A 72,089-nucleotide genomic window follows, 5' to 3' on the forward strand; every position below is an offset into this window, starting at 1 on the left:
TGGCTTTTTATGAAAAGGGACATAGATAGGGACTGTGACTCATAGAACTTGGGGCAACACTGTCATTTCCCTTCCATGCCCCAATAAAGGTTTCCTGTTTAAAACCCATTGATCACTGTGCTTGCGAGTGGGGAATAAGTTGCCTATCAATGGTGCCCAAAGTGATTTAGATGTATATAGGTTCCCAGGTTACTGGGTGGGGGCTCAAGACGGACTTATTTAAGTGTTAGAAACAAATCTGGAAAATGAGGACCCAGCCCTTGATTGTTGCCAGTGTCACTGGGAAAAGAGCTACACCTGCATCATTTTTCTCCTTAGCTAGCACAATCCATCTTTATTATAAAGATTGTTACTTTTTAAAGTGAGAGGAGAAAATATAAAAGTCAGTCAATAAAGAATATTTAGTCAATAAAGAATATTATAAATTATTTAAAGTAAAATGCACCATTAATGACTGGGAAAAGATTGTAAAAAAAGACTTGTTTTATTCACTGTAGACAGTGTAAATACCAGACATCATGCAAAATTAAAGCAGAAATTGTCAGCAGATAATTATAATTTACTGTCAACTTTGAGGTTACTTATATCTTTCTCTATTTTTGTTTTTTGCATGCAATGTTATTTATTATAAAAGTCCTTAATTGGAAGGATTCCCAGCCTACCTCCCACATTTAGTTTCACAGTTTATTTCTTCCTACTAGACCGGGGAAGGAAAAATATATTTATCAAGAAAAAAGCTAAGTCAGTCAAACTAAAACAGTCCATTTTTTTAAGACAGCCAAATACCATGCACCAGTCATAACTCCGTTCACCCTTTTTTAATCAGCAGCATTCTAGTGTCATGTTAGCCACACTTCCACTGTAAATCTATATTTTCATGGGCTCATGACATAATCAAAAATAATTCTTCCCTGACTGAAGTCTGGGGCACTTTGTCTCTGCCTGGAAGCTGAGATATAAAAAAAGAAAAACAATTTGGGGACAAATCAGTTTTTAATGCAGAAATTTCTTATGCCCTAATTCTGTAATATAGTCTGTGTTGGGCTCCAGACCCCAGCCTCCATGAGAAATAACAGGGCTGTCCACAGACATAAATGTCTGCCCATACAGAGTAGTTTGTAGGATTGGGGCCTTAGAAAGTATTACAGAAGTCACTCAAGCTGCACCTTTTCATCAGATAGTTAAGTACTTGTTACTATTTTATTTTACCTTTCATTATATTATGCATGTCTGATTCACCTTTGTGTTATTCCAGTTATATGGCATCATAACATCATTGGCAAGCCATGAACCGTATTATAAACTTCTTTTCATGTATACATTCAGAATCTGCTTTTCAATTTTTGACCCTCTCTTATCACACACATCTGGAAAAGGGCAGGAATTAGCATGGCATAAGAAGAAAAATGTGGAATTGGTCACTACAGCTGGGTAGAGTACACAGGAAAAAAATATTTGTTTAACCCTAGAGCATAATACTGTACCGAATTTTTACCTCTTTGTCAATTCTATTTATCAAGCATTGCCTATAATTTGTAAGATAAAATTTTCCATTTGCAGATTGACTTTCAAAACATGTTTTTAAGATTCCTTTGAGAAACATAAACTGCAAAAAAGCTGGTCTTTCCTTGAACTGCTATTAGATGTTTTTAATTAAACTTGGACAAAGCCATATAAAATATACCACAAGGAGGAAACCTGCATTGCCAGAGGCATGAATTACATGACTTAAATGGACTTTTCCATCTCTAATACCTATCATTGATAATTAAATTGTTATATTTAAAGAGGGATGCCTATTTATTTAATGATTCCTATTTATGAATCCAGCTGAGAATAGCACTTATTTCACACTCACTTCATCTCTTCCACCACATATATGCCAAGACACCCAGCAACCTTTTGCTAGAAAGTCATTTAATAAACCAAAGTGAGATGGAATGTTGATACTTGTCAAATATGATCATTCTTAGGCATTTCTGATAAATTGGGGGATTGGGAGACAAATGCACTAGGTCAATAAATTCTGATACTGAGGCAGAATATGTAATCAGCTTCGTTTCTAGTGTTAATAACCTGAATGATATGATTCTTTTGTTTTCCTGGGAAAGCTAAGGGAAGAAGCTAATAGGCTAGGTACCATTACAATTAATGGACTGTAAATGGATACACTGTTGCTAAGCAAATGGGGCTAGTATAATATCCTGGGAGGGTTGCTTTGTCCCAGTTCTGCTATGTACCCTTTCACACTTTGTTGCATGATGACTGGCCCTTTGGGCATTACTTGCTGAATAAAGTGAATCATCAAGGAGTGATAACTTCTTAGCAAACTTTGCATTTAAAAAAAAATGCTAAGCCCTGGGTAGACTAGCCATTGAAAGCATTTTTGTTGTTGTTGCTATTACTCCCAAAACTCTCTTTCCAACCCCAAACGAGGACTTAATTGCTGCTTGTTTTGTTTTTATAATTGATAAATCTGAGACCTTATGGGGAAGGAAATATATATATTTTCATATATATAAAAATCTGGAACTGATTAATCCCAACCTGTGCACAAAAATCTAGTTTTAACAGAAGATTTACTGTGCTGAATTTCTGACACACATTTCGCTATCTAGTAGCTCTGCAACACCAACATGGATTCAAAATGGCAATGAGTTATCCTGGATGCTGACCCAAGAAATCAAAACATTAAAAATGACCTTTAAAAATATCAAAATTCAGCCTACTTGTGCACACACAAGTGCGTGCGCGCACACACACACACAATTTGTAAAAGGCTCAGCCTACATTCTGGACACAAAGTACAAACATAGAAAGGACTTGTACTACCAGTTCCATCAATAAGATAAGTACAGAGACTCATTGTGGCAAGCTCAACACTTCTGCAAATGAGACCCTAGGGTATCAGAATTGGGCACCCAGAAAATGAGGAACACACAATTAGTGACCAATTCTGAATAGTCTACTTTAAGTGACTTGCATCACATAAAAACTGTGTGGCAGAGACAGGAATAGAATCCAATATTCCACAACAGAACTCTTTCTGCAGTACCCGGTCTCATTCACTACACTCCTTCTACCTTCTGCAACAAATGGGACAAAGGTTCTACAGATGACAGTCTGCAGTATACAATCCTGACTCATACCCACTCTCCATTCCCCAGGCTCATTGTCTCAATCTACTTCCCCACAGCTCCTGCAAGTTTGCCTCGCATCCCCTTTGCCTCAGAATTAAGCAGCGTGCTTCTCTACACTGCCTGGGCTCTAAACACCCATCATGGATATGGCATTTAGAGCACAGGGGCCACAGACTCCCTGCTTTCGGTTCTGGTACCCACACCGGATCAGCAACTGCAAATATCCACACTATGAGAGAGAGAATATATTTAGAGAATGGCTAATCCCCAGGTACAGCTCCCATTATATGGCCTCTAGGCCCAGGAATTCTCCCGCCCAGTGAAATGGAAGGGGAAGTGGTGGGAAAGTTTGCCAAAGTTTATCCCTCACTTTGACAGCCCCTGTTTCATGTACCGCATGCTGGATAATAACTTGAGAAGCCACCATGTTTCTAAAACGTAAGTGGTGCTTTATTAAGAGAACAATTTACAGAGATACTGCTATTGTAGCTGGCATTCTAGTCATGTGCACGCAGACTGATTTCCTGGTGCTGCCTCCAAACTCTTCCTTCCTGCCTCCTGCCAGGTGCCATTGCAGGTTGCTTGCTATGCTCCCTGTGAAGTTCCCGTTAAGTCTTCTACTTAAATCAGTAGAAGGGATAACAGGATTAACTCATTTTTGTTCAAGGGGCCTTCTCATCTGAAATTTATGTTTTGAAAAATGTATAAAGCTTGTAAGAGGGAATTCTTACTGAAAATTGTTTTTCCAGGGAGGAATTATTCATTCCCCTAGATTGCTGAAAACCTAAACATAACATGCGTTACTACGGGAAAACACCGGAAGAATACTGACTTATTTGTCTAACTACAATCTCACTGGCTAAGGTGAACAAAATAGAAAAAGTAATAACAAACAGTGAAATGTAAATTTAATTTTTCAAATACTTTGAGATTTAAGATGCTAAAAAAATAGGAAACTTTTTTTATCATCTTGATAGTGTCCTTTTGAAAGTTGTAAATATTAGGAGTGGAGTTAGAGGTGGTCTAGAAATTGAACTCTGTGTGGTAGGAAATTACAGTATTTCAATATTTGTTTTCTACACAAATTGGGACAAAATGTAGTAATAATGAAACTTTTTCATGGAAAATTTTGATTTGGAAATGTAGAAACATTTCATTTTTATGGAAAATGTAGAAAGAAAAATGTTTCAATATTCACAAATCGAAAGTTTGTGTTTTGGTTTGCCGAGCAGACAAAAAAACCCATTTCCTCATGGCAGCACCTTTTTTCTTTGTTTATACTGAGTCAGTATAGCTGCACAATAATTCTCCAGTGAATGCTAATGAGCATATTGCACATATTTGTCCCGGTTTTAATTTAGGCAATATTCCCACTAGAAACATTGTCTAATTAGAGCATCCACTAAAAGTCCTCTTAATTTTAGCATCTTTTAAACAATTATTAACTCTTACTAAAAAGCATTTTATTCCGATTATATGCAGGGACACTGTTTTACACACAGAATGTACCTACATTAATCTGTAGAGAGATGTAGGAATTTAAAACATAGATATGTTATTTAATTTTCTATTAACTTTGACATAATGACATTAAGAAAGATAACTTGCTTTGTGAAGAAATACTGGTAATTGTGTTGCAATTTTTTTCTGAATAGTTGTAAGTTAGCCTTTATATACAGTCAGAAATCTATTTTACATAATATCATATATAGATATGTATATAGTATATATTATTCATAAAATCACCTGAGGTACCATTAATACTCTGAAATGTGACTGTGTATAAATGACAACTTCTTACTATGCTCCCTATGTCTATTCAAAGCTATATCTGTTTACTTTACGGTAAGTTTTACACCTCTTAGAACTACAGAACCCATATAATTCTGGAACAGTGAGTTGGAATCTGATCTGGCTTGTACATCATTCTCTGAATTGCTAAGAATGTTAAAACTAGAATTTTTATTGTCGGGTTCTATGCAGTCCAGGAAGAATCTAGCACAGCTTTCGGATTTTATGCTGAATTACTATAGTTGGTATTTACAAAAAAACTTTTTAATGTATACAGTTAGCAGATTTGATCTAAAAGGTGTTGAAAAACAATAAACAAGGAATTCCATATTGTGAGTTTTTTTCCTAATTGAAGAATCGCTTTTCAGAATGAATCACATTTTAAATTACTATAACAAAGAGAATATGAGTTAGACTCATAAAAGCAAGGAAATTCAGTGTAAATATCCTGCCCCATGGACTTCAACAAGGCCAGGATTTCACCTGCTATTTTCAAAATAGGGACAAAATTCTTTTCTTGAGCCAATGCAAATAATTATCATTGTCTTCAAAGGCAGCCACCCAGATGTATCTAAGATCATAACTTAGCCCTATACATAAAATGTTTCGATTGATGGAATTAATTTATTATCCTTGTTTTATGAAGCTTGCAAAAAGAATATTAAGTTATATATGAAGAAGTACCTTCACTTATGAGCTGCATTAAACTATAATTTCTCCTTTGTGTAATGTTGTATATTTTAATGTATTTTTCAATCTAAAGAATGCTCCAAGGTAGAATTATTATTATAACTTCATCCCTTCATTTTATTTTTACTTTCCATTTGCTTCCCTGTTTCTTAATTTTTCTTCCATTTCTATTGGGTGAATTTGGAATTTTTAATCTCAGCATCTAAGATCCCAGTCATGTCTGTCTTTGTGCAGCTAAACCCCATGTGATGAAAAATTTGCACAGAATCTGGCCCTTAGATGCTTGTTTTGGAGCCATTTGTACAGTATTCTGAGTTAGATACAGAATGTATATATTTCTGAAAATAGAATAATTCAAAAAGGTGAGGGTTTCTGTCTTCATCAGCTGAATACTTAATATTTTGCATACAGAAACTTTCTAAACACTCATTCAATGAAACTGATCTACTGTCAAATATCTACTAAAACAAGAAAGGTAATTTATTTATCTTGAAGAAATTATTTATTGTACTAAGTTCAGGAATGAAAATTCAGATTTAGGGATCACCTACTGCTAATGAATTATTTGAGGGAATCACCTCTGACTTACACCAGATTACAGAAAACAGGAGATTTCATATTTTCTTTGGAGCTGAATCAGGCCATGTGAAGTCAATTGTTGCTATGACAACGTATGAATCAGGGAGAAGATAAGATGTCTGAATATAGAGAATTAATTTACTTAAGATCATTCATTTGCTCTTTGATAGGAAGCATATGCTTATTTAGAAGGACTTAACCAGCACATTCTAATTATCATGCATCACTTTTAATAATGTTAATAAAACAAAGCACAGACAGTTGTTGTGAAAAGAAAGACATACAGTGCGCATTATTCTTGTAAGTAGGTTGGTTTATATTTCATTTATTTTGCTTTCTGATTAAAGGAACATTGGTAAATAACACATTTTTGTGTATTCTCTCTCTCTCTCATACATAGACACACACAAACAATTTGATACATATGTTGGGAATATAAATAAGTCTTTGCCAAGGCACACTGCAATAAACCCAATTACTGTGCAGTTATTTAGAAGCTTGAACATGGCTGTTAAAAAAACAAAGTTCAGGTGTGAAACATCCTAATTGTCAAGCATTTACATGTCAAGGGCAAATACTTGTGCCAACCCAAAATTAAGAATATCTTCAATTGCCACTGATTTAAACACAAAAAAAAATCTTAACTGGGGACCAAGAAAAATAATCTGTATTTTTTCCATGTAGAAGGTAAAAATGTGCCAAGCCTGAGTCAATGGGGTCAGCAAAAGAAGCTTCCATAGCAAATGGACAGAAGAGCAGGATTACCACCCCATTAGCAGACTAATATTAAGTCCCTCCCTTAGCTTTGCCAATTTTCTAACTACTGACAGCTGGACCCCCCTGCCTTACCCCCCTTCCACCTCTTCCCCCAAGGCCCTGCCCCCAACTCACTCCTCTCTCCCCATCCTCCCATTGCTTGCTGCTCTCCCCTCTCCCCATTCCTCGTAGCTGTATCCTCTCCATCCCACCTCTCACCCCCAACCCCCAGCTGGACTCTCTCTGCTCTGGAGCTGCAGCCTGAAGTGGAGCCAGCCTGCCTGCTAAAAAGATGCAGGTATGAAGCAGCCCCAGCTGAGCAGGGATGGTGCAGGTTGATGACCAGATGCTTCGCCCACCCCCCGGCCGCGGAAACCAGACTTTTGGTGTCCTGATAGGACATCTGACCAGATGCTGCCAGGTCCCCTTTTCAATTGGACTTTCCAGTCGAAAACCAGGCACCTGGCAACCCCACCTAATAGCTACAAAGTACTGTTTACATGGTACCATCTCAAGGCATCTCCACCAACATATCCAAAAGTAAGCACCCAGGTAGTTTACTGTGGGCTGATGTCCCAGTTCATCAGCATCCCCCTTTGGTCAGACAGGGCATTGCACAGAGTCTGCTTGGACTAGAGGGGCTGTCAGTCTGTCTTTCTGGTCTGAGTCTCTATAGTCCTATTCTGGAGGCAAGGATGTTAATTTCTGTCCTACTGGGGTGTGTGGACTTGCCCTTATGTTGTGCAGGAGTCACCTGGGCCTTCTCCCGGATGGGCTGGAATCCTCTTTGACTCTTAAAGTCACTGTTAAGGGCTAGGTAGGGGAACCCAGGACCACCCACTTCACTGGGTTCCAGCTCAGGGTCCTAACCTCAGGCAGGCAGAATCAGTCCTTAACAATTGTCCTGCTACTTCCTTTCTACCTCCCTTGGTTCTGTAGGCTTCTGCAACCTGTGGCTCTGGTCGTACCTTCTTTGGGTTGCTGTCACTCTGGAGTGGATTCATACGAGCTTGCTGGCAGGACTTTCTTGACTGACAACTTTAATGAAATGGAAGTCTTAAAGAAAGTTACACAATTCATAGACTGGATCAACAGTATGGGAGCTCTGTAAAAAAACAACAACATACAGACAAAATTTGCCTATGTTTTAACCTCAATAATGTTCTAAAACCACCCCTTTTATCCTTTAACAAAGAAAGGAAGAAGTTCAGCCAATACTCACAGAGGTAAAGGCCTTGCCAGTTTCAGATACCAAAGATGGTTTCTGTCAGATAAAACTTGATGACAAAGGCAGCTATTTGATGACCTTCTGGACTCCATTTGGCAGATATACATACTTGTGAATACCAGGAGTGATGGAAGAGTACCAGAGATGTTAATATAAAGAGCTAGACAAACTCAAAGGGGTTGATGTAATTGCAAATGTCATCTTAGTATTTGCTAGAGCTGCTGTTTTGGTATATTGTTTTCTTGCTGCAGATGGGTCAGAATTTACCTAATCTTCACAAACTGGACAGGATGTCCATAGGTTGTATACCTTGCACAAGATATTATTAGTGCCATGGCCATCTTCTAGGATAAACTATAAACAGTGCATAAAAGCATAACAGTACTATAGCCTATAACAGTCTGAAATACTGTGCAGTTGACTCACCTTGACATATACTAACTAACATGCACTAATGCAAGATACCTGGGAAACAAGCAGGGAGAATTGGAAGTCCTGGCACAGTCAAGGAACTATGATGTGATTGGAATAACAGAGACTTGGTGGGATAACTCGCATAACTGGAGTACTATCATGGATGGTTATAACCTGTTCAGGAAGGACAGGCAGGGCAGAAAAGGTGGGGGAGTTGCATTCTTCTTTTCTGTAGACTAAACAATCCCAGTACCCCAGTTTCGGATGGCACCCCTGGGAACCCCATCACAGGAGGTTTGGGGCATGAGGGTTATTTTAACTAAACCATTTTCATCAAAAATTTCCATTATAAATTTTGTTTTCATTTAAGAAATTGATGAAATCTCAAAATTTTCCAGAGAAAGCATACACTTTTCCTGAAAAATTTAATCTAATCAAAATCTATTTTCCATTAAACAGTTTTGATGGAAAATTTTTGAGCCAGCTCTAATCACAATAAATTAGGTCAGCTGCAATCAATCTTTCTGAAATGTTTGCTAGGAAGAATATTAAAAGCCAGCCACAATCCAGAGAGGATCTAAGCGAGATTTTTATTCTAAGTTTGTACAGACAGATGATTCACTGTTTATGTGATTGTCACGACCTCGCATTTCATGTACTGGTTTGGATCAGGTACAGAAAATTATTTTTGCTCTATCATGTTTCAGGATTTTATGGTTACAGATAGGCATAGGATACAAATAGGAATGGGAAAACTGGTTTAGTTAATATAACCTTCATGCCCCAAATCTCCTGTGATTGGTTCCCCAGGGGTGCCATCTGAAACTGGGGTACTGCTGAGCCCTCAGACCCACCAGCCTGGGCTCCCTCTCACACTATGCTGTTGTGACAAATGGCAGACCCACTCCCATTTTTTCACAAGCTTTCACACAGGTAGGGATACACCCAGCTGCAGTTACATTCTGTCTGTCTGACCAGCCACTGCATAAACCAACAATAGGGAGCCGAACTAACCAGCTTCCCAGCCTAGTACTCCAGAGCTGTACTGCCCTGCCCTGGTCCAAACCCCAACCAGTATGAATTTATTATCTAGTTTGTCTTCCCCTGAATGTGGAGAGGAAATGCAACAATCCCTCTGAGCTAAGATTCCCAAGCACTTCCATCCAAACTCATTGGTTTAGATTAACAAATTTATTTACTACAAAAGATAGTTTTTAAGTGATTATAAGTGATAGCAAACAATCAAAGTGGGTTACATAGCAAATAAACAAAAACACAAACTAAGCTTAACATACCTTGACCTTGAGTGGGTCACTAAAGACTATGTGGCTCTGGGAAGAAGGATAAAGGAGTTTGAAGTGCAAGTCGTGTTCTCATCCATCCTCCCTGTTGAAGGAAAAGGCCCAGGTAGGGACCATCGAATTGTGGAAGTAAATGCGTTACACAGGTGGTGTTGGAGAGAGGGCTTTGGATTCTTCGACAATGGGATGTTGTTCGAGGAAAAAAGATTGCTAGGAAAAGATGGTATCCATCTAACGGAGGGAGGGAAGAGCATCTTCACAGGCAGGCTTACTAACCTAATGAGGAGGGCTTTAAACTAGGTTTGCCCGGGGATGGTGACCTAAGCCCTGAGGTAAGTGGGGAAATGGGATACTTGGAGGAAACACAAGGAGGAGGGTGCAACAGGGGAGGGCTCCTGATTCAAACTGAGAAAGCAGCGCAATCGGCTAGTTATCTTAGGTGCCTGTACATGAACGCAATAAGGATGAGAAACAAACAAGAAGAATTAGAAGTCCTGACACAGTCAAGGAACTAATATGTGATTGAAATAACAGAGACTTGGTGGGATAACTCACGTGACTGGAGCACTGTCATGGATGGTATAAACTGTTCAGGAAGGACAGGCGGGAGAGAAAAGGTGGAGGAGAGCAGTATGATTGCTCAGAGCTCCAGTAGGAAACTGGAGAAAAAACCTGTTGAGAGTCTTTGGGTTAACTTTAGAGATGAGAGCAACAAGGGTGATGTCATGGTGAGGGTCTGCTATAGACCACCAGACCAGGAGGATGAGGCAGATAACACTTTCTTTGGACAACTAACTGAAGTTTCCAGATCACAGGACCTGGTTCTCATGGGGGACTTCAATCACATTTGACATCTGCTGAGAGAGCAATATAGCAGTGCACAGACAATCCAGGAAGTTTTTGGAAAGTGTTGGGGACAACTTCCTGGTGCAACTGCTGGAGGAACCAGCCAGGGGCTGTTCTCTTCTTGACCTGATGCTCACAAACAGTGAAGAATTAGTAGAGGAATTAGACGTGGGTGGCAATCTGTGTAGCAGTGACCATGAGATGGTCGAGTTCAGGATCCTGACTAAAGGAAGAAAGGGGAGCAGCAGAATATGGACTCTGGACTCCAGAAAAGCAGACTTTGACTCCCTCACGGAACTGATGGGTAGGGGAAAAGGCTAACATGAGGGGGAAAGGAGTCTAGGAGAGATGGCTGTATTTTAAAAAATCCTTATTGAGGGCACAGGAACAAACCATCCCAATGTGAAGAAAGAATAGCAAATATGGCAGGCGACCAGCTTGGCTTAACAGAGAAATCTTCGGTGATCTTAAACACAAAAATGAAACTTACAAGAAGTGGAAACTTGGACAGATGACTAGGGAGGAGTATAAAAATATTGCTCGAGCATATATTGCTCAAGGAATAAAAATATTGCTCAAGGGGTATAATCAGGAAGGCCAAAGCACAATTGGAGTTGCAGCTAGCAAGGGATGTGAAGGGTAACAAGAAGGGTTTCTATAGGCACATTAGCAACAACAAGAAGGTCAGGGAAAGTGTGGGACCTTACTGAATGGGAGAGGCAACCTAGTGACAGATGACGTGGAAAAAGCTGAAGTACTCAATGCTTTTTTAGTCTCGGTCTTCAAAGACAAAGTCAGCTCCCAGACTGCTGCACTGGGTAGCACAGTATGGGGAGGAGATGAGCAAACCTCAGTGGTGAAAGAACAGATTAAGGACTATTTAGAAAAACTGGACATGTACAAGTACATGGGGCTGGATGCAATACATTCGAGGATGCTGAGGGAGTTGGTTGATGTGATTGCAAAGTCATTGGCCATTATCTTTGAAAATGTGTAGCAATCGGGAGAGGTCCAGGATGATTGGAAAAGGCAAATATAGTGTCCATCTTTAAAAAATGGAAGAAGGAGAATCTGGGAAACAACAGACTGGTTAGCTTCACCTCTGTCCCCAGAATAATCATGGAGCAAATCCTCAAGGAATCCATTTTGAAGCACTTGGAGGAGAGGAAGGTGATCAGGAACAGTCAACAAGAATGTCAACCAAGGGCAAGTCATGCCTAACCAACCTGATTGCCTTCTATGATGAGATAACTAGTGTTGTGCATATGGGGAAAATGGTGGACATGATATATCTTGATTTTAGCAAAGCTTTTGATATGGTCTCCCGCAGTATTCTTGCCAGCAAGTTAAAGAAGTATGGATTAGATAAATGGACTATAAGGTGGATAGAAAGCTGGCTAGATCGTTGGGCTCAACAGGTAGTGGTCAACAGCTCACTAGTTGGCAGCCAGTATCAAGTGGAGTGCCTCAGGTGTCTCACATGAAAAGAAGAGTAATGACAAAGAAAAATCTGGTTTACATGAACAGGAGAGAAATGATAAAGCAGAATCAGCCTCGCATGATGACAGAAACAGCAGTGAGAAAAAGTGAACACCACGGATTGACACATCAGATCCTGTTTTATGGTCAGCAATCCTAAAGTCTGCCAGTATTGATCATACAATTTTGAACAGGCCGTGCAAAATTGAGGATATGACGTTTCAAGTCAATGAGTAGAAGTGACACTTCTCAAAGCCACACTGCAAAAGAATGCTCAAGAATGGTGAGAAACCAAATCGGCATTGGCTAGTTTATTCAAAATCAACTAACAAAGTGTTCTGTTTTAATATTAATATTTAATATTTAATATTCAACAAGAATGTCAAATCATTGCTTGTGCTTTCTGGGTACAATTACAGGCATAACTTAGCTGATGCTGTGAAGCAACATGAAAAGTCACTCAGCCATTTTATGGCCCATTCCAAATGAATGGAGGTCAGGTCCAGACTCAGTGAATAAATGTATAGATGCAGGAAATCGGTACATTATTAATGTAGAAACCCAGCATTGGAGGAACGTGTTCAAACATGTGATCTCAGTTACATTCTCCCTTGCAAAGAATAATTTGTGTTTTGGGGGATCATTGGATAAGTTGTTCACTGAACATAATGGTAATTTTCTCAGTTTGGTAGAGCTCCTTGAGAAATACAATGTCAGGTGTGAGCACCTATGTTGAGTAGTTTGTAAAGAAGCTATGGACCATTACTGCAGCAAAACAATTAAAAAGAATTGATTGACCTTATGGCAAAGAAGGTGCTTGATAACATATTGTTGCGGCTTGACAAAGTGAAGTACTACGCCATAATAATCGACTGCACTCCCAACATTAGTCACAATGAAAAGATGTCATTTATAGTAAGATTTGTTGATGACAAGGATGGTGTATCTAAGTAAAGGAAGACTTTATCTGTTTTCAGTCTGTGGGCGACTCTTCTGGAAAAGGTCTAACAGAACTGTTTATGAATGGTTTGAATGAGAATAAAATAAAGCTTCTGAACTGCCACGACCAAGGCTACAACAATAGCACAAACATGAAGGGAAGAAACAGTAATATCCAGGCAAGGATCCTTGCACTGAATCCAAGAACTTTCTTCATGCCTTGTGGCTGTCATATCCTCAACCTGGTTATGTCAGATGCAGCATCATCTTCTTTAGGTTCAATATGTCTTTCAGAGTACAGCAAAGGATATACGTCCTGTTTTCAACATCAGCTATCAGGTAGAAGATCCTCATGGACAATTTTACAAATCTGACCATGAAGCCACTAAGTGACACTTGCTGGGAGAGCCACATTAACAGTGGAAGGCCAGTGAAGTACCAAGTGACTGAGGTTTATGATGCCCAGATGGAACTGGCACATTTGAGTAAAGCTGGGACTGGAATCCAACACAAGGCATGAAGTCTGGCAAACCAGATCACTAAATTCAAATTTCTGGTCTCAATTGTGGTTTGGCATGATATCCTGTTCCAAGTAAGCATTGTAAGCAAGGCATTACAAACTCAGTTGATGGACATTGCAACCACTGCTACTTTTATGAGTAGCTGTCTTGATTTTGTTGTGTCCTACGGAGACAATGGATTTATAGAGGCCATCACTGCTGCCAAAGAAATGGCAGAGTATGTAGAAGTTGAGCCTGTCTTCAAGGAAACTCAGATTACTTGGAAGAAGAGACAGTTTGATTACAAGGGCAGAGATGAGGTGATGGGAAGCTCAGAAGAAAAATTCAAGAGGTAGTTTTTTTGTTTGCTCATTGACACTGCTCGAGTGTCCATTGAAACAAGGTTCAAACAAATGAAGCACCATGAAAAGACCTAGGGGGTTTTGTATGACCTTAGTAAACTGCCAGCAGATAGGAAAATACTCTTGAACAATTGTATGGACCTTCACCGGCCACTAAGACATGGGGAATGTTCGGACATCAATGATAAAGACCTCTATGTTGAATTGGACATCTGTCACCTTTTGCAACACGGGAAGCACTCTCTACTCCAAGTTCTCAGATTCATTCATGATGCAAAGCTGAATGATGTGGCCTAATGTGTGGCTGTCTTTGAAGATTCTGCTCACACTGCCAGTAACAGTCACGAGTGGTGAGTGCAGCTTTTTGAAACTCATGCTCATTAAAACGTATCTTTGATATGAGAGACTGACATTGCTTGCTATTTTATCGCTTGAAAAATGCCATTGGCCAGTCTTTGGATCTCTCTCATGCTGTGCTTCAGTTTGCAAGGGCAAAGGTGAGAAAAACAATCTTTTGAACTAAAGGACTAGGGTAAACATTCTAAGGCTATCACTTACTGTAACACTATTTAATACTGGCCCAGTTGGTGCACAGTTCAATTTCTTGATGTTAGTACATTTCAGTTATTCTTAAAATTAAAATTTTCTATAAGTTTAGCGGAAAGAACTTTTTTATTTGTGTATATATGGCATGAATAAATGCAGATTTACAGATCCTAGCATGCACATTCATCATCTTATATGGCAGGGATAAATCATGCCTGCAAATCATGCATCAAAGTCATGAAATGGGACACAAAAGCAATAAAAATAAGGTATTCAAAAGTTTAACAAATGGAGGAGGGTGTGATACAGGAGGGCCAGGCAGCAGTGGGAAGTGGTAGAAGGGAAATATGTAAACCCTAGGTTAATTAAGGCGTGGTTCCCTGTAGACTAGGGAGGGTTGCTACAGGTTAATTGGAGCACCTGTAATCAATTAAGGGCCTGTTAGAAACCTAATAAACCCCCCTGCTTCAGTCAGTCAGGGGGAAGGAGGAAGGAGAGAGGACTGGAGCTTGGAGGTGTGCTGTTAGACTTGGAGGAACAGAAAACCGGAGTAAGGGAGACCCTTCCCCAGCAGGGGAGGAACATTCCCTTCCCTCCGCGTTTAAGGACTGAAGGTACCCCACCCAAGGGAGAAGAGGGTAAGAACCTGCAGGGGTTGAGAGGGGCTGGGACTCAGAGTGAGGAGCAAACCCAGACCCCTCCTCCGCTTCCCTCCTTTACCACCTTCCGGGGCCACTAGTGGGGCCCTCAGTGCCCCAAGAGCAGGGGTAAGGGATGGTATTTTAGCACCCGCCACCAAGAAAAGCGCAGGACCCACCATACTATATCGACCATCTTGTCACACGTGGTGTCAGGAGTGGGATCTCTGCGCCGTGAACATAATCCAGAGTGGGTCACAACCACCCTGCCTCAAGATGGAGGATCCGGTCAAAGCACTGGTGCAAGCCACTGCCGCCCAGCAGGAGGCTACGTGGGTTCAGGCAGCTGCCCAACAGGAAGCCATGCAGCTGCAGCAAGAGACCAATCACCTGCTGATGACCCAGGCCACCCAAGATCAGGCCATGCTGCAGGAACTAGTGAACCAAGTGAAGGTCCTTATGGAGCTGAGCCGCGGGTATGATGGGACACGGATCATACGGGCCAGCTACTGTCTGCAGAAAATGACCCGGGAGGATGATGTGGAGGCGTACCTCCTGGCTTTTGAGAGGACAGCTCTGAGGGAGGCCTGCCCCCGAGACCAGTGGTCAGGGATCCTTGCCCCATTTTTGTGCGGCGAGGCCCAGAAGGCCTACTATGATATGACCACAGAGGAGGCAGCAGATTACCCCCGACTGAAGGCAGAGATCCTAGCCAGGGCAGGGGTAACAACGGCCTTGAGAGCCCGGAGCCTCCATGAATGGCAGTACTGTGAAGACAAGACACCGCAATCACAACTATTTGACCTAATCCACCTAGCCCGGAAGTGGTTACGCCCAGAGGCTCTCAGCTCAGAGAAAATGATGGATCCTGGTACTGGACCACTATACGAGGGGACTACCCTCGGGCCTCCGAGCCTGGGTAGGCCAGAATGACCCCTCCACCTATGATGCAGTAGTCATCCTTGTAGAGAGACAACTGGCAGCCCACGAACTGTTCGAAACCCCAGGAGGTGAAACACGGCATTTTAGGAAACCAGTCCCAACCCAGAGGCCCCGGATCATCGAGAACTCCAGGAAAGCCATAGCTGGAAGAACAGGCACCAAGGAGCAGCCTGAGGCCCCAAAGGGACCTGGGGGTCCAGGGGGAGAAGGTTGGGGAAGCGAGTCAGAGGGCCCAAGACAGAGGGCAACCTCCGGAATGAGATATCGCTGTTATGAGTGTGGGGAGTTGGGGCATATAGCAGCCCAGTGCCCCAACAGGGAGGAGCCCATGCAATGTAATCTGGGGAATCCCGGGGACCAATGTGGCCTAATCAGCCTGGTGGGGGTTGCGATGGCCTAACATGAGTACACCAGGCCAGTAAAGATGAATGGCATCCAGACCACAGCTTTGGTGGACTCTGGGAGTGCTGTCACATTGGTCTCAGGGAAATTAGTGGGGCAAGACCAACTGAGTCAGGCCAAGAGCACTGGAGTGACATGTGTCTATGGCACAGTAAATTTCTATCCCACAATTCCAATACGGATTGAGATCCAGGGAAGTACTACCAAGATGACTGCAGGGGTGGTCCCCAAGCTCCCCTACCCAGTCTTAATTGGCAGGGACTTTCCTGGGTTTGAGAGCCTACCCTCTCCCCTCCTTGAATTAGGGAAGGGAAGTAAACCCCGAGCAGAATGTGAGGTACCCATGGATGATCCTACCACAATTTTTGCTGGGTTTTCCCCAGAGTTATTTTCACCCCCTGGGAAGTCCCGGAAATCCAGACAGGAAAGGAAAGCGGACAAAAGATTAGGAACCAGGATCTTGGCAGCAAACCAGAAAGCTGCCCTGGTTGGGAGGAAGGCTCGTGGAGACCCAGAGACGGCCCCCAGCACGAGCCGAAGCACCCCAAAAGAAGGAGGGGAACCCAAGTCAATAGAAGCAAGCCAGATTGGCCCCGCACACGAATGTTTTGGGCAGGACCAAGCCGATGACCCACTATATGCAAATGTGAGGGAGGAGGTAGTAGAGGTAAATGGCGTGCCAGTAGAAGGGAAAACCAAAGGCACAGGGCCATACTATATAATCAAGCAGGATCTGTTGTATTGCCAATATAGGGGAAAGTAGTAGAACAGCTCTTGGTGCCATGGAAGTACACAAGGGCTGTATTAGAATTAGCTCACAGTCAACTGTTTGGGGGACATTTAGGAGCAGACAAGACCCTGGATAGAGTCCTAAGAAGGTTCTACTGGCCGGGGGTACGGGCAGAAGTCCAACACTATTGCACCTCCTGCCCAGAGTGCCAGCTGCATAGTCCCCGACCTCAGTTAAGGGCCCGTTGGTACCCTTGCCCATAATTTAAGTTCCTTTTGAAAGAACAGCAATGGATCTAGTGGGCCCACTAGAAAGAACAGCCCGGGGCCACCGAAGCATACCTGTCATCCTGGACTATGCTACACGGTACCCCAAAGCCATTCCTTTAAGGAATCCCACGTCCAAGGCAATCACAAAAGAACTGGTGCAGGTTTTTGCTGAGGTAGGCATCCGTAAGGAGATCCTGACAGATCAAGGGACTCCCTTCGTGTCGAGAGTAATGAAAGACTTATGTACCCTGCTCCGCATCCAAGCCTTGCGGACCTCGATCTATCATCCCCAAACAGATGGTCTGGTTGAGCAATTTAACTGCACTCTCAAGAGTATGATCCGAAAGATGGTGGCCCCAAGACGGAAAAGATTGGGATACCCTCCTACCATATCTGATGTTTGCAATACAAGAAGTTCCCCAAGCCTCTACTGGTTTCTCCCCCTTTGAGCTACTGTATGGACGCCACCCACGTGGCATATTAGACATCACGAAGGAGGAATGGGAGGAACAACCCAACCCAGGGAAGAATGTCATTGCACACGTAGCCCAGATGAGAGAATGAATATCCCAAGTGACCCCCAAAGTACGAGAGCATTTGGAGAAAACACAAGAGGCCCAACGAACCTACTACAATCGTCGGGCAAAAACACGGAAATTTCAACCAGGAGAACGGGTGCTGGTGCTGGTACCAATAGCAGAAAGTAAGCTCCTGGCCAGTTGGCATGGACCCTATGAGATCGTGGAAGCTGTTGGGGAGGTGAATTATAAGGTAAAGCAGACAGACTGCCGAAGGCCAGAGCAGATCTATCATGTCAGCTTACTGAAACCCTGGCACGATCGGGAGATGTGCCTGGCCATCCTGCCAGCCACACCCCAGGCAGATGGCCCACAAGGGCAGGTAAGGATATCCCCCGAATTAGCCCCAGAACAACAAACAGAGGTCATTGAAATGATCCAACAGAACCAAGATGTATTCTCCACACAACCAGGCCGTACGACGCTGATCCAACACCACATTGTCACCTGTCCCAGAGCAAGGGTGACCATAAAACCATATCGCATATCGGAGGCAAAAAGAGAAGAAATTAGGGCAGAAGTAAGGAAGATGCTGGAACTTGGGGTGATTGAGGAATCCCACAGCCAGTGGTCCAGCCCTATTGTCTTGGTCCCCAAGCCTGATGGCACCCTGAGATTTTGTAATGACTTTCGGAGGTTAAATGAGGTATCCCAATTCTATGTCTACCCAATACCACGTGTTGATGAGCTGGTGGATCAGTTAGGCAAGGCCTGATACTTGACCACCTTGGACTTGACAAAAGGCTACTGGCAGATCCCCCTGGCTGAGGACGCCAAGGAAAAAAATGCTTTCTCTACACCTGACGACCTCTTCCAATATACCGTCCTCCCTTTTGGGCTCCATGGGGCCCCCGCAACTTTCTAAAGATTGATGGACAGATTACTTCGACCCCATGCCAAGTATGCTTCTGCCTATTTAGATGACGTGGTAATCCATAGTCCTGACTGGGAGACACACCTGGGGAAAGTGGAAGCAGTACTAGATATTCTTAGAAAGGCTGGTCTCACCGCTAACCCATCCAAATGTGCAATAGGGCTTGCCGAGGCCAGATATCTCAGGTATGTAGTCCTAAGGGCCTGGTGAAGCCCCAGTGGAACAAAGTGGAGGCAATACAGAAATGGTCCCGCCCAATCTGAAAAAAACAAGTCAGAGCATTCTTAGGGATAGTAGGGTACTATCGCCGGTTCATCCTCACTTCGCCACAAGGGCAGCGCCTCTGATGAACCTAATAAGAGCTCGGGGACCAGAGATAGTTAAGTGGGTTTTATAGTATTACTAGTTTTATAGTATTACTAGTAGAATGGGACCTTGTAGCCCTGGTATATGCAGCCCCTGCTGACCTGACACTTTAAAATATAATAGTTAGCCTGGATTTTAAGCCAGCACTGAAAGATTTCCCCCAAACATTGGTCAAATTTTATTCTTTCTGGTTTTATTCTCATCACTGAGTTTCACATTTTAGAGTCTGAGCATTGTCACAGACTACAGGGCTTGGGAGATTAAATTTTAGTAAAATACTGTATACAGTAGTGTTTGATGTAGCAGAGATTACTTAGCTGGTGAGGGAAGCAAAGACAGCTGCATTATTGATGTAGTCAGGGCAATATGTTGGGTTGTGATGTGGAAAAAATTAACACTGTATGTGCATAATATGCCCAGACAGAACTTGAAAAAAGCAAAACAAATACATTTATTCATTGTTGGGTTTTTTTATTAAAGGCATTTTTGACTTTGTCATTGAAGCTTGTAAAATTACATGGGGGAGAGGAGGCGCGAGAGAGAGAGAGAGAGAGAGAGAGAAATGATGTGTGTCAATGTGCCAGACAGGACTTTTGAAAAATAACACAGAATAATATTATACTTCTTCAGAACACCATATAAAAATATGCAATTTAGACTAAGCCTCCAGGCAATTCTATCATATTTTGCATCTTTCACTAAAAAAAATAATTCAAATCACCAAGGAGATAAAAGCATAAAGAAAATCCCTCAACATTACAATATATGGCTCGTAGACTTAAAAAATTCCAAGCAAAAGATCCTTAACAATAAGATATATTATCAATTTCCATTTTTTTGCCCCTCCCTCATAAGACTCATAGCTGAATACATTTCTTTCATATTACATTACGCAGGATCTGAGGCATGTCATGTAAATATTAGTATTCTATTGACTAAAATGTTATTTCTACAACAACTTTTCTTCCAAGTGTAAAGGATGGCGAGACATTAACTGCAATAGTATAGTATTTTTTTACTATATGCCACTATAATTTAAGACGAATGGTTCCTAAATATAGAAGAAGAAATATTATTATTCTTAAAGGAAAGAGATCTTCCATTAAAAAAAAATCCTTACAATCCTGAACGGGAGCTGCCGGTGCTCAGCATCTTTGAAAAAACAGGCCACCTTTATTTCGGTATTTCTATGTGGATTTATGTGTCTGAATTTTGGCGTCTAAGTTTGGAGATGTTCACTTAAATAATGAATAACAATAATTGTTGGCAGTGCTGGGAATAGAAACCAGAAGAAAAGCTGTGTGATCAGCAGCAGCAGTATAGGGTTCTGTGAGTTGTGATGTGCTTTTGATTGTTTCAGCTGATGTAAGTTTCCATCCTTTCAGCTCAACCCCCTCCCCCGAGTACAATTGCTATGGTTTGTGGATTGAAGCCATTCATGTCAGTTAAGAATCACATGCTTACAATTCAAAACCATAAATTCTGTAACAGTCACTGGGGGACTGCTTCAAATTTAGACCAGCTTTGCCTCAGAGGTTCAAAAAATTACACCATTATGAACATGTTACACAGTTCTACTCAGTAATCATTGAATGCAGCCTGCCTGTTCCTAATAACATTCTATATTGACATACAGTGGTTCTAAAACTACTCATGATTATACAGTACATCCAGCATCACCGATATGCAGACAGCTCTAGGGTAGAAGCAGCAGCTAAATGGCACACTGCATAACGGTTAGGAAAAAGAGGGATTTTGACTCAGGGCAACAAGGCAGAACTTTACTTTACCTTTAGCAATGTACCATCTTGAATGCCCACTTAGAGAAGACAGGACCTTGGTTTTTATGGTTTTGTCCAAAAGGTCCACACAGAGTTAACTGAATGCTATTGGATGCATCTACCTCCAAAGGATAAAGGTCTGTCTGAGGTGCAAGACCACTGCTTATGGTGAGCAATATTGTCTCGTTGTTTCCTCCCCTGCCCGTTTATATGTTATCTTGTCTTTTAGTTAGATTGTAAGCTCCCTGTGGCAGGGACCGTCTTTTTGTTCTGTGTTTGTACAATGCTGTGATGGGATGTACAAACCTCACACTGAAGGACAAGCGGTTCAGGAGCAGCTCTGGGCCCAGACAGCCCTGCCCAGCCACACCTGCAAAGCCTCTGCAAGCTGAATTCAGAGCTTAAACAGGGAAGCAGAGCAGCTCAGAAGGGGGCAAGCAGTGGAAAGGGACAGATCTCTGCTCTGACCTCAGGGGAAATAATAGCCTGGGAGCTGTTGTTGCCTGAGACCTGACCTGAACAAACCTGCAAAGGAGAGACTGGTGACAGTTTGGGAAGGTCAGAAACTTTATTCAGGTTTTTGATTTACCCTGTGGGGGAATAGAAAAGGGGAATTCAGGTAGGACATGATTCAGGTTGGCAGCTATTTAGCACCCCAAGGTGCAGATGTAGCTGCCCAAAATTTGGCTTTGGATCAGAGTCTGGCAGAGAACATGGGCCTGGGCTCCCCTACCAACCCCTAAAGGTGGGACATTAGGAGTCTACCCCTCAGTGGGGAATCCAGGTGGAGAAAACCCCAATCTCAGGAGAAAGTCCTGAAGGCTCGTGGGTGACAAAAGACTTCTCCATGATTAGGCTTTTCTTTTTTATATCCCAAAAGAGGTGGACTAGAACATGTGCCGTGGAAGGAGAGCTGACAGCTTTTCACTATGAAAAGCTGTATTTTTGGCTGATAAACTGGCAAATATCCACTGGAAACTAAAAATGCAGTTTTGTAAGAGGGTAGAAACTTACCATTTTCATTACAAAACAAACAATAACACGTTTGTTCACTTGGAGGAATATTGTCTTGGATCAAAATTATCAGTTTTCATACATGAATAGTACTTACATGATGAAAATCAGAGGTTTTGCTCAGCTGTAACAGTGCAGCCTAAATAGGAGATAGAACTTGAGTATATAAAACATATTAGCCTACTCTTTCTACATCTGTCCACCTGGGATAATTCTGGTAGCAGCAGGTACTGAATACTCATCATCCAAACCATTAGACTGGGGGAGGGAATTGGAAAGAAAGACAGACAAAAATTAAGTTTTTTTGAAGTGGGTGTGCCTAAAGTTCAGTTCTCATAGACTCATAGACTTTAAGGTCAGAAGGGACCATTATGATCATCTGGTCTGACCCCCTGCATGCTGCAGGCCACAAAACCGTCCCTACCCTTCCCTTGACTCTGCTGATGAAGTCCCCAAATCCTGTGTTTTAGTGACTTCAATTGGCATAGAACCCTCCTGCTAGCGATCCCTGCCCCATGCTGCGGAGGAAGGCGAAAAACCTCCAGGGCCTCAGCCAATCTACCCCGGAGGAAAATTCCTTTCCGACCCCAAATATGGTGATCAGTAAGACCCCAAGCATGTAGGCAAGAGTCACCAGCCTGACCCTTGTTAGCCATTATACTATTTACCTTCCATTACTCTGTATTCCTCAGCTAATATGTTTTACCATTAGACCATTCCCTCCATAAACTTGTCTAACTTAATCTTAAAACCAGACAGGTCCCTCGCCCCCACTGTTTCCCTCGGAAGGCCGTTCCAATATTTCACCCCTCTGACGGTCAGAAACCTTCGTCTAATTTCAAGCCTAAACTTCCCCACGGCCAGTTTATATCCATTCGTTCTTGTGTCCACATTAGTACTAAGCTGGAATAATTCCTCTCCCTCCCTTTTATTTATCCCCTTGATATATTTAAAGAGAGCAATCATATCCCCCCTCAGCCTTCGTTTCATCAGACTAAACAACCCGAGCTCCTCTAGTCTCTTTTCATATGACAGGTTTTCCATTCCTCTGATCATCCTAGTGGCCCTCCTCTGCACCCGTTCCAATTTGAGTTCATCTTTTTTAAACATGGGAGACCAAAACTGCATACAGTACTCCAAATGAGGTCTCACCAGCGCCTTATACAACGGAAGCAGCACTTCCTTATCCCTACTAGATATCCCTCGCCTAATGCATCCCAAGACCGCATTGGCTTTTTTCACCGCCACGTCACATTGTCGACTCATAGTCATCCTCCGGTCTACAAGAACCCCTAGGTCCTTCTCCTCTTCCGTTACTTCTAACCAATGCGTCCCCAGCTTGTAGCTAAAATTGTTGTTAGTCATCCCTAAATGCATCACCTTACACTTTTCACTATTAAATTTCATCCTATTTCTGATACTCCAATTCTCAAGCTCATTCAAGTCTCCCTGCAGAATATCCCTATCTTCCTCCGAATTGGCAACACCTCCCACCTTTGTATCATCCGCAAACTTTATCAGTCCACTCCTGCAATCGGCTCCGAGGTCAGTTATAAATAGATTAAATAAAATGGGTCCCAAAACTGAACCTTGAGGAACTCCACTGGTAACCTCCCTCCAACCTGACAGTTCACCCTTCAATACGACCCGCTGCATTCTCCCCAGTAACCAATTCCTTATCCACCTCTGGATTTTCATATCGATCCCCATCTTTTCCAGTTTAACCAATAATTCCTTATGGAGTACAGTATCAAATGCTTTACTGAAATCCAGGTATATTAGGTCCACCGCATTTCCCTTATCTAGTAAGTCTGTTACTTTCTCGAAGAAGGAGATCAGATTCGTCTGGCACGATCTGCCCTTCGTAAAACCATGTTGTAATTTATCACCCTTGCCATTAACCTCAAGGTCCTCAACTACTTTCTCTTTCAGAATTTTCTCCAGCACCTTGAATACTACAGATGTTAAGCTAACAGGCCTGTAGTTACCCGGATCACTTTTTTTCCCTTTCTTGAAAATAGGAACCACATTAGCTATTCTCCAGTCTAACGGAACCACCCCTGAGTTTACAGATTCATTAAATATTATCGCTAATGGGCCTGCTATTTCCCGTGCCAATTCCTTCAATATTCTCGGGTGAAAATCGTCCGGTCCTCCCAACTTAGCCCCATTAAGGCATTCTAGTTTTGTTTCTACCTCGGATACGGTAATCCCCCATTCTGTATGCCCCTCTGTCACGGTGCTAGTATCCCTAATCCCTTCATTGGCCTCATTAAACACCGATGCAAAATATTCGTTGAGATATTGCGCCATGCCTACATTATCTTTAATCTCCTCTCCGGCTATAGTCTTCAGCGGTCCCACTTCTTCTTTCTTTGCTTTCTTCCTATTTATATGGCTGTTAAACCTCTTACTATTGCTTTTAATTCCCCTCGCTAGGTCCAACTCTACACGGCTTTTGGCCTTTCTCACTCTATCTCTACATTCTCTGACTTCACTAAGGTAAGTTTCCTTACTGATCCCTTCCCTCTTCCACTCTTTGTACGCTTTCTGTTTTTTCCTAATCGCCCCTTTAAGACGGTCGCTCATCCAGCTCGGTCTAAATCTCTTGCTTAGTAATCTTTTTCCCTTTTTTGGGATACAGGCCTCTGACAGCTCATGCATCTTTAACTTAAAGTAATCCCAGGCTTTATCTGCCTTAAGATTCATTAATATGTTTACCCAATCCACTTCCCTTACCAGTCCCCTTAATTTGTTAAAATTGGCCTTTTTAAAATTATAAACCCTAGTCTTTGATTTAATTTTGTTACTCCTTCCATTTAGTTTAAACCGGATTAGCTCATGATCACTGGAGCCCAAGTTGTCCCCTACTACCACTTCCTCAACGAGGTCCTCACTACTCACCAAAATCAAATCTAAAATGGCCTCCCCCCTCGTCGGTTCAGTTACCACTTGATGAAGGAATTGATCAGCAAGCACATCTAGGAACATCTGAGCCCTATTATTGCTACTAGCGTTTGTTCCCCAATCTATATCCGGGAAGTTAAAGTCCCCCATAATTACACAGTTTCTATTAGTATTTACTTCCCTAAACACATTAAATAGTTCTTTATCCATATCCTGGGTCGATCCTGGCGGTCTATAGCACACCCCAAGCACTATCCCTGCGGAGGCTCTAGTAGTCCTTTTACCCAGTGTGAGTATTGCCCAGACGGATTCCGTGTTATCTATTCCATCAACTATTATTTCTTTACAGCTTATCTCACTATTGACATACAATGCCACCCCGCCACCTTTACCTTTGTTCCGGTCTTTCCTAAACAGCGCATACCCCTCCATACCCGTATTCCAGTCGTGACTGCCGTTCCACCACATTTCAGTTATTCCTACGATATCTGGTTGCAATTCTTGGACCAAGAGCTCCAATTCCTCCATTTTATTACCTAGGCTTCTCGCATTGGTGTATAAGCACCTTAATGTATCCTGTTTAGCCTGTCTCCCTTTAGTAACACTATATGTTACAGGCCTCTTTGTGTCCTTCCCCCTTCTCCTTCTTATGTCCAATCTCATCTCCCTGGCTATTTCTCCTCTTATCTCACTCACCTTTTCAATGTTGGAATCTGGCGTGGAGATTAACTGTACATCTCCCAACCGTCTCCCCAAACTGCCTAGTTTAAAGCTCTTTTGATAAGATGAGCCAGCCTCCCTCCCAGAAGTCTATTTCCTTCCCTACTCAGGTGAAGTCCATCCCGTGAGAACAGCTGTCTGTCCCCGAAGGCCTCCCAGTGGCCATACATCCCAAAGCCCTCCTTATAGCACCACTCCCTTAGCCAACTATTTATTCTCAGAATTCTATCAGCCCTTTGCTGTCCTTCCCTAGGAACAGGTAGAATCCCACTAAAGATAATCTGAGCCTCTATCTCCTTAAGCGTCTTCCCCAGCCTGGCAAAGTCTCCCTTGATTCTCTCTAACGAGAACCTAGCTGTGTCATTCGTTCCTACATGAAGGATTATCAAGGGGTTCTTACCTGCTCCTTTTAGGATCCTTTTCAACCGCAGGTCCACATCGCGTATCTTTGCGCCCGGTAGACAGCACACCCTTCTGTTCTCCGGGTCCGCCCTGGTCACAGGCCTGTCCAATCTCCTCAGTAAAGAGTCTCCAATTACATACACCTGCCATCGCCTGGCAACAGTGTGATCTAGGACTCTAGTCTCTGATCCCTCTAGTCCTGACCTGTGCCTGTTCCTATCTTCTCTTATGCTCCCCCTTGTGCCTTCCTCTATCCTCCGGGGGCCCAGGTTTTGCGCTGTCTCCATCAACACCTCACCTCTCTCTATCGGACTAGCGGCTCTTCTCTTCTTCCTCACCCTCCCACCTTCCGTCACCACCTGCTGCCCCTCCACCTCATTATCCAAACACCCAAACCTGTTCCTGAGTTCTATCCCCCCCTCACTGGCCCTCCTTTTCCTTGGCCTGCTTCTCACAGTCACATGCTTCCACTTCCCTTGTTCTCCCCCTTCCATTCCCCTCTCACTGTCATCTACTTCTGCTTCTGCCTCCTCCTGCACCCTAGAGCATTCCCCTTCAGCCCCTCCTTGTCTGTCCTCCATCAGCTGCTCAACCCCCCACCTAAACTCCACCAGGGTATCTACCTGCATCTCTAGCCCCTTAATCTTTTCCTCCAGTAACACTATAAGGCGACACTTCATACAAACATACCTTTGTTCCAGGTCTCCTGCTAGGACTATATACATACCACAGCTCTCAGTATAAATAATATTTTCATGGGTGCTGAGTATCTACCAGTCCCAGACTGAAAGCTATACAGCTTTTTGCCACCAGAGCAGCTATTTTAGGTGTAAGCATACTGCTGCCTGCCTTTTGACTTCAGTGAGAGTGTGACGGGATGGAGCTGCCCCGCACTGGTACCGTAGGGGTTAACCCTTCCTTCCTAGCAGAGGAAGCCCCACCCCATAGGCTCTGTTGGTCATGCTCCAACTGGAGAACAGGTATAAAACCCTGTGGAGCTGCTCAGTCAGAGCTGACCACTGGAGGGGAAGGAGGCATGCTGACAGCTCCCGAGGAGGGATAGCCTACATTCCAGGATCTGGAAGCCAGCCAACCTAGGACGCCCCCTGATACCCAGACAGAGCACGTTGCAGCATGTCGCCTTGACACGGAGGGCCCAGAGGTTCTGGTAGGAAGTGACCAGGGGAACTTTAGAGCGTTAGAGCCACACAGGGACTTGGCGTGTTTTGGGTGGATCCCTGTCAAGCTGGTGGCAAGGGGAACTTGCCACTACCAGGGCCCTGGGTTGGGACTGGGTAGAGAGGGCGGGCCTGAGTCCCCCTACTCCCTTTCCCCCAGCCACCTGCCCTCTGCTCCCCTGGGTCAGGGTGTGGCTCAGCACGGGAATCATATAGATTCCAGCCGCTAGGGCACGCTACCCCGCCAGTGAGGAGTGATTATATGGACTCTGGCCATTGGGTTGCACTGCTTCAATGCTGGGGGCGATTTATATGGACTCTGGCTATTGGGCCACACTGCCGTGATGTGTGAGGTGAAGCCACATGGACTCTGGCCGCTAGGCTGCACTACCCCACTTGCGAGGAGGATTATATGGACTCTGGCCATTGGGCAACACTGCTCCAATGCTGGGAATGAACTCTATGGACTCCGGCCGCTAGGGCCCACTACCCTGACCAAGGGGTGATTGTATGGAGGGAGGCCATCAGGCCACATCAGGCCACCCACAGAGAGGTGAGCCCACAAACTTGGGAGTGGCGAGGTCCTGACACCCCTTCCTGTCCCCATCCCCCCCCCCCGCCGCAAGGGGGCAGTAAGGTGCCAGGCCTGCCACAGAGAGTTTCTGGGTACTCCTCACTTACAAAAAACAGGCCATTAATTTAGATCTAAAATTCAGTGAAGGCTCCCATACCTAAACTATGGACCACCCTGTCATGGAGACAGGAGGGTCTTCAATAGTTGCTACAGACCTGGCAACAGTAAACAGAAAAGCTTTAATTAGCAGGGCAGTAGGCCACTTTTTAAAACTGCTAAATTCACCAATACACAATGCAGGGCCAGACCCTCAGCTGGCATGAGTCGTGTCATTGAAGTCAATGCAGTTATCCTAATTTACACCAGCTATGGCTCCAGCCCACTCTCACAATGTCATATTTCTAGGCAGCACTTATTTTGGGTTTCCTAAAACGTTATCTGGGAGATGTCAGCCTGATACAACCAGGCTAGCATTATTGCTGTAAGTATACTATAAGTAACCTTCCCTCCTCAAGACAGACAGCAATACACTTACAGCTAAACAGCTGATGGCAAAACCTTGGCATTGCCCAGATTAACCCTAACAGCTGGCAGAATAGCTACATTACCCAATGCTTTATTTAAAAGTAGTAAGGGAACTACCAGTAATAACAGTGAATAGTAGCAGTACTTTGCCAACATTCCCTGTTGTAATTCTTATCACTTATTTATATAGCACTGCAATTGTGCATGGCAATGCACACTAGATGTCTGCAATTTCAATCCCCAGTTTCAATCCTTGCTCCAATACTTCTGTTAGTCTATAAGGTGCCACAGAGGACTCTTTATCGCTTTTTACAGAACCAGACTAACATGGCTACCCCTCTGATACTTGACCCCATGCAAGGCACTGCATTTAGCCATATGGAGAAGAAATCCATCAACCTCATGAAGAACATTGCTCCAATACTTCTGTTAGTCTATAAGGGGCCACAGGGCTCTTTATTGCTTTTTACAGAACCAGACTAACACAGCTACCCCTCTGATACTTAAACCCCAAATTATCAGCTGTAATTTACAACAAGGACATTGGTACAGATTTAGACAGAAGAGACGCTATCAGGGTACTGTTCACTTAGGCCGGCCTCACAAATCCTTACTCATGAGATTAACAATGTTAATAATGGGCCAGATTACCATCCTGAAATAAAAGTCCATGGGACAAAGAATGCAAATATTCCCTCACAGAATTACCCTCAGATTGTCCCATCATGGGGTGAGGGTTTCCATCTTACTTCTCCAAGTCTTAAAGAACCCATGGTGCTAGGTGCTAAAGCCTGGGGATTCCAGACTTCCCCACACAGCCTTGTGCCACCATGCTGGTTCTGGGGTCTCACCCCCCACTGCCTTGCAAACATGTTGCTAGGATCTTCTCTGCCTGCAGCTACCTTTCTTAAGGAAGATTCTTGAGCGTGGAGAAGCCCCGCTGCACAAATAATATGAATCCATTTCATGGGGCCATCTTGGCTGTCAATGTAATTTTCACTCTCTCCTTCCACATGGAACCCAATCCCATGAAGTGCTAGCACTTTGTGGAGTACTAGGACGCAGTGGCAAAGAAATATCTGATCCCCTTTCAGTGAAGGAGGGATGAGATCCATAAAGCCATAAACAATCTCCTAGCATAAATCTCATGTAGGGTTGCCAACACTCCTGGTTTTGCCGGGAATCAGACCCTATCTCCCAGAGGCTACTGAAGCCAAACCAGGAGATTTTAGGTGCTGAAAGTCCAGTGGCGTAGCAGGGCTAAGGCAGGCTCCCTGCCTGCCTGGCTCCGCACCACTCCCGAAAGCATCTGGCATCCTGGGGGAGGGAGCTAAGGCGACTCCGTGCGCTGCCCCCATCCCCAACGCCGACTCCACAGCTCCAAGTTTGATCAAGTTTTATCAACAAAAGTGATGTCAACACCCAGAAGACTGTAGCTGGACACCCCCCCACATACTCACACACACATTTGCTCTTTCGAGTGCAGTCTGCACAGTTTCCTGTTATGCTGTTACAAAACCACAACAGCAGCGGAAAGTCCCCAATGACGTTAGATGCTTGCTTAAACCTGCATTGCTCTATATTACCAATTGTATTCATGCTTATGAATATGTAATCAATTAATGTAAGGAATGAGTGAGTGACAGCCAATGGCAAAGCAAAGAAGCAAATATCGCCTTTTATGGAACCATGGTATTATTTTGGTGAAGGTATAAATTTCGAGACGGGCAGCCAGGTCAAGGGTACCAACAAGGAAATCTAACAGCACATTAAACTCAGGACTGGACCAGAAGCAGTAGAGCCCTTGCATGGATTTGAAGGGACTTCAGTGACTCTTGTCACCTCGCGGCCAATCTCCGGGCAGCTGTCACCTGGTCAGCCTCAGCCACCTGTGAAATTGAAAGCAATCAATGACCACTCCTGCACCTTGCCAGCATGAATGAGTTGTGCGTGTGAGTGCAAGCAAGCAATAATTGTGCAAGTAAGGGATGCCAATAAATCAACCCTCAGTTCTGCTCGAGTTCACCCTTTGTTGTGGTTATTCCTGGGCTGGTTCCCAGGACAGGCAACAAAGGCAACATAATAAAAATTGGAACTTCATGTTCACACTTGCTGCCTCTGGCAGGAGATCTTGTACCCATTGGGAGAACCATCGTCAACAGTGTGAGCATTGCACTATGGGTACCTATCCCACAGTTCAGCTTGATATCTTCTGTCATTAGGTGTTGTGGGAAGGTTGAGCGGGTAACGGTGCATCTTGGGACCTGACTAAATGTCCTATGATGTATTGCTTTGTGTCCTATACTCCATAGGCTTCCAGAATTCTTTCATGGCATTTTGCAAAGGCCATTCTCTGCTGTGCACCCTGGCATGTTTGTGAGAAGGGATCGATCCCGCACTGCTCTCCTATCCTCTGTTAACTGTCATGAATATTTTGTGGATATACATACATTGCGGATGGCAGGGCAGCTAATCTTCAAGTTCTTTACTGAAGAAGATTCTCGGTTGCCTGACATGCTGTGGGATATGGATGAGGGCAACTTTCGATTGCTTTTGTCATTCACAGAGCAGTTGCATAGGATAGACAATCACTTTTCGGTTCGGGAAATGAGCACTGACTAGTGGGATCATATCATCATGCTGGTGTGGGATGATGAGCAGTAGTTACAGAACTTTCAGATGCAGAAAGGCACCTTCCTGGAACTGTGTGCGGAGCTCGCCCAAGACCTGTGGCGCAAGGACACCAGACTGAGAGCTGTCCTCTTGGTAGAGAAGTGTGTGGCAATTGCTGGCAAACTCCAGACTGCTACCAGTCAGTCATGAATCAACTTGGAGTGGGGAAGTCAACTGTTGGGGCTGCATTAATGCAAGTGTGCAGGGCAATAAACTGCATTCTGCTATGAAGAACCATGACTCTGGGAAATGTGCATGAAATAGTGGACGGCTTTGCAGAAATGGGGTTCCCTAACTGTGGAGGGGCAATAAATGGCACACATATTCCAATTTTGGCACCAGACCACCTTGCGACAGAGTACATCAATAGGAAGGGGTACTTCTCCTAGGTGTTGCAGGTGCTTTTGGATCACTGAGGGTATTTCACTAACATCAATGCAGGGTGGTCAGGGAAGGTGCATGACACACGTATCTTCAGGAACACTGGCCTGTACAGAAAGCTGCAAGCAGGGACTTTTTTTCCAAACCAGAAGATTACCATGGGGGATGTTGAAATGCCCATAGTGATCCTGGGAGACCCGGTGAACACCTTACAGCTGTGGCTCTTGAAATCTTACACAGGTCACCTGGACAGTAGTAAGGAGCAGTTCAACAACAGTCTGAGTAGGTGCCGGATGACAGTTGAATATGCCTTTGGCAGATTAAAGGCACACTGGCAATGCCTTTGTGGCAGGCTAGACCTTAATGAGGATAATATTCCAATGGGTATAGCCACATGCTGTATGTTGCATGACCTCTGTGAAGCTAAGGGTGAAGTGCTGAGGCAGACCACTTGGTCACTGATTTTGAGCAGCCAGATACCAGGGCTGTCAGAAGAGCCAAGAGGGGGCCAGTTCAAATCAGGGAGGCTTTGAGGCAGCACTTTGACAATGAGTACTAGTAATGTATATCTCTGTCACCAGTGTTAGTTTTCCTAGGATGCAATGATATAATTTTGGGCCTTACATTCCTGTAAGACAATGATTTCAATGCCTGTGCATGTATTGGTAGTGCTTGCAATCTCAATTTGTAGAAAAAAAAATACAGATGATTCACCATTAAATTTTTTTTATTGAACAGGAAACAGCACACACAAACATACAAACGAAGATGCCTGCTGGGAAAGGAGGAACTAGGGAAGGACAGACGTTCATAACTGTGTGTTGGTCCAACTATCATTGTGAAAGTTGTCCGAGAGGGTGGAGTGAAGGGGAAACTGAGAAGTCCTGGAAAGTGGAAAGGAATGTGCAGGCAGAATTTGGGACAGAGCATGGAAAAGTGTTCTGAATGTGGTGTAGGGGAGAACAAGCATGGATCTGCTCAGTCTGCAGCACTATTAAGGACTGCAGCATCTGCATTTGCTCCTCCATTACTTTAAACATCCTCTTGGTAGCATCCTTAATAAATGCTTGATTCTCTTTTCAGTCCTTCTGTTCGACTTCCCAGCATTCCTCTCGTTCACTTTTTATTGCATTGGAGCACTGCAGTACCTCCCAGAACATGTCTTCTTTACAGCATCTTGGATGCTCTCTTATCTGGTGGAGAAGCTTGGCAAGGGTGCGTGGGGTGTTCCCGAAGGCCACATCTGGTGAAGTACAGGGGACAATGCACAGAAGTGGGATTGTTAAATTCACGCACAGCATTGAAACATTTCAGCTAAATACACCTTTTGCAACATTGCCATCACTTTCTCACCGACCCTAGCCAGGCACACATCTCTGCAAATAGCCAAGGCATGGTGAATGTTGGGGGAGGGGGGAAGGGGGCGCTCCACATGGGGGGAAAAGAGTACACACTCTCTGCAAGGCTTGTGGTGCAGCATTCTATGGGCAAAGTTCTAAAATTCTCCCGCACTTCTCTACAGGCGGGGGTCATTCTAGCAGACATGAAACAAGGGTACATCTACTCCATGCTTGTGGCTTCAGCCCTGCTCCCTATGCTGCTCGTCTATGTGCCGCTTTGGTCCCTGCACAAGTGATTGCTGAATGGCATGGGAAAGTTTCCTACAATGGGGGAAGGAACAAAGATGCTCTGCCACGGAACCTTCGGCAGAGAATTACGGAGTACCTCAAGGAAACTTTCCTGGAGATCTCTCTGGAGGATTCCCATCAGGTCTTGGGGTGCATCAACACCCTGTTCTGCCATACCCATTAGCTACACTGGGAAATGTCCACCTCACAGAAACACAGACAGCCTCCCACATTTCTATACCCTGAACGACCTCTGCACTACACAAGCCACAGCCACTTACCAGGCATCTCATCTCCTGCTTCTTGCTCCTCCAGGAGCAACTGCTGAGACTGGATAGACACCTCTCAAATGAAGAACAGTTCCTGGCTGCCTGTCCCACTGGGCGACCTCACCGGGAGCTGCACATCCTCGTATAACTGCACCTCTTCATCAATAACTTTGTCCTTCGGGTTAGGTCCTCTTTCCGCCACCTCCATTCCCTTTGAAGTATCCATGGGGCTCTTGGTGATGGAGATGGGGTCACCACTGAGGATAGTGTCCAGCTCCTTATAGAACCAGCAGGTCTTAGGTGAAGCACCGGAGCGACAGTTTGCCTCCCTTGCCTTATGATACGCCTGCCTCAGCTTCTTGATCTTCACTCTGCACTGCAGCATGTCCCAATCATAGCCCTTTTCACATAAGCCTTGAGAAATGTGCTCATAGGTATCCCAATTTCTATGTCTCAAATGCAGCTGGGACTGCAATCTCCTCTCCCCATATACTGATCAGATCCAACAGTACCACAGTGGTCCAAGCAGGAGAGCATTTGGTGCGATGTCCTGCCATGGTCACCTCTCCATGCTGAACCAGCAGGAAATGGAATTTCAAAAATTCCCGGGGCTTTCAAAGGGGAGGGGCAAATGGTCATTTACCTGGCTGCAGGGCAGTGTAGTTCAAGACGTTGTCCAGAGCGGTCACGATGGGCATTGTGGGACACTTCCTGGAGGCCAATTAAAGTGATAAAATCAAGCGTGGTGTCTATGCTGTCACTTCGTCAAGAAAAATGTAGTGGAAAAAGATGTAAGTCTCTTGTCAAGGTGGAAGTATTTAGTCGCCAAAACCAGGCAATTTCCCGACAAAAGTCGAATCACAGTTTGTATGCACGCACTGTTTGGTCAACAAAAGGCAGTTTTTGGTGACAAAACTTGATAGTGTAGACAATGCCTTAGCTCTGCTGCACCGCCACTTGGGAGCCACCCGAGGTAAGAGCCTCCTCCTGTCTGGAGCCTGCATCCTGCACTTCTTCCTGCACCCCTACTCCCTGCCCCAGACTCAGCCTGGAGCCCCTTCCCACACTCCAAACCCTTTGGCCCCATCCCCCAGCCTGGAGCCCCCTCCTGCACCCAAACACCCTCCCAGAGCCCATACCCCTCACCCCCTCCTGCAGCCCTACCCCCTGCCCCAGGCTCAGCCTGGAGTCCTCTTTCACACTCTGAACCCCTCAGCCCCACCCCCCAGCCCAGAGCCCCTTCCACACCCCAACCCCCTGCCCCAGCCCAGTGAATGTGAGTGAGGGTGGCGAAGAGCAAGCGATGGAGGGAGGGGGGATGGAGTGAGCAGGGCGGGGCATCAGAGAAGGGGCGGGGCAGGGACTCAGCCTCATGGAAGCGGGGCGGGGCAGGGGAGTTTGGGTTTGTGTGATTAGACATTTGGCAACCTTAATCTCAGGGCCATGATCTGGCTAGTAGCACAGTCATCTCATTGCCTTCAGTGGGTTGACATCCACAAGTAAAGATAATTCATATCAGTAAGAGTTTGCAGTTTCTTGCCCACACCTACTATTTCCATATAGTCTGTATTCTGTCTGCCACCCCCTTCACGTCCAGGTCTTTCCGATGCTCCAAGAACCAGAAGAATGATGCCTTCCTGCTGTGATGATGATGTTCCATTTATATAATGGCACTTAAAGTGAATCTGGGGGCTATGAAATGTGGCAAACTGAAATTCCTAGAAATCGTCCTCAGATTATCCAAAAGACAGAAACAGCATGAGCAGCAACAACACAAGCTTTCTTACACTACCTCACACATACCTCAACGTTGAAAAAAAAAAGACAGTTTTGATTACCCAGTCAGTCCTTAGTGTATCTGAAAAACTAATAGTAAGGATGTCAATAAAGGAAGAGCCCAAGTGCAAATTTTGGATCTGGAGTCAGCTCCGAGCCTGAAATTCCCGCTAATATAGGGGAGAGGGTGGAGCAGGCATCTAATGTGTCAGCTCAGGCCTATTTCAACACCCACTTGTGATTAACAGGTTACCAGTTCCAGTTTCATAAGCCATGCAGGCCATGTGTGTGGAATCATTAGTGCAGCTCAAAATGTTTCGAAGTTCAGAATTTTGACAACATTTTGAATTTTAAAATACAAATTCTCAAATTTCCCATATTTAGTCATACTACCATCAATTGTACTAGTTATATTACCGTAATTTATGGTTTCTCAAGGGATGAGAGACACACTTGTGCTTAGTCTCTCTTCTTTGCTAAAATGTTTCAGTGATAAACTAAACTTAAATAGGATTTACTAAATAATAAAGGATTAAAATATGTGTATGCATCGGGCAGACTGAAAAACAGATTAGATTCACCAAGTAGTTATCACTCTGACAGGATAATACAATATGTGGTACAACCTCTCATCTATTATCTAATTGTATGCATTTCCAGCTCCTTGGTTACCACATACAAATTACAATACGCCTTAACACTTAAAGAATTATAACAAATAAAAGATTTTACTGTTTTTGTGCAATTTTAGAGCTCTAATTAATATTTAAAACTTGTTCTGAAGAACCTTATCCTGTATATAGCTGCTACCTCATAAATGATTAGCATTAATCTTATTCTGGGCTGTCAAGTGACCATTAGTGTTTCCATCTCAGTTTATAGTGTTGTAATTATGAGACCCAATCCACAGTGGGAGCTGCTGTTAGAGTGGAGAGAGAAATGCTTTTTGCCAAGGTGCAAGAACAAGAGAGCAGGGCATGAGAGGTCACAGAACTCTATCACCTTTCAATTACAGTTAGAAGAAAACCAAACCAAGAAAACCTGTGAATAACTAGTTTCATGATGTGCACCCTTTTTAAAACACACTAATCATTGTAAATCAAAGTAATGGAATTTTCTTCCATTAAAAATGACATGGATGACATTTATGTAATCATTATTTCCCGTGTGTGTGTTATATGGGAATTTTCCATCCTCTTCCTGTCCTCCTCCCACAGCCAGATTTTTTCTAACAGACTTAAGGCAATTTAGGGGATACCTTGCAGCCACAGCTAAGTTACTTGCTTCTCATATTAAAAAGTTAACACACAGTTTTTTTCTGCTACTAAAGGCAGCATTGAAACAGCAACCAGGGCAGAACAAAAATAACAGTCTTTTAGGAAACAGCATTTAAAACACTTTTCTCAAGCATAAAAAGCAAAACAAAGCCACAAAATGTCAAAACAAGAACTAAAGAAATATTTCAGTGCTATTACATAACCAGCATTAGTAGTATTGACCAGAAAAAAAGATCACAGGTAGCTGCTACTGGTCTGCTTCAAAGAGAGGGCTGCTGTACTGTCTGAATTCTTTATGAGCAATGAATGCCTACAGACCAAAGACTAGTATAACATTTTTAGTTGCTTTCAGAACTTTTAAAAGGATTACTGTGAACATTCTGGAAACTTGGTTCTACTCTCCTGGTCACTGTGATGGCATTAGAGTGGTTTCATTTTGAGCTAACTAAAAAATCTTCCGTAATAATATTCAATTAACAGAATATAACTGGGATGCAAACATCTGATCTTGTTAGATTAGTCTAAAATAGTTTGAGTTAAAGTCTTTTACTGGGAGGCAGTGAGGTCTACTGGATGTGGCACTATCCTGGGACTCAGGAGACCCGAGTTCTATTCAGAACTCTGCAATTGACTTGTTGTGTGACTTTGGGCAAATCTCTGTCTCCCCTCTCATTGCTGGTGTGACCAGGGACAGGGCACGCTGAGGTTGCTCAGTTAGGGGAAACTGCAAAGAATGGGGCAGATAATCCCCCAAAACTGGTGTTTCCAATACATGGATTTACCAAGTCAGCAACAAAACAGCTTCCACAATGCTTTACTGCAGTGGTTCCCAAACAGGGGTTCGTGAGCCCCTGGGGGTTCGTGAAATGTTACAGGGGGTTCTTGGGTTGTCCCTAGGAACCTTGGGCAGCACAGGGCCAGGACCTGGAGGCCCTGAACTTCCAAGAGCTAAGCAGATCAAAGCAAGCATATCTATCACACCCAGGAGATTTAAACTTCAAGATTCCTTATAAGAAATGCAAAGGGAGGTAGATATTTTTTGCTGTTTTTAAAATTAAATAGGCAGCTACTATTGTTTTTAAAATTATTATGAAGAACAAGTTTAAGCTTTGTTGTAAAGTGTGTTGTTTGCCTGGACTGCTCAAGACCTGAATGCTTGTATAGGAAGAACTCTTTGAGTTGGCTTCTTAAATATCTTCTTGCTGTTTTACATCTGATACTCCTTGATGAAACATAGGGGCCTTGTCTTATAACACGCTTATTCAAAGTGATACAAGCTACGAAAGTGAGATCTTGGAAGAGTGTTGCCATTTTCATAATGTAATAAAAATAATATAACGATAAATAATTAATAATGAATAGTGTGTAATAAGCACGTCATAAAAACAGATTTTATTTATTTCCAAGATCAATGCTTTTATAATTTATACTCAGGTAAAGGAGAAAATCCCTGGAAATATTCATTTTTAGGAGGGGGTTCGCAAGACTTGACATTTTAGTGAAAGGGATTCACAGGTTGTTAAAGTTTGGGAACCACTGCTTTACTGGTTACCCAGAAGCCAAAAACCACAGTTCCCTTAAAGCAACCCAGCCTTGGGCTTCCTTCCAGACAGCCAAGTCAAATATGATTGGGATTACTGAAAATCTTGTTCATCATATAAAAAAGTTTTACCAATCCCAAAGGATCAGACACATTACCTCCCAAGTTAATGAATATTTCAGATCTTACCCAAATACACACTTACAACCAATTCTTATTAACTACACAAAAATTTATTTAAAAAAGACAAGACAGAGTATTGGTTAAAAGATCAGTATACATACAGACATGAGTACATGTCTGTATGTCTGTGATCAGTTTCAGAGTAGAGATTGTTAGCTTTGGAGCTGCAAAGAGTTCTTTTAGAATTAGTCCATAGGTTTAGTTCAATGTTCAATACCAAGGTTATCCAAATGAAATTGGGGACCTCAATCTTGCAGCTCAATGGTTCCCCTGATAAAGCATAAACAGATTTGAGATAAAAGGATTAGGTCCGGAGAGTTTTTAATAAAGATTTTTGCAGCCTTTTGACAGCACCAGTCCAAGGGTGAACAATAGGCTTTTGAAGTAACCTTCTATTTCCTGAGCATCACCAGTAATTAGTTACATGGATTAAAGTAAGGCACTTACCTATCTCCCACCATTTGCAGGTGATTTACCACAAACTTCAAAGAGAAATTAAGACAGTGATATCAGTACATTTAAATGTTAACATACTCTTTTGATCTCTGAATTAACAGAATACAGCAATAGACAGGAACTATTTGGTTACATTGTCCAACTCTAACAATATATATGTAAACACACAAAAGATACAATCATTAACTACTAATATGTCTCTAAAGGTTGAATCTGGGTCAGCTAGCCTGCTAGTTGCTTAACCCGTTTTGGTCTAGCATCACAGTTGGTCACTCAGAATGTAATCTCTTGGGGCAGGTCCTGTCTAGGTGTTGCTACAGCACCTAACAAAATGAAGCCTCAACCTCTTCTAGAGCCTTTTAGGCACTTGTGCAATTTAAATAATAATTGTCTCTCTAAACACTTAATTTAAGCATTACAGTGAAATTTGAGGGTGAAAACACAACCTGAATTTATAAATAGAACTTGACAGGGGGCTGTTCAACAGCCAGACAGGTTCACTCAGAGCGGGCATCCATTCATTTACATACAGAGTGTGTAAACCATTGCATTAGATCCATACTGCTGACACCCAAAACCATAAATGCAACTGAAAGAGAGATGTAAAGAGAAGGAAAAAAGGAAAGAGGAGAGAAGTAAAGGGAGAAAAGAGAGAAGAAAAGATACAGAAAGAGAGAATATTCTCAGCTGAAAGTTTCACTAGGATCATTCATTTTTCCCTTTAATTCTTCCATCTGTAACTACTCAACTAAGGTTACCACCTCACATAGATATCCCTTCTGTCTGAGAAGGGGAGGATATGGTTTGGTTATCTATGTAGCCCATCAGGGCTGCTCCATGCAACATTGAGAGTGAGCTGAGGTATTCCCTCCTACCACAGGTTGATCATGTCGCTTCTGACTGGTTGGTGAGCAGAGATTGGCTCTACTGCATATGTTTGGGCCACCTCTGGAACATTACCCTGGTACTTATTTCAGCCAGATGCCTGTCTCATTTGGAGCTTCACTGTCAGAGTGGAGATCATGGTGTAATTTGAGTAAAATGGATGAGGGAATAAAATATTAAAATCCCCTGTCCCTTGTATGCTTCACTAAGTGAGTGATACTACAGAAAATTTGAAAAAAAAATTTCAATTGAACTTGTACAAAACTACCAGGGATTCTGTCATGTGGAGGATCTCTCTGTCATGTGGAGGCTCTCTCTCTCTCTCTTGGGTTTACTCTAGGGGAAGAGGTACTGAAAGTGGAACGTAAATAATATTTTATATATTTGTTCCAAAGCAGAATTAAATCAGATTTTGAAACCTCAGCATTTTTTTGCTAAACAGAATACAAATCCAAGCTACAGTCAATTTTACTTGGTTATACACAGTCCTATGACAGGAATGTTGTCCCTTGGGAGATCTCTCTTTCACTCTCTCTTCCCCACTCCCACTGTGTGGTCTGTCTGACAGTAGTGAAAAAATAATGTATGCTGCATCTATATTAAGAAAAGACTCTTCGTTGACAAGTGCCAACAAAAGATCTCTTCCTTTCTCCACACACACAATCAAGGTTGAAAACAATGGGCAGTCAGTAGTCCATTCCATTATGGACTGATCCTAGCCAGGAGTTAGGCAAACCCTGTGTGATAACACTGTGCACCACTAACTCTATTCTCCAGCCACTCGGCAATAAACAGAGCCAGGGAGCTGAGGTGCATGTGTGGGTCCAGCCTCAATAATAAAGAATCTGTTTTGTGTTTATTAGACCTGAGTCCCATCTTTTCAATCATGTGGGACATCATATATTGGATGGAAAGTGCTTACAGAGAAGGACCTCAAAGGACCACTTTTTTGCTTGTGTAGCCCTGCAGCATTGTCACTCCTGCAATATTTGGTGTTTGTCTTGAAGTCTCAGCTCCTGGAGTCAGGTGATTATATGAGACTCAGTTTTCATTTTTAAACAAAGGAAGTTTCTCCATGACCTTCAGGGCTAGAAAACATTGAGAACATGAACTCCAAAGGCTCAGAAACTAGAAGGCAAAGAAAAAGAACCTAATATATTTTTAATCTTATGACATGACATTTAAGTCCATCTCAGACTTTTGGAGCACGTGACTTATGAATTCTGAATACTCAGGGCTGGCTATACTTGCCCTGCAGAGAAATCTTTATAAATGCAGTATTACCAACCCCAGGACTTTAAAAGTCAGTCGAAAAAAGCCTCCAAGATTACCAAATCTGCTTGAGACTCAAAAAAAAAAAAAAGTAGTAATAACCCCCTCATCTGGCATCTGAAGAAGTGGGGTTTTTTACCCATGAAAGCTTATGCCCAAATAAATCTGTTAGTCTTTAAGGTGCCACCAGACTCCTCATTGTTTTTGTGGATACAGGCTAACATGGCTACCCCTCTAATACAATAACCCCCTCACTTTTTCAGGTCCGATCCTGGTTCCTAAACTTTTATCTGAAAACATCCTATCTCCCACTGAAAGCGCAGCCTCAAAAACCCACACAGTGCACACACACAAATCTCCCCCTGACATGGAATCCATATTTCTCTATTTCAGCCCCTAGCCAGGTTACCTTTCCCTCTCTGGCTCCTGTGCACCTCTCTCATGGGCTGCCCAGGAACTTCCTCCAGTTTTGCTCTGCATTCATTCCCCCGCTAACCCACCACCCAAGTGGGATCAGTCTCCACTCCACCACTCTGGTCAGCCTCCAGAAGCCTCATTCCCCTGGCCCCGTCTTCTCCCTCAATGGCTCCAGCACATTCCCTTGTCTTTAGCCTACAGGGGATGGGGCTGCCATATGATCCCTCCTGGCCCTGGTTTACTATCTTCAATAACTTCATTGTGGTGGAGGGGTTAGGCCACTACTGCCAAGCTTGCCCTGTAGGAGGGAAATGGGCAGCTATCTTGTGCTACACCTGCTCTGAAGCTCTAATTAGAGTGGGACGAATAACTGATTGTTTTGGTTCATTGGAAGTTCTCCCCCCTTGTCCCCACCCCCCCAATACAAAACAAACAGTTTGAACCAAAACTAAAAATTTCGAACAAATTCAGTGAATTGAAAAAGTCAACAAAAGTTTCAAAGTTGGATCAAATAAAAAGTTTTGTTCTGGGCAAATAAAATAAAAGCCAAGGAAATGAAGGGCTAGGTTCACAAATCAGCTAGAGAAGGAGGAGGACCAAGTGGTGCCATAACCCCATCACTTGTAGTTTGGTGGTTATAGAACTCATTTGAAATGTAGGTTTCCTCCTCTGCCTAAAATAGAGCAGGGCTTTGAGCTTGAGCCTCCTAGATTGCAAGAGAGCACCCTAACTACTGGGCTATCGGAGAGTCTGGTTGATACTTTCTCAATCTCTCCTGCTGAAGTTGTCCCATGGAGTATAAAATACTTGACTAGTCCTTGGAGCAGGGTCATGAAATGGGCCTTCTGCCTCCTAGATGCACACCATAACCATCGAGCTATTGAATCACTCACACTCTTGTTAAAATACTCAAGCACTTGATACACTTTGGAACAGCTTCAACAGACAGGGGGAATTGAACCAAGGTCTTCCATATCCCAGACCAGTGCCCTAACCACTGGGCTAAAAGTTGTGGGGGAGCACCGCCACCTCTTACGCCTCTGTGAATAACGCCTAAGTCCTGTAAAAAATGATCAAAACTATTCAGTAAATTTATTATAAAATTTTCAAATCGTTTTGGATCAACCAAAACTTCATTTTTTTTAGAAAATAAACTATTCGTACAAAAAAAATCTCACCTACCTTTATTCAGAACACACAGGTACTGCAGGCAGCTTTCCTGGCTGTCTGCAGCCTGTGTGACATAGCCTCTACTGGGTGAATAGGGAAGCCGCAGGAGACCCGGGGCTTGTCTTCACTATCGGGGACATTGACGCTGCTGCAATCACTGCTGCAATCTAGTGAAGTCCCGCTAAATCAACGCAAAGCACTCTCTGGTCGACTCCGGTACCCCCGAGAAGAGTAAGGTACGTTGATCGGAGAGCATCTCCCATCGATGCAGCGCATTCAAGACATCAGGTAAGTCAACCTAAGCTATGTAACTTAGGTCACCTTATCTCAGTAGTGAAGACAAACCCTCAGGCAAAATTCCTGAACTGCCTGGGGTTCTTTGCAGCACTGCAAATGTAGCTACAAATAGCAATATTTGTAAGCACTGGTGACACTGCAGATGCCCACTGTCTGTTTCAGAAAATGAACTTTAATATTAACAAACTTTGAGGTAGCCAGTGTCACCTCCCAAAATTAGATTGTTGACCTAATAAGAATTCATAATGTCCTTCTGTCTTCCATGTAATGAGCCAAAATCTGCATTTCTCATGTTGTTACTTATCCTTACCCAGACAACAGCCCACTGGTGCCACTCATGGCTAAGTCAGAAAGTTAGGCTCGGGTACACATATTTTGTTATAAAATTAGGCACTATTGTTGTATTATTTAGTTCCAATGTTGCCCCCAGAGAATTTTTCCAATAAAACAAGTGTTACTTCAGCTACACTATCACTCACTATAAAGAATCCCCAAAGTGACATATCTAGACCCATTTCCGTGTCAATACCTTGAACTTTCACTTGCAAAACCAAGGAGAGATCTAAGCACATTCTAGGAAATGAAAAGATTCTCATATTGTCCAGTTACTAAAAAAACAAAGATAATAGTGTGCCGGAAGCCAGCAGATCTCAGGGGAACAATACTGCTACGAAAGGTAAACTGATATTTTGCCAAAAGTGTTCATTATCCCATGAAAGGTGAGATGAACACTAACGGTGAGATCATCAGCACATCTCCAGTGATTTTTGCTAGCTGAAGATCTGGCCTTGGGCCTTTACATGATTTCTGAGAAAGAGGCTCAACTGTAGTCATTCTAATTCCAAATGATGACAGGGATAAAAGAGGATCTGCAAAGCTTCACTGTTCATTAAGGGAAGTAGCAAAATTACTTGAAAAGATATTTTTTAAAAATGCATTTACAATATAGCTCCAAATAAAATGTTTACTTCTTATGCACTGCATCTGTGTACAGAGTATCACATAATATATTTTAAAAATCAAAACTAATACTTGCTACAAAACAAGATATAGCATATGATGTATTTGTTTTGGCCTATGTGGATGCCAGTTCACAAGGGCACACAATTCATGATAAGCTGTTAAACTAGAAAACGTTGAACAGACATTATCTGCAGCACAGGAGATTCCAACAACATGGTCTGTTCTTGACTTACTCACCTAAAGCTTTAAATCTTATTTATATAGTACATGTTAAATGCTGGAAGGGGCCTATTTGCTAATAAAACTCTTTCAAAAATCTGACTTCTAGAAATCATTGGGCTATATTTCATTCCTTTAATTTGTCCTGCAAAGGATGACATTAACTGAAAACCCATTGGATTGGTAGTCACGTGGTGGTAAAAGAGTGTGCCTGCGGTGTGGGGATTCTGGAATCTTGATAGAGTGCATGAATTCATACCAAAGCAATCCAAGTTATGTCAGTCATATCACAAGTATTGAACTGTATTGAAATTTGGTTCCTTTTCTTTTAAACTCTGGTAAACCAGACCTTTTCAGCACACTTGGAAAAATCCCCTGGATATAGTCTTCAGAACAGGACCATGGAGAAAAAACAATTGTGCAAGCTGCCAATACTCAAAACTTTGAACTCAGTTATTTTTTCTGGAAGTTAGACCAAATGTGGCAGAGAAAGAGTCTCATAGGCACCTTATATATTTTTGTCTCAGAGATTTCCTCGCCAACTTCCATGAAACTGTCCACAAGCATCCAAACTTGAAAAAGTATGTAAAAAAGAAAAAAAAACCTGCCTTGACCCTTAATTCGATAATTCTTACATCAGTTCTGTTCTCTATCCTTTTCATGCCACCTACTGCTCCTTGGGAACATACGGTGTTAAATTAGACCTGGTATATGCAGATGCAATTACACTGAAGTTCATATATCAGTGATAAAAAAAAAACCCCAACCATAAAAATATAACAAATCTCCACAATGGACACATTAAGGACACAGAATTGTCCACACATCACATCTTGTAATCATAAAATCTCTTTTTCAATTGCTGTACAGTAGTCAGATGCTAGCAATTTATATATCACAGTGTGGGCTTCTTCCAGGTTCAAAGAGAGTCTTGTAGGGTATTTTTACCTGCCTTTTCCCCCAGTTTCTCTGTCTTAATTATCAGCTCTTGGAACTATTTCACCTTTTAAATCAATGTAAATGCAGAACTAAAGATATGTAATATGTAGGTTTATGTGGAAGGCAGTGTAGAAATGAAATCCTTTAGAGGATTCTGAAACAGTTGCCTGCATAATGAAGCCCAAAGTACTTGACTCCTCATTTTCGCGGAAAGTCAGACTACTTGTGAATTTTCACATTAGACCCACGTAAATTATTTTTCACAGCTGCTCCAAGAATTTTAACACTGGGGAAACTGACAGTGTTCAGTATACCTTAACCTGACGTCTACAATTCTGAATGTACATTTGACCCAATCCTGAATGTCTTGTCCAGAGAAAACTCCAATTGAAGTCAACAGGACTTTTCCCTGAGTAAGAATGGAGCCCATGTGAGGGAACCTAAGAGCTATAATTTAAAATAGCAGATTACTAGATGGCTCACAACCTACATAAGGTTTTTCTTAAGTACATCTGTGCCAAGTTATTGCATTGAAATCTGAAATTACCAAACATTCACATAGCTTCAAATCTCATTACAAACTTGAAACACAAGCCAGGTTTGTCAAAAGGTTTGCTGGGGTGCATAAAGCTTTCAAGCAATCCCAGGACCAGCTCCTCTCCCCCCAAAAAGCACCAATGTATACATTTTCATCAAAATAATCATAAGAAATTCATGCCATCTCATTCTTTCAGTTGTCTTGACCATGTTAAACTCAGTTGTGAGAACCGCAAGGAACAAAGCAAAGAGAACATAGAAACTGCCATACTGGATGAGACCAGTGCTCCATCAAGTGCAGTATCCTGTCACCTACAGTGGCCAGCATCAGATGCCTCAGAGAAACGTGGCATTAGGCAGCAGTGGAATAAACTGCTCCCAGGGAAAGTTTCCTCTAAACCCTTAATAGTTAGACATTGGTTAAAGTCTGAAGTATGAGGGTTTATATTGATTCTGAAGCTCTTGTCCATTGTAATATTTCCTTTTTGCACTCTAATTGTGTGTGTATGAAAAAGTATTTCCTCTTATTCGTTTTGAATTTGCCACCTTTTAATTCCATTGAATGTCCTCTTGTTTGTGTTATGAGAGAGTAGGAGAACAGAAGCTCCCAACCTATCTTATCCAAAACTTTCATTGTTTCACATAGTTTAATGTCTCCTCTCATTTGTTTCCTCTCTAAGGTAATCAATTTCAATCTTTTAACTTTTTCTTCATGTAAGAGTTTTCCCACGCACCTCATAATTCTCATCACCAACCTCTAAATCCCCTCTAATGCTGCTATAGTCTTTTAGAGATAGAGTGACCAGAAATGAACACCACATTCCAGATCAGGGTGAATCACTGATGTAAATAATGGCATTATAGTATTTTCTGTATTCACTGTCCTCTTCTTTATGCATCCTAACATTTTGCTTGCTGTTTTGATAGCTGGTGGACGCTGAGCAGAAGTCTTCACTGAGCTGTCCGCAATTATCATTTCCTGAGTGAATACAGTTAATTTAGAAACAAGTAAGGTTACCAGGAGCAGCTAATGAGAGTTTTAAGAGGGAATGCTCCGGGTGAAGGAGGAGCGATTACATGACCCTTGGGGTAAGTTTGTTGTCTGTAGTTTGTGGGTTTGTGGTGTGCTTGTTGCTTAACTGAAATATACTGTGTGGTGTGTTTATTTGGGGGACCGTGTGCTGAGCCTAGCAGCCTGCTAGGCAAAGCTGAGAGCTTGATAATGAGGCTTTGATCACTAAGCCCTTTAGCATCCATCAACCCTTAACCAGGGGATGGGGCTACTAAGGAAAACTAGGGCTTTATAAAGCCCGCTCTTAAGCAACCAGAGGAGCTAACAACCAGGTGCGAGTAACAGGGGAGTTTTGTGAAGTAGTTTGGAAAGGAAGTTGAGGGGGGGGGGGCTAGATACACTTAACATTCTTTAAACTTAAAGCCAAAAACACCCCATGATAAAAACAAAATATAACAAAGGAACAAGTTGCAGGAGAAAAAAAGATAATGCAAGCAGAAATCCAGCAACAGAGTGGGGGCTATCCAGTTTATTGCACTTAATTCAGAATGTATGATTACACTGCTCTACAGCCAAAATGCTTCTGAAATAAATGTAGTCAAACTTTACTAATTCTGGGTCACTGAGAACGAAAATGATGCTTAAAATTGTTGATTGGCTCTACTTTTCAAGATATGCTATTGGGTCAGTATATACGACCCTTGACTTGGGAATGGCGGAGGATAAGTGAGTTATAAAGGGAAGGGATCTCAATTTAAACCAGAAATGACTAAAATACATCTTTGACTGGATCTATGAATAAATCTATGACTGGGTTTGGACAGTACTTGCTCTTTAGGCAAAACAATGAATGATGCAATCTGAAGCTGGTATTGCGTAATCCATGATATGAATTGCATCATGGTATTCCTAGAAGTCAAGGATGATGCAATCATAATGAAGCTTACATCACTCTGCTGAACAAATTGCCCTATATCAGCTCTAGAAATCATACAGTGTCGTGCTCTCTTATTTGTCAGTGTTTGATTTTGGCAAAGGGACACATTTCTGTTTAGCCAAAGTGAGCAGAGATGCCTCGTACTTGTGTGAACAGTGCAGATAACTTCTGCTATGTTTGTGGTGAAGTGACTTTTGCATCACAAAAGCGCAGTATAACCACTATGGTTAAGAAAGCCTACCACCTTTATTTTGGCTGCAAAATTGGAGATCAGGACAAGAGGTGGGCCCCACACATATGCTGCAACACTTGTGCAACAAAGCTTCACCAGTGGTTGAACAGGAAAAGGAAATCTATGCCTTTTGCAGTGCCAATGATTTGGAGAGAGCCAACAGATCATACCAGCAATTGTTACTTCTGCATGGTGCCACCAGTTGGGAAAGGTGTGTCAAAGAAGAAAAAGTGGACCGTGCATTATCCAAACATTCCATCAGCTATATGCCCAGTACCCCACGGAGAAGGACTGCTGGTTCCTGATGCACCAGAATCATTCTCACTTAAGTCAGATGAGGAAGAGGATGAAAATTCTGATCCTGAACCATCAATGTCACAGGATCCACATTTTCTCCCATCCTCCTCCTCTGAACCACACCTCATAACACAAAGTGAACTGAATGACCTTGTCAGCGATTTGTAACTACCCAAGAGTAAGGCAGAGCTGTTGGGCTCCAGACTAGAGCAGTGGAATCTCCTGGCAGATGATGTTAGGGTTTCCATGTTCCGTGACCGTCAAAAGGATCTTGTCCCATTCTTCTTCATGGAAGGTGATCTTGTAGCCTGCAACAAGATGGATAGTGTGATGGCAGCCCTCAACATCGTTCACGATCCAGATGAGTGGAGACTGTTCATTGATTCATCGAAGACAAGTCTTAAAGCTGTTTTACTGCATAATGGCAATGTTTTGCCATCAATTCCAGTTGATCATGCAGTCCATATGAAGGAAACTTATGACAACATGAAACAACTTTTGAGGTGCATAAACTATGACCAACATCAGTGGCAGCTTTGTGGCGATTTGAAAGTTGTTGCACTCTTGCTTGGTCTGCAGACTGGATACACAAAGTACTGCTGTTTTCTCTGCAAATGGGACAGTCGTGCAAGAGATTCCCACTACATCAAGAAAGATTGGCCACTCCGACAGTCATTGGAGCCTGGGAGGAAAAGTGTTCAGCATCCACCACTTGTTGAATCAAGGCAGATTTTGTTACCACCCTTACACATCAAGCTGGGTCTGATGAAGAACTTTGTCAAGGCCATTGACAAAACACAAGCAGCTTTCAAGTACCTCCATGGAAAATTTCCAAGGTTAAGTGAAGCTAAGATAAAGGAAGGTGTCTTGTTGGTCCTCAGATTCGTGAACTTCTTAGAGATGATGCATTTGACCATGCACTGCGTGGCAAGGAAAAGACGGCGTGGAAAGCCTTCCAGTTAGTGGCAATAAATTTTCTCAGAAACAACAAGGCAGACAACTGCAGGTTGTTGGTGGAAAACCTCCTCAAGGCATCCAAAAGCCTTGGTTGCAACATGTCACTAAAGATACATTTTTTGCACTCTCATCTAGATTTTTTTCCACCGAACTGCGGAGCAGTGAGCGACGAGCACGGCGAGCGATTTCACCAGGACATTGCAACAATGGAGAAATGCTATCAGGGCAAATGGAGCCCATCAATGCTTGCAGACTATTGCTGGACAGTGACAAGAGATGCTCCATCTAATGAATACAAGAGACAAGCCAAGAAGCACCGAGTAGACACTGAATAGGACTAAACTATCTACGTAATAGTTTTTTGCCTTTTGTTTCATAATAAATTTTATTTATATAACCCTTTTGCTGATTTTTAAAGTGTTACATAAACAGGACAGGTGAAATATCATGTAAAGCAGCCATAAACACATAAAAAGACCTAGGTTTACAATTTATGATTAAAAGTCTACTATCTACACAATATACATAGACATAAAATGTAAAAACTTAAATATCTTAGAAACAGTAGCCAATCAGTTGTTTTAATTGTCATATTTGAATTCAGCACATCAAAATGCATAATAAATAGCAGATTTTATCTCTGAAGCAGACGACTTCTCAAAAATTGTAGACCAGTGTTACCTGATCTATGGGCAGGTGGCAAATGTGTGCAAGGCGCTCCTGGCCCTCAGAGACCAGGTACCTAAAAAGAATGGCTCAGGTTTGGGAATTTCCCTCATATCCTCAGCCGTGAAGACTTATGTAAAGAATTCATATAGTTTCTCCACAATGGCCTTATCGTCCTTGAGTGCTCCTTTAGCATCTCAATCGTTCAGAGGCACCATTGATTGTTTAGCAGAGTGATTGAACTGGAGGAGCTAAGCGAAACAGAGAGGTACATAGATGAGACTTTCCAGGACTCAGTAGTACGATCCACCCCCAGTCTGACAGCCTCTGTGCTGTTGAGGAGGATGAAAAATCTGAGAAACTGTAACAGATTGAGGTGTCATTAGAGGAGGTTTTGGAACAAATTGATAAACTAAACAGTAATAAATCATCAGGACCCAGATGGTATTCACCCAAGAGTTCTGAAGGAACTCAAATATGAAATTGCAGAACTACTAAGTGTAGTTTGTAACCTATCATTTAAATCAGCTTCTGTACCAGATGACTGGAGGATAGCTAATGTGATGCCAATTTTTAAAAAGGGCTCCAGAAGTGATCCCAGCAATTACAGGGGTACCGAGCAAACTGGTTGAAAGTATAGAACAGAATTGTCAGACACATAGATGAACATAATTTGTTGGGGAAGAGCCAACATGGTTTTTCTAAAGGGGAATCATGCCTCAACAATCTACTAGAATTCTTTGAGGGGATCAACAAGCATGTGGACAAGGGGGATCCAGTGGACATAGTTTACATAGATTTTCAGAAAGCCTTTGACAAGGTCCCTCACGAAAGGCTCTTAAGCAAAGTAAGATGTCATGGGATAAGAGGGAATGTCCTCTCATGGCTTGGTAACTGGTTAAAAGATAGGAAACAAAGATTAGAAATAGATGGTTATTTTTCAGAATGGAGAACGGTAAATAGTGGTGTCCCCCAGGGGTCTGTACTGGGACCAGTCCTATTCAACATATTCATAAATGATCTGGAAAAAGGGGCAAACAGTGAGGTGGCAAAATTTGGAGATGATACAAAACTACTCAAGATAGTTAAGTTCCAAGCAGCCTGTGAAGAGCTACAAAAGGATCTCACAAAAATGGGTGATGGGGCAACAAAATGGCAGATGAAATTCAATGCTGATAAATGCAAAGTAATGCACATTGAAAAACATAATCCCAACTACACATATAAAATGATGGGTCTAAATTAGCTGCTACCACTCAAGAAAGAGATCTTGGAGTCATTCTGGATAGTTCTCTGAAAACATCCACTCAGTGTGCAGCAGCAGTCAAAAAAGCAAACAGAATGTTGGGAATTGTTAAGAAAGGGATAGATAATAAGACAGAAAATATCATATTGCCTCTATTTAAATCCACGGTACGCCCATAACTTGAATATTACATGCAGATGTGGTTGCCTATCTCAAAAAAGATATTTTGGAATTGGAAAAGTTCAGAAAAGGGCAACAAAAATTATTAGGTGTGTGGAATGGCTACCATATGAGGAGTGATTAATGAAATGGGGACTTTTCAGCTTGGAAAAGAGATGACTAAGGGGGGATATGATAGAGGTCTATAAAATCATGACTGGTGTGGAGAAAGTAAATAAGGAAGTGTTATTTACTCCTCATAACACAAGAACTAGGGGTCATTAAATGAAATTAATAGGCAGCAGATTTAAAACGATCAAAAGGAAGTATTTTTTCACACAACACACAGTCAACATATGGAACTCATTGCAAGAGGATGTTGTGAAGCCCAAGACCATAACAGGGTTCAAACAAGAACTAGATATGTTCATGGAGGATAGGTCCTTCAATAGCTATTAGCCAGGATGGGCAGGGATGGTGTCCCTAGCCTCTGTTTGCCAGAAGGTGGGAATGGGTGACAGATATGGATCACTTGATGATTACCTCTTCTGTTCATTACCTCTGGGGCATCTGCCATTGATCACTGTCAGAGACAGGATACTGGGCTAGATGGACCTTTGGTCTGACTCAGTATGGCCATTCTTATGTTCTTATAAGTAGTTCAAATTATTCCCTCCACAGTACATTAATTTCCATTTACCAACACTGAATTTCTTCTGCCATCATGTTGCCTATTCATCTAGTTTTGTGACCTTTGAAATTCCTCACAGACTTCTCTGGAGTTGGCTAACCTTAAATCATTTAAGTTATCTGAAGATTTTGCAACTTCATGGCTCAACCTATTTTCCAGACCATTAATAAATAGATTAAAAATCTCTAGTCATGGCAGGGAACCTTCAGTGACCCTAATGTTAACCTTCTGCCATGGTGTAAACTGATCATTTATTCTTATTCTTTGTTTTCTATCTCTTAGCCAGTTTCTCATCCATTACTGTACTTCGCCCCTCACACCAGGACTTCCTGGAAGTGACTCTGCATGAGATTATTTACATAAATGCCAGTGAAGTTCACACAATTGAACTACTGTATAACTTTAAGAGCAAGTTTTCGGTGAATTAAGAGACTGTTTTAAAACTGCTGTACGAAGAAACAAGGTTAAGTCTCATACTAGGGGCCTAAGACACCAGTCACTGCCCATCAGCAACTCCCAAATAAATCTGTTAATCTTTAAGGTGCCACCGGACTCCTCGTTTTTGTGATTACCATATGTGTTACTGAAATATGTTGTGAGGTTGGGAACACCTACAACCAGCCTTTCATTTACAACAAAGGAGTAGCCATCAATAGCAAGACAATTGTTAATGGCTCATCAACATACAATCCACTATTCCAAAGGCTTCTCATGGCTTGTCTACATTACCCTCTGAATTGACTGGCAGCGATCAATCCAGCGGGGGTCGATTTATCGATTTACTGAGTGCTCTCCGGTACTCCACCAGGGCGAGAGGCGCAGGCGGAGTCGATGGGAGAGTATCAGCCATCGAATTACCGCAGTGAAGACACCATAGTAAGTAGATCTAAGTACGTCGACTTCAGCTACGTTATTCACATAGCTGAAGTTGCATAACTTAGATTGATCCCCCCCACCACCAGTGTAGACCAGGCCTCAGAGAAGGCTTCTCAGAGAAGGAGACTGCATGACCAATAGGGACTGCCTGACCGCCACATCACATCAAGGATCTTTCTAGCAGCTGGAAAAAGATATAAAAAGAGGAGCAAGTGACATCATCACTTGGCCTCTTTCCCCTTCTCAACACCTGGAGGAATGTCTGGAGGAAAAAGACTTTGAACTGGGGAGTAGGGGTCCCAGGCTGAAAAGGGAGTCCATTCTCAGTATTGAGGAACTATAACCTGCTTGTACCATCTGTCAGGGTGAAAAAAGATGTTTGATTCAACTCTTGCTTAGATTAAAAATTTAGGATTTAGAAAGTGTATTTACTTTTTATTTTCTTAAGGTAACTGTCTCTGACCTTTATGCCTACCATTTATAATCACTTTAAATCTCTCTTTCTCTAGTTAATAAACTTATTTTAATGTTTTATTCTTACCACTGAGTTTGTCTAACGTGCCCGAGAAATCTGCTTAGGTTACAAAGGCTGGTACATTCCCACTTTCCTATGAAGAAGTGGCGAACTAAGTAATGAACTTACACTAGTTAGGCTTCTGACCAGTGCAAGATGGTATAATTCTGGGGTGTAGGGCTGGAGGTGGGGCCAACTGGCTGGAGCCTCTCTATTGTTGGTTCACTTGTGGCTGGGAGAGCATTCAGGTAACTCAATTTGGTGGGTCCCTGCCTGTGGATGACTGTATAAGTGCAATACCTGCCAGAAGTTTGTAGCTTGACATCAGCATCACAGTGTGAGAGGCAGCCCAGGTTGGTGCATTTGGAGGGCTCAATGGTCCCACCATCCAGGTTGCATCCCAGGGATCCCATTACACATACAGAAACTGATTTTTTCTGGAATATCACCTTCTTTGTGCTGAAGTTTAATTAACTTCCTTAATGATTGCTACTGTAGTATACATTCCTTCGAGAAGAATATAACAGTTAAAATGGAACAAGGTTGATTTGAAAGTTTTAAGGAGAGGGAGCACAGTCCAACTAATCATATTCTTAGGATTCAAGAGCTTCTGGCAAGCATGTACCATAGCCACTGAACAGCACCAGAAAGATAATTGGTGCAGGAACAAAGGCTATTTTTAGTTCAGACGTATGATAGCATAAAAGAGTTAATGCTGGAACTTCTGAGAGGCTATTATGAATCTAAGAAATGTCACAACTTCTTTACAATCTGTGAAACAGTTCGTTCCTTTTCCTTCTAAGGCATCATTATGCTCCAGTGGGCATCACCGGCTTGAAAGTAATGGAATTAGATCAACATCACAGTTCTTTTCAGCAAGCTTTGCTTTTTGCCTCTGAGAAATTAATCTTTTTATGAGACACTACTTTAAACACAGCAGCCCTCTTGCTGAAAGTTAGCATTTCACATTTCGTGTATTTGTGTGTTGCATATGAGAAGATATGGACTGGCTTCAAAATACCTATTTTTAAAAAGAAGCAAGTTTCTGTCTTAGGTTTAACATATCTGAACCAGCCTTACAAAAACTAAATTTCAGAAGAAATTGACTCTGGCATATATATGTGGATGAATGAATTATTTACCTTTAAGTAAGCTGCAGAAGGACTATACAGCATCTCATATAGATGCTTCTTTGACTTTGTATTAGGGACCATATCAAAGAGAGAGAGAAAAAATATCCCAAACATGACTTGGTCTTTTCTTTTCCCTTCTGTGTTTCCTCTACTGTAAAGGCTAAATTTTCAATAGGTTTGCACCACTGAATTAGATACTCAAATCTGAAGTATCTGGCATACATGATGTTTATGCCTACTAACCATTTTTGAAGGAGAACTCCCTGAAACCACAGCTGTGCTATGCCTGCCTAAAAATTACATCTGGCAGGAGGGGCAGGTTTGAGATGTGGAGTGTAAAATGCTCCCACCATGAAATAGCATTTTCAAAGGGCACAATAGTGCTTGCTGCTCCAAAAGTCTGTGCCATACATTCTGCTGGGCAATGACTCCATTAGGTGCTAACTCCATATCAGCTGCCCTGCACTGATTCACTAGACCAGCCATTTTACACTGCAGTCAGAGGAAAACAAAACACAACAGGCATTCACTGGCTGTTTAGTTCTGTTGCATCACTACACACTTACCAGCTAAGGAAAGATGGAGGGAAGAAGAGGAAAAACAGAACTAGGAAATCCATTGGCCCTGGAGATGCCACGGAGCCTGACAACATCTTCACTACAGGACCTGAGTTACCTACCTCCAGCTGCCAGGCAAGTAAGTCACTCAAAAGTACAAGTGAGACAAACAAAGATTCATAGATTCTAGATTCTAAGGCTGGAAGGGACCTCGAGAGGTCATCGAATCCAGTCCCCTGTCCTCATGGCAGGACCAAATACTGTCTAGACCATCCCTGATAGACAATTCTCTAACCTACTCTTAAATATCTCCAGAGATGGAGATTCCACAACCTCCCTAGGCAATTTATTCCAGTGTTTAATCACCCTGATAGTTAGGAACTTTTTCCTAATGTCCAACCTAAACCTCCCTTGCTCCAGTTTAAGCCCATTGTTTCTTGTTCTATCTTTAGAGGCTAAGGTGAACAAGTTTTCTCCCTCCTCCTTGTAACACCCTTTTAGATACCTGAAAACTGTTATCATGTCCCCTCTCAGTCTTCTCTTTTCCAAACTAAACAAATCCAATTCTTTCAGCCTTCCTTCATAGGTCATGTTCTCAAGACCTTTAATCATTCTTGTTGCTCTTCTCTGGACCCTTTCCAATTTCTCCACATCTTTCTTGAAATGCGGTGCCCAGAACTGGACACAATACTCCAGCTGAGGCCTAACCAGAGCAGAGTAAAGCGGAAGAATGACTTCTCGTGTCTTGCTCACAACACACCTGTTAATGCATCCCAGAATCATGTTTGCTTTTTTTGTTATCCTATCAAAGAAAGCTATCAGATTGGTTTGACATGATTTGTTCTTTACAAATCCATGCTGGCTATTCCCTATCACCTTACCACCTTCCAAGTGTTTGCAGATGATTTCCTTAATTACTTCCTCCATCATCTTCCCTGGCACAGAAGTTAAAGTAACTGGTCTGTAGTTTCCTGGGTTGTTTTTATTTCCCTTTTTATAGATGGGCACAAGATATTCTGAACCTCTCTGGGAAGTTACATAGGGACATGGAAAGACAAACACACTTATCTCTACAATTAGTAAGTACTCAGACTCATGGGGAAAAAGGCACAACATTTTGTAAGTGCACTTAGCTCTGTGAGAACCTTCTCATGCTTCTGTAAAGAGCTCATTCACACTGAGCATGTTCAGAGGCTTATTAACACAGGCATTATCATAGTCACTCCCATACTTGTTATCTGATACCTATCATTACCTGTGTATTTACAACCACAGATGAGAAACATCTTGTTTTAGGGGGAAAAGGTTTTCTTACCAGCTGCTAAAGAATGGGGCTATGATGCTTGTTCCTGGCATTCATATTGACTGGTTTACAGCAGCAGCCTTTTCCAACACTGTCTTCTCAAGGAAAAAAAGGCAAATGACTATTATTAGATGAAAGCTGAGTTTCTCCTTTATATTTTGCCTCACCCAGGAAGACCCAGGGCTGCAGGCTTCTCAGAGCCCAAAGGTCAGCTCTGCCTAAAGTATTTGCAGCAATCTTTATAGTAACCATGGAAGATCTGCAGGAAGAATAAATCAGCATTTCCTGTTAATGTTCCATCCTTGCAAGGATAATGAGATTGACTCAAATATCTCTAGGGGATCTGAGTTTAGTCTCATTCTCAACAAACCCAAGAGGTGATTATTTCATTCTGAATGCTTTGTCCACCCCAGAACCCTTTTCATCACAGCAGCAAGGACATTCTGAAGGTCAAAATGGTGTGTTTAGGCAAAGATTACTCCATGGATGTGTAATGATCTTGGGATTCATTAAATAATAAAGCAGTGAATGAGAAAGGAATAAATATTTAATAAAACAACCTGGAGAGCTACTGTGGTAAACTGCAACACACAGCCATGTGGTGTAACCAACCCTTGCCTCCAGGGCAGATCTCTAAATTCCTATGTTCATAAGACTGTCCCTTATGAGTAACAAGAAGGGTTTCTTCAGGTATGTTAGCAACAAGAAGAAAATCAAGGAAAGTGTGGGCCCCTTACTGAATGAGGGAGGCAACCTAGTAACAGAGAATGTGGAAAAAGCTAATGTACTCAATGATTTTTTTGCCTCTGTCTTCACGAACAAGGTCAGCTCCCAGACTGCTGCACCTGGCAGCACAGTATGGGGAGAAGGTGATCAGCCTTCTGTGGAGAAAGAAGTGGTTCAGGACTATTTAGAAAAACTGGATGAGCACAAGTCCATGGGACCAGATGCGCTGCATCCGAGGGTGCTAAAGGAGTTGGCGGATGTGATTGCAGAGCCATTGGCCATTATCTTTGAAAACTCATGGCGATCGGGGGAGGTCCCGGATGACTGGAAAAAGGCTAATGTAGTGCCAATCTTTAAAAAAGGGAAGAAGGAGGATCCGGGGAACTACAGGCCAGTCAGCCTCACTTCAGTGCCTGGAAAAATCATGGAGCAGATCCTCAAGGAATCAATTCTGAAGCACTTAGAGGAGAGGAAAGTGATCAGGAACAGTCAGCATGGATTCACCAAGGGCAAGTCATGCCTGACTAACCTAATTGCCTTCTATGAGGAGATAACTGACTCTGTGGATGAGGGGAAAGCAGTGGATGTGTTATTCCTTGACTTTAGCAAAGCTTTTGATACGGTCTCCCACAGTATTCTTGCCAGCAAGTTAAAGAAGTATGGGCTGGATGAATGGACTATAAGGTGGATAGAAAGCTGGCTAGATCGTCGGGCTCAATGGGTAGTGATCAACGTCGCCATGTCTAGTTGGCAGACAGTTTCAAGTGGAGTGCCCCAGGGGTCGGACCTGGGGCCAGTTTTGTTCAATATCTTCATTAATGATCTGGAGGATGGCGTGGACTGCACTCTCAGCAAGTTTGCAGATGACACTAAACTGGGAGGAGTGGTAGATATGCTGGAGGGTAGGGATCGGATACAGAGGGACCTAGACAAATTAGAGGATTGGGCCAAAAGAAACCTGATGAGGTTCAACAAGGACAAGTGCAGAGTCCTGCACTTAGGACAGAAGAATCCCATGCACTGTTTCAGACTAGGGACCAAATGGCTAGGAAGCAGTTCTGCAGAAAAGGACCTAGGGGTTACAGTGGATGAGAAGCTGGATATGAGTCAACTGTGTGCCCTTGTTGCCAAGAAGGCTAACGGCATTTTGGGCTGTATAATTAGGGGCATTGCCAGCAGATCGAGGGATGTGATCATTCCCCTCTATTCGACATTGGTGAGGCCTCATCTGGAGTACTGTGTCCAGTTTGGGGCCCCACGCTACAAGAAGGATGTGGAAAAATTGGAAAGAGTCCAGCGGAGGGCAATAAAAATGATTAGGGGGCCGGAGCACATGACTTATGAGGAGAGGCTGAGGGAACTGGGATTGTTTAGTCTGCAGAAGAGAAGAATGGGGGGGATTTGATAGCTGCTTTCAACTACCTGAAAGGGGGTTCCAAAGAAGATGGATCTAGACTGTTCTCAGTGGTACCTGATGACAGAACAAGGAGTAATGGTCTCAAGTTGCAGTTGGGGATGTTTAGATTGGATATTAGGAAAAACTTTTTCACTGGGAGGGTGGTGAAGCATTGGAATGGATTACCTAGGGAGGTGGTGGAATCTCCTTTCTTAGAGGTTTTTAAGGTCAGGTTTGACAAAGCCCTGCCTGGGATGATTTAGTTGGGAATTGGTCCTGCTTTGAGCAGGGGGTTCGACTAGTTGACTTCCTGAGATCCCTTCCAACCCTGGTATTCTATGATTCTATGATCTCTAAATTATAATCTACAAACATCTCTACAGGGTGCTTTTCAACCTTTTCAGCCTTCTTCTGTTCCTTCTATCATGCTGTGACCAGAATCTAGAGAAGATGTCAGAGATATTATAATGGTCCCATGTATTAAATGTGCTTTGGGCTGGAAAAAAAGCAACTCACCAATGAGTCTCAGAAAACCCTACAACATTATCCAACACAGGCCTATCTGATTGGTGGACCCACTTTCCATGCAAATTAGACCAAGAAAGATAGCCCAAATCAGAAACCAAAATTACCCATACAGTATACTTCTGATTGCAGAAAAGGATCTTAAATCTAGCCAACAGATTTGGGAGAGAATGTATGTATCAACACCAGAACAGACATAGACATCAATTATTAAATTGGCTGTTACATAATGGAAAATATTTCAGTGTGTTGTGCTGTGGATTTAGCCACACAATTCCTATTAGTACCAATGGAACTCATGCAGCCAGTTCCCAATGTATCACTTTGAAAATGTACCCCATAATGTCATGTCTTACATGAGCACAAAAAAATCTTCTCTTGGGTACTTAAGGTACTCACATCCAGGATATATATGTGAAAGCAATCATCCTTGCAGCTCTGGAAACCTTTCACTGCTATAATTTTTTCATTTGTCAATGACTCATCCCTGGATAACACAGAAAGTGCTGATCCTGTTATCTGAGTTCTATTCTTCATTGCAACAAGGCCAGATTATCTGTTATGCCATGGAATCTGATAGAGGAACCTAAGAGATTTTAGTATTTGGACTATTGTATTGGAAGTTCTGAGCAATCAGTGCATCTTTCCATTTCCCCAACATTTATTATTAAATAGGGAAATATATTGCAATACTAGTTAGGGAATAAAAGATAGCTCTAAATAGGGGGACAATAGAAATCTCAGATGTCAATCATTTTCTGATAGGGATGGATGAATCAGTTTAGATAAAGAGAAAGAACAAGGAGGGAAACATGGACTTATATTTAGACCATAAAATTGGGAGAAAGGATGCTATGGTAACAGATGTTAGGTACCCTAGGCCAAGTCACTTCACTTGGTTCTGCCTCAGTTTACCCATCTGTAAACATTTACCTACCTCACAGTTGTTTTGAAAAGATTCATTAATTAGTTGTTAGGAGTACAAAGTGCTATTAAAAACAATAAGAACCTCCCAGCCCCAAATCTACTAACCAAACCTCAAATATTTAACTAAACCAATCTTTTTACAGAGCCCAAAAGTTTGACTAACTTTAATTTGTCACTATTTTTCATAGATACCACTGTGTTTCTAGGCTCAAGCCAGACTTGATTGCAGACCCTACCTGCAAAGCTCTATATTATTCCCTCCCTCCCTCTCTCTCTCCCTCTCTACTCTCATTTCCTCCTACTTCTCCCTTTTTTGCACACCTTCCATCTCAGCCCTCCCTTTATTGCTTCCTTCCACCATGCCACCCAATGTCAACACCCCTCAGTTAAAAGTGCTGTTGTTACACACCTATTTAAAAATATTGCAGTGCTGTGTGATAATCTTTCTCTATTCAGTTTGATTCTGCATTCTTCTGCTGTCCAAATAGACAGCAAGTTGTGTGGGGAAGGGATCATGTCTCCCTTGGGTTTTGTAGCAAGCTGAGCACATTGTCAGTGTAAATAACAAGGATACTAAATAGCTGTAGTACATGAGAAATTGAGCACATCCTTGTAACTCCCATTAAACTTCTGCCCTCATGATTTCAAAGTAATTCTACTGGTAAGTAAATACAATCTGACCAAAAATAGAGAAGCTCCATTTACAAGAAGTTTGCAAATTAGCCATTTATGGCTAATTTTAGACTTTTACCAAATGCTATTAAGTGGCATTTTAGGCCAGAGTAGTCTTTCTATGAGAAGTATTTTAACAGTTTACCTATGAAGCATGGCTGGTTCTTGAGCCTCCTCTTCCCTCTCCCAAGCTAAATGAATGTCTTGATTTTTCTTTTTAACTGCTTGGGAACACCTCACACCTGAAAATTACATCAGCCAAATCAATGTTTTCTTTCTTTCTTTCTTTCTTGCTTTCTTGCTTTCTTTTGACATTACAGGTCACCTGCACAGTGTGAAAAAAATGGGCGTGTGCCCTTTTACGCTTCTTTTTCATGTATGAGGAAGGCCTGAAAATGTTTCTTTGTTTTGATTTTGTTTTGTGGGGTGGGCGTTTTGGGCTTGATTGGTTGGGTTTTTTACTGCCATCAAGGGAAAAGCTAAACCCAGTGAAGAGGTGTTACCTCACTTAACCCTTACACCCAAATCCTTAGCCAGCACCCAGCTTGAGAAGATAGGAGCCCTCCCCACCAGATGCGGAGCCATTCCTCAGGAGCTACTTATTTTTCAGGCATCCAAAAATGTGCTAAGTGTTTTACAAACAGATATAGGCATTGTTCCTCTGTGTACAATCTTGATTTATGACACTGCAAGCAAGAGCCCTAAATAGCCAGCATAGGATGTAAATACCTCCCCCCTCCTCCACCTATTGTTAGGCATCAGAGCAGGAGTAATTGTTTAGAAGGGATTTAAACATGGTGAGGAAGGAGAGGTGACAAACCAGTTGGTGAAGAGAGGAGTATTCCGAATGTAAGAACCAGCAAGGGGTTTGTCTCAGAGACACTTGTGTCAAAAGGAAACAGAAAGGGATAATCAAGGATGGCATCAATGGCTGATTGTAGGGGGTCAGGAACATGAAAGAACAGGCCAGAGTTGTAGGCAGGGCTAAGAAGTATAGGGCCATAACAGCAAGTGAACCCACACACCTTCTGGGTCTGGTGTTCTGTCCCATCTAGTGGCACTGAGACCACTTGGAGAGAAAGAGAGAGAGATTGAATCTGATCTACAGCCTTAGCTAGCAGCCATATGGCTTTTAGCTCATGCACTAAGCTCCAGAGGTCCCAGCTTCGATCCCCCCCCGTTGGCGACTGGGGTCTGTCTGCGTTAACACAAGGACATTTGCTGTTCAGCATCATGGGAAGCCAATGAAGTGAGTCACAGATAGTGCTTGGGGGGAGAGGAGGTACATGGTCAAAGTGACCAGTGAGAAAGATTATTTTTGGCAATAGCATCTTGGTTGAGGTGGGGCATAGAAAGATTAGTATCCAAATGACACAAGATGAAGCGATTGTAGCAGTTTAGTTAGGAAATGTTTACCAGAGTGATTTGGCCATAGGGACAGAAAGAAAGGAGTGAATGTTATGGATATAGTGGAAGAAAATGCATCGGTATTTGATTACAGCAGACATCCCTACCTTTAGGGAAATTAAAACCTTCTAGTCTATGATACATAAGGAAATAAACTTGCGTGATTTTCAGTACAACATTTTGGATCCAATATTCAGATGGTGTAAGTTGGTGTAGTTCCATTGAAGCTGATTTGTATCAAATTAGGATCTGGACCTTTGTATTAATATAGTAACTTTCAGTCAACAATCCCAGAACCCTTTATGAGCATGAATTAATTAATTATGACTCACAACACTGGTAATGAGATATCCAAGCATTGCATTATTATAATAATGCAATAGATAGGTAAACTGAAACTAAAAGGAGGCTAAATGATTTGGCCAGAATTATCTAGTTGATCAATGGCAGAGATAAGGAGAGACCCTGGAAAATTCTGAAACCCAATACTTTGGCCTAACCACTAGACTATTCACCCTTACATTTTGCAGTATCCACATATTTACTGAAATAAATTTGAGGGGATGACCAAAAAATGAAAACAATCGTCTATCATCTTCTTGACCATAGTTTGCACTAAGCAAAGAGAGAAGGATCTAAGCATTCTGGTTTTCGTTCATCAGTGAGATGTTTTGATTTTAAACTTCAGACAGATTCATTGGGGAAGGATGCATAAAACTGAAGCACATTCTATGGAAGAAATCCCTATTTAGCTCATGAAAATTTGTGTAGACAATTCTAGACTTGTTGAGAAGCAAGAAGTGGAATATTGATAAATTCCCTAAACTATTAAGAAAGGGCAGAAATACAACTGAGATTACCAAAATGGAGGGATACTATGGCCTGGTCTACACTAGGAGGTTATGTCGAATTTAGCAGTGTTAACTCGAATTAACCCTGCACCCGTCCACACAACTAAGCTATTTATTTCGACATAGAGGTCTCTTTAAATTGATTTCTGTACTCCTCCCTGACGAGGGGAGTAGCGCTAAATTCGACATGGCCATGTCGAATTAGGGTAGGTGTGGATGGAATTTGACGCTAATAGCTCTGGGAGCTAACCCACAGTGCACCACTCTGTTGACGCTCTGGACAGAAGTCCGAGCTCGGATGCTCTGACCAGCCTCACAGGAAAAGCCCCGGGAAAATTTGAATTCCTTTTCCTGTCTGGCCAGTTTGAATCTCATTTCCTGTTTGGACATTGTGGCGAGCTCAGCAGCACTGGCAACGATGCAGAGCTCTCCAGCAGAGGTGACCATGCAATCGCAGAATAGAAGGAGGGCCCCAGCATGGACTGATCAGGAAGTCTTGGATCTGATCGCTGTGTGGGGCGATGAGTCCGTGTTTTCAGAGCTGCGATTGAAAAAACGGAATGCAAAGATCTACGAGAAGATCTCAAAAGCCATGATGGAGAGAGGATACAGCCGGGATGCAACACAGTGCCGCGTGAAAATCAAGGAGCTGAGACAAGGGTACCAGAAGACCAAAGAGTCAAACGGACGCTCCGGATCCCAGCCCCAGACATGCCGTTTCTACGAGGCACTGCATTCCATTCTAGGTGCGGCCGCCACCACTACCCCACCACTGTCCGTGGACTCTGATGATGGGGAATTGTCAATGGCCGCTTCCTTGGAGATATTCGCGGATGGGGAAGATGAGGAAGGAGATGAGGAGGACGAGGCAGTCGACAGCACTTTCAACGCTGATTTCCCTGACAGCCAGGATCTCTTCATCACCCTCACGGAGATCCCCTACCAACCCTCCCAAGGCAGTAACCCGGACCGTGAATCAGGGGAAGGATCAGTAGGTAAGTGTTTTAAACATTTATTTTGAACAGAAGAGGAATGGTATCTTAACAATGGGTTTTTCATGATTAGTTTGCCCTAGGCGCTTTAGTTTCTAGTCTTTGCCAGTGCAGCTACTGGAAAAGTTTGTCAACATGTCCGGTTTTTCATGATTAGCTTGCCCTAGGCACTTTAGTTTTTAGTCCTTGCCAGTGCAGCTACTGGAAAATTCTGTTAATATGTCCGGGGATAGAGCAGAAATCCTCCTGGGACATCTCCATGAAGGTCTCCTGGAGGTATTGTGAAAGCCTTTGCATCAGGTTCCTGGGGAGAGCGGCCTTATTGCGTCCTCCATGGTAGGAAACTTTTCCGCGCCAGGCTAGCAGCAAGTACTCCAGGATCATTGCATCGCAAAGCATGGCGGCATATGGCCCTGGTGCTTGCTGGCATTCACGCAGCATGCGGTCTTTCTCTGTCTCTGAAATCCTCATCAGAGTGATATCACTCATGGTGACCTGCTTTGAATTAGGGGAATGTTAGTATTGGGACTGATTGCCTGTTCCTTTACATAACTGTAACCGGCCGTTTGCAGCCACGCGGTGGAGGCGTGACAGGGGCAGCATGCAGGGATCTTTCCCGGGGACAGCCGCGAGGGGGGTGGGACAGGGGCAGAGTTCATGCTGGCCGGATTGCCGGCAGCAGGAACTGGCCAACGCTAGGAGCATTGCTTGGAACGTGAAAGGAGGGCACTGCTATAAATTAAGCTTTAAGCAGCCAAAAGTCTACGGCTTACCATGTCCGCCTGCTAGCCGAATTCCGTTGTCTGGCCCCGCTTGTGTGATCTGTACAGCAAGACCCCAGGCACTCAATGGGAAGGCCGAAAATTCGACCTTGTACTGAGTGCGCATGTGATAGGTGCTGTGCATGATCTTGTTCACAGAGAAAGACTATATTCATTGTTGGTAAAACTGTATCTTTCTGAGGAATTCACTCCCTTTTTCCCATCCCACAGCTGCGACTGTCTCCCGAGCTACCCCGGCATCCCCCTCCCAGAGGCTGGTGCAGATCAGGCGACGAAAAAGAAGGACATGGGACGAGATGTTCTCAGAACTTATGGGCTGCTCCCGAGCCGAGGCGGCACAGCAGACCCAGTGGAGGGAGAACATGTCGCAATACCAGCGATCACACAGCGAACGGGAGGACAATTGGCGTCAGGAAGACCAGCAGGCAACTCAAACACTGCTTGGACTAATGAGGGAGCAAACGGACACGCTCTGGCGCCTTGTAGATGTTCTGCAGGACCAGAGGTAGGAGGACATAGCCCCGCTGCATTCTATCTCTAACCGCCCTCCCCTGCCACAAAGTCCCATACCCCCCTCACCCAAAGTCCCAAGAAGGAGGGGCGGCAGGGGCCGTGAAAACAGTCACTCCACCCCTGCAGAGTGCTCAAGTAACAGAAAGCTCTCATTTCCAAAGATTTGATAAGTCCTTTCCTTCACTCCAAAAGCACCTCACCCAAGCCCCCGTCCCAGTTTCATCCCCTAACTGTGTAGTTGTTAATAAAAAATACGTTTCTGTTAATTACTGTTTCCGTCATGTTCTTTTAGAGGAGAGTGTGTTTGAAGGGGGTAAGGGGGTTGGTAATTGGAGAGGACAGTCACCTTTATCAGGGTACAGACACGGGGGCAGGTTCAGCAGAAGGTCACACACACATTGCAGTCACTAGGCACCCTGGTCAGTCTGGGAGGTGGTTTTCATGTTCTGTGTGTGGGGGCTATGTGACTTTGTGGCAGGGGAGGGCGATTACAGATCCACTGCTGCGTGGCTCTGTCATCCAGGCTAAGGACCGCTGCATAAGATCTGTAACCGCCCTCCCCCGCCACAAACTCACATAGCCCCCACACACAGAGTCCCGAAAAGGAGGGGTGGCAGGCTCCGTTGAAACAACCAGTCCACCACTGCAGACCACTCTAGGAGCAGGAGCCTGTCATTCCTCAAGTTTAGAAGCGTCCTTTCCATCACTACACCTGCTTCCCACCACAGTCTGTGTCCCAGTTTCAACATTTTACCACGAAATCCTTAATAAAGAAAACAGTGTTAATGAACAAAGTTTCATTTATTTTATTGTTAAAGGTGTGTTTGAAGGGGGGGAAGGGGGTTGGTAACTGGAGAGGATAGTCAACATTAACTGGGTAAAGAAACGGGGGCAGGTTCAGCTTATGTTTAAACAAACGTAATAGTCACAGGTTACCCTGCTCACTCTGGAACCTAGCTTTCAAAGCTTCCCGGATGCACAGCGCGTCCTGCTGGGCTCTTCTAATCGCCCGGCTGTCTGGCTGGGCGTAATCAGGAGCCAGGTGATTTGCCTCAACCTCCCACCCCACCATAAACGTCTCCCCCTTGCTCTCACAGAGACTGTGGAGCACACAGCAAGCTGCAATAACAATGGGGATATTGGTTTTGCTGAGATCAGAGCGAGTCAGTAAGCTTCTCCATCTCCCCTTCAGACGTCCAAAAGCACACTCCACCACCATTCTGCACTTGCTCAGACGGTAGTTGAAGAGTTCTTTTTCACTGTCCAGGGCGCCTGTATAGGGCTTCATGAGCCAGGGCATTAGCGGGTAGGCTGGGTCCCCAAGGATGACTATAGGCATCTCCACATCCCCAACAGTTATTTTGTGGGCCGGGAAGTAAATACCTTCCTGCAGCCGTCTAAACAGACCAAAGTTCCTGAAAACGCAAGCATCATGAACCTTGCCCAGCCATCCGATGTTGATGTTGGTAAAACGTCCCCTATGGTCCACCAGTGCTTGCAGCACCATTGAAAAGTAGCCCTTTCGGTTAATGTACTGGCTGGCCTGGTGGGCCGGTCCCAGGATAGGGATATGAGTTCCATCTATAGCCCCACCGCAGTTTGGGAATCCCATGGCAGCGAAGCCATCTATGATCACCTGCACATTTCCCAGGGTCACTACCTTTGAGAGCAGTAGCTCAACAATTGCGTTGGCTACTTGCATCACAGCAACCCCCACGGTAGATTTGCCCACTCCAAATTGGTTCGCGACTGACCGGTAGCTGTCTGGCGTTGCAAGCTTCCAGAGGGCTATGGCCACTCACTTCTGGACAGTCAGGGCTGCTCGCATCTGGGTGTCCTTGCGCTTCAGGGCAGGAGACAGCAACTCACAAAGTTCCAGGAAAGTTCCCTTACGCATCTGAAAGTTTTGCAGCCACTGTGATTCATCCCAGACCTGCAGCACTATGCAGGCCCACCAATCCATGCTTGTTTCCCGGGCCCAGAATCACCGTTCCACAGCATCAGCATGACCCATTGCCACCATGATGTCCACGGCGCGGGGTCCCGTGCTTTGCGAGAGGTCTGTGCCCCTCTCAGACTTAATGTCCTCACCGCGCTGCCATAGCCTCCTCGCCCGATTTCTCAGCATCTGCCTCTGGAAAAGGTGGATGATAAGGTGCGAGGTGTTGACAATGGCCATAACTGCAGCGATGATCGCAGCGGGCTCCATGCTCGCAGTGCTGCGGCGTCCGCGCTGTCAATCACCAGAAAAGTGCGCTAACTGATTGCCCGCCGACGCTTTCACGGAGGGAGGGTGGGAGTGAGGGTTGAATGACGACAGTTACCCAAAACCACCCTCGACACATTTTTTGCCCCAGCAGGCATTGGGGGCTCGACCCAAAATTCCAATGGGCAGCGGGGACTGCGGGAACTGTGGGATAGCTGCCCACAGTGCACCACTTCCAATGTCGACGCTTGCCCCGTTAGTGTGGACTCACAAAGTCGAATTACTGTCCTTAGTGTGGATACACACGTTCAACTTTGTAATATCGGTCCCACCAATTCGCTTTAAGTAAAATCGAACTACTCTCGTAGTGTAGACATACCCTATGTCTCCATAGTTAAATGTTGTGCATGTCACTGTTATCTGGCTACAGCTGAAAAGGCTGTGAGTGCATCCCGTTCCTTTGGATATTATTCTAACATTGCAATCATTCCTTTCATAGGCCAAATTTCCCTATAGACATTAACCAAATTGTTCCATCAATAAAGTAGTATAGAAGAAACATTGCTTTGTCACATTGCAGCTAAGCCACAACAAATGTTTATGCGGTGGTTTACCCTGTGAATTTTCAGTTGGTCAGAACAAACCATGGAGAAAGCTACTGTATGTTAAAATGTATAGTTTAGTGTCAGAGGTAAATAATTGTCTTCATTATACTTAGCTGACTAATGTTGTTGTAAGATTTGCCTCTATTCTATGTTAAGGTCCTGGATAAAATGAATATTGAGCATGCATAAATTACCTTGAACATTATCGCAGTGGGGCTCATTGAAAATAATAGTAATCCCAGTAGATTAAGGAGATGGTTTAAAAAAATCCTATGTGCCAGTAAAAATGAATGTTAATATATTTATAAAGGGAGACTGAATTAGCTCAAATGTGAATAGCAGCTGTGCCAAGCAGAACTGGTTGCCTTCTTGTTCATAAATCATCAGCTATGTCAGTGTTGACCAGCATTTAAAACCTCAAGCAGTGAAATGCTGTGGACAGTTAAGTGAATAGGATCCAAGGGTCACTCTTTATCATTAGTACCTGGGACCATCAATTCACATTCTGAGGGAGTGTTTGAATTATGTTAAAACAGCCTTTGCAAAATTAAAGGGAACATAATTTAAATATAATGAATAAGAAAGAAAGGCTGTATTATGATTTTCAAAGTAATGAGCAACTAAATGCTGTGTAGCACAGTGGTTCTCAGCCAGGGGTCCGAGGACCCACGGGGGGCCACAAGCAGGTTTCAGGGGGGCCGCCAAACAGAGCCAGCATTACACTCGCTGGGGCCCAGGGTAGAAAGCCGAAGCCCCAGCACATGAGGTTGAAGCCTGGGTCCTGACCCCCACCACTCATGGCTGTAGCCGAAGCCTGAGCAATATAGATTTGTGGGCGCTCCATGGCATGAGGCCCCAGGCAGTTGCCCTGCTTGCTATCCCCTAATGCTGGCCCTGGCTTTTATATGCAGAAAACCCATTATTGTGGCACAGGTGGGCCGTGGAGTTTTTATAGCATGTTGAGGAGGCCTCAGAAAGAAAAAGGTTGAAAACCCCTGGCGCAGCATACATTTATGTCCTCTTAAAGTGCAGTCTCCAAAGGAGTCAGAATCAAGTTTAGAGTGGGAATACGATGAAGTAATTTGGGAATGAATTCTCCACAACTTTAATAATGTTTTCCCTACATGTAAGCAGTAACAAATGGCATAGTTATAGTAGATACCAGGAAACTTTGGGGGTAGTGTATATGTCAAAGTCAGATGCTTTCAATCAGTCAAGAAGCACAAAAATGGTAGAGACATGAATCTTGAGTAGTTTTTGAAAAGAAATGTTTAGTTTTAATGGTCTTTTTTTCATTATTCTTCATAAATAAAAGCTGCTGCTTCTGTAGAGATTGAAGAATAATGTTATTTTTCAGGGAACTCATGGAAAAAGTGTCCTCTTTCAAAATGGCTACCATCTCATATTGTTATCAATGGAACTGAGGCCACAATCTGCCTTTAGCAAAGAAGGTTGCTCTCTGCCTCCTGACAACACAGTGGGGTTTCAGTCCCTCTCAAAACAGTAGGAGGCAATGGTCATACATGCAAAGGGCACAATGAAAAAATAGCCACTGGAGCCATTGAATACTGATGCCTCCCATATGATTGGGGCATTAGATTTTTGAAACCCTAACCCATATCAGGTGACAGGGATCAAGGAATTTAGAGATTTGTTTTACCAGAACTCCTATGTGTCACACCTTTATTACAGGGCAGAGCTAATCTTTCATGTGCAACCTGAAATTTGTCATTTCTGAACTTTTGTCATGTTAAGTGCTTAACAGTGCAGACTGTTTTTTTTCCTCATGGCATTTCCTCTTTCTTACTGGAAAAATGAAGACATAACCATAATATGAAACTTCAATGGTTAGACAATTCCATAATAGATCTTTTATGGTTAACAGTCCCTTTCTTAGGAAGTCTGCAGGAGAAAGATTCTCACTTGTGAATAAATCGAGCTGCCTCAGCTTTTATCCTTACAAGATGTATAATGTGTGAAGCAAGGACTCCTGTCTCATTCACTGCTCAAAAGCTGCATTTGGAGGCTCTGATTCTGCAACACAGAAGACAGTGTGAGCTTTGCCGTGGAGTTCAATGTGAGCCACATTGGGGTCTGAGTGAGGCCGGCACTACTGTGGAGGCATGCCTCATTCGCTGCACCAAGTATATATCTATATTTTATAATGGAGAAAGTTGGGTTTTTTTGTTTGTTTTTCAAAGTACTCTGTACTCAGAAATGACTAACAAAGACATTTTGGAAGAGACTGGAAAAATTTCATCCCCAAAGGTGAAAGGTTCAGAAAGTGATAACCAAATTAAACTAGGAGATGAGAATAGAAATGCCAAGCTTAGCTAGAGCAGTTGCTACAACTCCCAATAACAAACAGATAGTGGGATGGAATTGAAATCAATCAGAGTTTTGCCATTGATTTTAATAGGATTTCACCCTGTGTCTACAGATATCAATGTATAGATACAAAACTGAAAAATCAGTTTGCAGTATAGAGTATGAGTCACCCATTCCCAACCTGCAAAGCACTGAAGTTACAAATAAGAAGGGAGATTTAGCTGATATAACAAATGTGTCAGAGGATAAACTGCTGAGGTTAGTTTTATTGATATAAAAATGTGATTTAACACCACAGAGATCACAGAGAATATTTGCCTCAATTCCATGAAAGGTGTCAGACATTCATTATCCTCCAGATACCCAGCCATTTGTTTTCAATCAGAAAATAGAGAGATTTGAGTTCAGACTCAGAACTGCTTACGCAGTTTAGAGAAGGAGCTAATTATTACCCAACTAGAACACAATTAAAATCTCTTGCCATGGTGATAAAATGGAGTCAAACTATCAGTCTTAAAAATAGATATTGTAGAAAATCTTCAGCATACTCTTGCTATTGTAAAGGCACTCTTTTCTATAAAACATTCATTTGTGCACTATAGTGGTGACTATATTATAGGAGATAAAAGGCAGAGATGGGCTCAGTCACTTTGGAAAATTTGAAATTACAAACATCCCTATGTACAGGTGATATTTGTGGGAATGTCACTAAAACCTTGTGGCAGATGGTGATTTTCAGCACAGCAACACAGATACAGATGTGCCATGTACTATGTTGGGTGTTGGATGAGCTCGGCAATTCAGCACCTTTGAAAACAGCACAATAATTTTCCAACCCCCAGAATACAGGAGTCTTCTATGTTTCCTATCATTCTAGTAGGTTTCGTCCAAAATGTCACTTCAGTTATGAATTTGTCTGATTTATCATTAATTATTATTGTCATCCATTTGTCCCAAGACCTTTCTAACTCGATGCCTTCCACTTGAGCTTATAGCTTTCACTTATTTTTTCGGCTCTAAATTCTTTCCCCTTCTCTCTCTTCTTCAGATTCCTTTCCACCTTTTGCAAAATTACTATTCTTCCCATTGCTATCAATAGGGGGAAAGTCTCCCTCTGCCTATAGAATTTCACATTTCCATGGAACTTTTAATGCCTTGGAAATGGTGTGGTCCAGCTGTGTGATGGTGAAGAAGATGTGGGGAGCTTGTATACACAGCACACAACCCATTGCAAAGCTATGCTCCACCGTGATTTCAAGTGTGGAGGCAAGTTCTGGGGAGAATATTGGGGATGGATTGGTGCCTCCATATTTCTAGTCATCCACTGGCCAACCTCCTTCCACAATGTGGTGGGACCAGCCACCAAGGACACTTGATCATGAAGCTGCAGAGAAGGTGGGGAAATGGCTCTGCTAATTGTGAGATGGGGGATTCTGTCCACTCCAGTCCGATGGAACTCTTCCACCACAAGTCCATTTATGCAGACTTGGCAAAGGAAATGGGATGTAGCCTCATGGTTGCTGATACTGACTTTTTTCTGATGCCAACATGACCAGGGTGCTGTTACTAATTTTCCTAGACTCTGAACTCAGATTCATTAGCAAAACTGTTGGAGCAGGCTTCCACACTGTTCTGCTATACTGTGCCTAACTTATCAGTAATAGTCAGTTCCCACTTTTACTCAGCAATAAAATTCACTCTCCTTTATATAATTTTAAATGGAAAAATGTCCCTTTTCATGCAACACAGAAGTCAGTCCTACCATTATAATTTCTCACTTATTACAATATGCGCAAGGCTTATATAAGCATTACATTGTCTCTCTTACCAAACTGATGCCATTACAGAAGTCAAGACAATCTACTCTTATTAAGAACAGAATGGTAAAAAATTCTGCTCTCAGTTGACTTCAGTGGACATCAATAAAACTATAATGACTTGTACAGAGGCACTTTGGATGTACAGAATGCAATGGAGATCACATTTTTCCCTATGGGACTGATTCAAAGGCCTGAAGACTTCTGAATAGGGGTCTTTTCATTAATTTCAAAGGGCTAAAGATCAGGATCCAAGTTGGGGGAGCTTAAAGTTTTTGTCCCACAGTCACATTTAACTGACTTGAAGCCTCTATGTAGTGTCAGTAGTGACACTTCACACTTAAGGAACAGGAGTACTTATGGCACCTTAGAGACTAACAAATTTATTAGGCCAATTAAGTAAGAGAAA

This window comes from Trachemys scripta, chromosome 3, assembly GCF_013100865.1.
Source record: "Trachemys scripta elegans isolate TJP31775 chromosome 3, CAS_Tse_1.0, whole genome shotgun sequence".
Lineage (NCBI taxonomy): Eukaryota > Metazoa > Chordata > Testudines > Emydidae > Trachemys > Trachemys scripta.